This window comes from Cheilinus undulatus, linkage group 4 (genome assembly GCF_018320785.1).
Source record: "Cheilinus undulatus linkage group 4, ASM1832078v1, whole genome shotgun sequence".
In the NCBI taxonomy this organism is placed as follows: Eukaryota; Metazoa; Chordata; class Actinopteri; order Labriformes; family Labridae; genus Cheilinus; species Cheilinus undulatus.
The window spans coordinates 48,767,739-48,839,827 of NC_054868.1; the positions used below are offsets into that span (position 1 = coordinate 48,767,739).

The following is a 72,089-nucleotide window of genomic DNA, read 5'->3' on the forward strand; positions in this document are numbered from 1 at the left end:
CTATTTCATTTTTGTAACTTTTGGAGGTTGGTAGGATCTGAAGTATTATTTATGTTGCATAAATGTGCTACATCTGCAGTATTCCTCCACATAAATATGGACGTATCTAAATAGTATCTTTGATAAAATGCTCAGCTCTCACCCTCCTCCTGGTCTCACAATGGCTTTTAATGGCTTTGTAGTAAATGAGAAGCACAGAGGGATTAAAATGAGAGGGAACATGCTACGCTGACATAAAAATAACTGACTGAGAGACTGTGCTCACAGACACATGTGACATGGAGCTTAATCTCCACACACGGCCGCTCTCCTGTACAAAAGATTAAAGGAAGTCACAGCTCTGGATGGACAGGATATGAAATCAAACTTCACATTGTCTAATGTGCCTGTGTTTGATTTTATCTGCTGGGTCTGACACAGGCCAAGTCACACCTTCAACCTTTACCAATCCCTCCTCCAGTGAGTCCATCAAAAAGCACTTAACTCCTCCCGAGCTCATTCCTCCTCTGTGTTTTGATTTCCCCCGTTCAGCCACGCTGCTGCTACTCTCCTTTGTCTCTAAAAACAGTCAGCGGCGGGCCTTTTTGCTCAGCCAAGCCAAAGACAAAGGTGGAGCTGCAGGAGATGGAGACGACGTGGAGGAGGGGGTTGACTTTGTTGAGTGATTTGGAGTGCTTGACAGCAGGACAGCTTTTTGTTGTGCTTGTGTTGAAGAGGCTTCGGTGTTTAAAGGAGCAGAGCAGGAGGTGTTTTTAGGCGGTGAAGGGTGTTTGAGTGAATATTTGATAGCGATCAGGCAGCTGTTTCCCCTGAGGCTGCGGTGGGACCGAGACCTGCAGCAGCCAGTACCTGCTCAATGCTTCATGTAGGAGCAAACCTGCCAAATCCATTCTGATTTCACTAAAAAGGTTGAAGAAGAGTTCTTACACTGTGGATTTAGACTTAATCTTCAAGTATTAAATGTTCATCGAAGTCTGCATTGACAGCTCTAGGTGAATTAAAATATTTGCATCGTAAACTGCAGAAATTAAAGGGTGAATCCTGAGTGTTGTCAGCCATACTGAAGGTCACTGAGTGCTGCTCCTAAGGCCAATCTGCGGCTGCCACCATATTGAAAATGCCGTCTCAAACTGTCATAATATCATCCAAGTAACAAGACAGAGAAGTGGAGCTGAGGTGGGTCTTACAGCGTGTTCTTACTTCATGCAGTTGTCTGATATTGCATTGATTTGCTCAGTATTGCATCTGCTAAATGTTTAAGTCTTTGCATTGCATCTAGTGTTTCTTTTTCAGATGAGAAGAAAAAAAAGTGTGGCATTTAATATTGACAAGCCTTTGACAGCTAGCTGCATAGTTTTTAGAGTTGACACAAGTCTGAGCATAACGTGTGGATGGATATTATCAATGCACAACTATTCCACTTGGTAAAATGAGCTAACAGGCTCCTTTGAGTGTGGAAAGTGAAAGAAAACTTTCACACTCACACAAGATAATCATGTCAGTTTTTGGCCTGATTCCACTCTTCTGACCAAAGTCAGGAAAGGCCTGATTACCATACAGTACTGATCATCAACTGGCGGCCCGAGGGCCATATCAGGCCCCCCAAAGCTTCCTGTCCAGCCCCCGTAAGATAATAAAATTCAGAAAGGAGGAAGCGCTGCAAAAATGACCAGATAAAGTGGTGAAAAGAGGTTTAAATGTGACAGCAAAATTGGTTAAATAGGGATAAAGGGGCAAAAAGTATTATAAGTTGATTACAAATAACAGAAATCCCCTTTGTGCTACTCTGATCCATTTTTACCACTTTTAACCTCTTTTAATTACATTTTTTTTCAACAATAATTGCAACTTTTAACCAATTTTTGCCTCTTTTCACCCAGTTTTGCCACTGTTTAACATTCTTTTGCAACTTTCCTGCCAATTGTTTCCCTTGTGTTTTATAACAAAGTGGAAGTGATTGGGAACTACCGCAACTCAGCCACCAAGTAGGCCATGTAAAATGACGGAGTGGGGTCAGTGGATGCTGAGGCGCATAGTGCACAGAGGTCGGCAACTTTCTGCAGAGTCAATGGCTACAGGCCTTCAAACTTTATGTAGCCTTCAGATTAGCTCAAGAACAGTGCGTAGAGAGCTTCATGGAATGGGTTTCCATGGCCGAGCAGCTGCATCCAAGCCATACATCACCAAGTGCAATGTAAAGAGTCAGATGCAGTGGTGTAAAGCACGCCGCCACTGGACTCTAGAGCAGTGGAGACGCGTTCTTTGGAGTGACGAATCACGCTTCTCCATCTGGCAATCTGATGGACAAGTCTGGGTTTGGCGGTTGCCAGGAGAACAGTACTTGTCTGACTGCATTGTGCCAAGTGTAAAGTTCGGTGGAGGGGGATTATGGTGTGGGGTTGTTTTTCAGGAGCTGGGCTTGGCCCCTTAGTTCCAGTGAAAGGAACTCTGAATGCTTCAGTATACCAAGAGATTTTGGACAATTCCATGCTCCCAACTTTGTGGGAACAGTTTGGGGATGGCCCCTTCCTGTTAACCTTTGGGATGAATTAGAGCGGAGACTGAGAGCCAGGCCTTCTCATCCAACATCAGTGTGTGACCTCACAAATGTGCTTCTGGAAGAATGGTCAAAAATTCACATAAACACACTCCTAAACCTTGTGAAAAGCCTTCCCAGAAGAGTTGAAGCTGTTATAGCTGCAAAGGGTGGACCGACGTCATATTAAACCCTATGGATTAAGAATGGGATGTCACTAAAGTTCATGTGATGGTCAAGGCAGGTGAGAGAAAACTTTTGGCAATATAGTGTATATGAGGAAGTACAGGTAAAAAGACATCAGCATCCGATAATGGGTTGGGATCATACTTGCAGTGTTGCAAGTCTATCAGTCAAGACAGGACAAGACTTTTGTTGTAAAGTCTGATAGGTTTCCATTGCAAAAGGCAAATAGAATAAAAAAATTCCAACAGTCTGATCTGGTTTAGAATGCAGTGATTGCAGCCCTTGAATTGGGGCACAGCTCATAGCACTTCAGTCCCACCATCAGTTTGCCCACACACTTATTCACAGTCATTCACTGTTACTGGGAAAAAAAATCCAACCCCAACACAGGATCCAGCACCAAAACATCAGCCTGGACCACAGGGCAGTAAATCTTGAACCAGTGAAGCCAAACCTCAGGGCTGTGGGTCCATGCTGCATCCAGTGGTGGGAACAAGCCTCACGCTGGGAGGAGGTCGACTTAGTCTGGTAAAGCAAGTGTTCGAAAAGCAGCTCACGTGCAGAGCAGAACATGGTGTTATGGAAAAAAAACACAAAAAAGACTTTGATAATGTAAAAAACAGAGCTGATGCCAACAAATGATTACATTTAAAGTAGAGCTGAGACAGGGCTATTCTGAGGTTGGATGCTGTCCGTGTTTGTTGTCAGAATCACAGCCTGTGTACGGAAACACTGCTATCACATAATTATTTTAATCATGCGGAGTGAAATTTCATAGACTTGGAGGTAAAACTACATCTGAAAAGAGGTCATTCTGCTGAAACCTGCTCTATTAGGCTAGCAAATTGTCTTTTTCTTAAATTTCTTAAATAAAAAAATCAAATTTCCTAAAAGATGTTTTTGTCACTGATTTATCCTTACTCTCTTAGCTATACTAAAGAGTTTATATGAACAATTGTTTATCAGTCTCTTTAGTACATCTAGTCAAAGACAGAAAAATAATGGGGATGGACAAAAAAGTGGTTTGAAGTGTGACATAATGATAATGGTTCATTTTTGCAACCACTTATTTTCTATAAAAACTGCATATTTGAGAAATGCTGAAAGAAAACATTTAGACAGTTCTTTAAATCTTATGTTTGCAGAAAAAATCATTTAATTTGTCATTATTTTCATGACAAAAGTGATTTTTATTTTATAACAAAGGAAAAAACACTAGAGAGACACCATTGACTTCCACTGTTACTACAGAAGTTTAATTTTCACAGTTGGCCAAATAATCAAAGATCTGAACTGACACAAAGTGAAACCACCTGCTAGAAGTTCATTCAAACCATTTAAGAAAACATTTCCACCACACTTAGGACAGCTTCTTTACTTTTTCCATTAACATCCATACACTATCTGTGCAGACCCTGCTTTTCAGCCGGTGCTGCTGTTAGAGTAATCACAATCATGATGTCAGGCTGTGCAATTACATAATCACATAAAAGGCTGCAATTATATTTTTATTAAGTAGTGCTTAAAAGGTTTACAACAATGCCTGTAAGTTTACAGTAGTGCCACTGCATTTGCACTTTGTAGAAATGAAGAATAGTTCATGCAGGACAGGCCTCGGCCTGATCAGCTGATGGCTGGTCCTAATTGATAAGAGCAGTGCAACGTCACTTCCCGCTTCCCAGTGTGGCTGCACCCCTATCTGCAAGGAAAACAAGCCCTCAGATTGAATGGTGGTAGGTTAGTAAACAGCACTGACAACGCAATTAAAAGCATTTGGTTGTGTTTTGTGCCGTAAACAATCAAAAAGTGATCATTTCAGGCATGTTTCGTTATTCTGAAATGACAAAAAAGTGTCAAAGAAGAGCTCGGAAACTAGAGAGGAGTAAAGCAGGCTGATGTTGGACTGGTGCTGTTCTTCATGAGTGAAAAAGCTGTTAACAGGCAGACTGACTACAGCTCCTGCTGTCACTGAGCAATTGCTAGCTTAAAGTCATTTAAGGAACTTATTGACCACATTCAAGTGATAAGATCCAACACACGAGGTATCTGATGTGTGTTTGTGACATCTCCAGTCACATGATGGGACTGGTTGCCCAGTTTAATGGAGAGTCTGAACAGACACTAATGTACATCTTTAATTTAATTTATTCCATATTGTTACAATGCAAGTATTTTTTTTTATAAATGTTCTATATTATGTTCAGATTTTGTCTCCCAATAACTGCTTAAATGTACGGTTTTCATATTTTAAGCTTTTAAATCTCGAACCAAACCTGCCCATTGACTGCAGTTCATCCTCCATTGTTTGGGCAAAGTTCCCAGATGGGTTGCTCTTTTAAGTTATCACCTCCTAGCTCCCACAGCCAATCACAGCTCTGTCTCTCAACACACAGGTCAATTTAAATATGACGTTCTTCTCACTAGTCCCTGCTTGCATTAATGCTGATGCACCATGCTGCTACTGCTGGCACATCTTCACCTCCTCCACTCCAGCTTCCTCCTTTATAGTATAAAGATTGTTGCGCTCCTCGGAAAGTCAAAGCATGCTGCTTGACTAACCCAGAGAGCATTTTTGGAGCAGGGCCCAATAAAACTGTATATTCATTTAGCAATAAAATGGTTGAATTTATGACGAGTGCGTTCCTGACTGAAGTAACTTTGTTTTCAAAAAGGGAAGAACTTTGATGTTATTTCTGAAGCAGTATTGTAAAAACTTAAGGTTCTTTATTTTTTCTGATGCGTAATATTTACATGTTTTGGGTTGAGAATACCCACTTGAAAACTGTCATTATCTGCATGTTCCTTGACAACAAAGCAAATAGGCTCGTGATAATATTTATGTATGATGTTGTAATGGCAATTGCAATATTGTCCAGGATAATCAGTCTTGTACATTATTACTAAGTTATGCAGCACTAGTTTGGCCATACCTGGTCTAAAGAGGATTAAAAATAATAAAGAAGGCAAAAGAATGTTTTTGAATGGCATATTTGACCTTATAAATACTCTCACCCTCTACATAACTGTGGAAAGAAGGCACTTATGTGGTGCTTGGCATCTGTGCAACTGGTTAAATAAAACATTAAAGAATTTACAACTCAAGAAAGCATAACTATTTAAATACAAATGTGTTACATTACCAAAGATGTCGTCATACATTTTTTTCTAAGAGTAATCTTTCAGTAAAGGCTAGGGAAGTTTTGTGCATAATTATCAACTTAAATGCATAGTAACCTGATATCACTGGTACTTCCACAGTCTGCTGTAGTGAGTGGCATCACGGTAACCATGAGGTCAGTATGCAGCAACCATGAAACCTGGAGGTGTTTATGCAGAAAATCCAGCAGCACCAGCATCAGATAAACTTTGTGTTTCTTAATGTCTGAGTGAAGGAATAAGGAGGTTTGGTAATCTGATCTGAGATCAGAGGAGCTGAACAGAGTCCAACTTCCATCTGCTTATACCAGGTTGTACTTGACCTGCAGAGCGTTCAGCATTTTAGCTAGCATGTTGTTAATCTGCTTAACTGAGCTTTAGAGAGATGGAGTTTCTCTCTCTCTCTGTTTCACACACACAAAACCTCTTTTATCCTTCATCACACACAAAGACACATTTCACTGTCACTGTGTTTAACACGGACACACACGGATACACAATCTCCCCGTGCTCCATCCTGTGTTTTCATTTCCTCCCTCTCACCTTTCAGACCCTGTTACACAGTCTTATCCCCATCTGTCCCTGCTTCTCCTAACACACAACTGATTTTTGCTTTGTGTCCACAGCACTTTATACATAACTTTACATTTAAGATATTAAGTTTTGTTCACTCCAGGTGGTTTAACTTTGGGAACTTGCACCTGGATCCAAATGCAACTGACCCCAAAGTCCAGTTCATTTGATCTGTGTAGACCTACCTGTAATGGACCCTGAGTCTGCATGATGAGGTAGTCTGGAGCACAGTTCAAATGTTCTTGAGCGTGGTCGCAGCCGTGCTTGAGCACAGGGTACCTTTGAGTGAGTAGAGATGTCAAGTTCAAATCCTCCAATCGTCAAATTCCTCATATGCCATCCATGCAGTGAAACCTGATGCAGCAGTTTGCTCTAACTTGCAGCAAACCCAGAGAGGAGAACCCTGAGCAGCTGGAGACAAGAGATAACAACATCATGGGAAAAACTATAAAATCAAGTGGGAATTATATGTAAATGACAGATTACTTTGCCTTTTATAAAGTAGATTTGTATGAGCACTTCCAGGAGTTAGAAGCTTTATTCTTCTAGACTGAATGTGTGGTTTTATATGAATTCTGTGGTTTTCCACCTTAAAAGTGCACTTTCCTTCATCCATGGCACCATCTTGCCTCTGTGACTCCCTGACCGAATGATGACTTTTGGCTTACATCACAGGATCAGCCACCATATCCCTGCAGAAATGAGATAGAGTCCAAAGAATGTGCATTGTATTGTGCTTTTTCTGTTAGGGCCAATGTAGTCTACATGTATTGACAGACCTGGTGCATAGCTTGAGTGGATTGGAGTGCCACTTCTTGGCCAAGACAGATTGAAGGGCGTGCTGTGGAACTGCACAGATTGACTGCAAAAAATGTGATTTACAGCTGATAGCGATGCAGATGGAGGATGTGGAATTTTGGGGTAAACATCTTTCTCTTAGACAGACTCTAAGACCAGCCCAACTTGGCCCATGCCCAGATCTGGGATGAAATATTGTTTAAAATCTCTGTTTTTTCTTTTTATGAGTAGGGAACCAAAAACGGATTCCGATATGCTACTGGTGCCAACACATCCAGTACCTCCCGAACAGAATCATAACTCAGATTTAGGGACTTAAGGTGCTAAACATTAAAGCCATACTGTCTCTGCTTAAAAAAAACTGTCCATTGTTGCCTTTTAGCATTCAGATCTATTCATTTCATCTGTTTCTAATTCAACTCAGTTTACCAGTGAAGTATGTGAACAACACTGCAGACCATAGCTGTGTGTTAACTGACTGATGCTGTCTACAAAGCTCCACATGTTCACTCCACAATAATATTTGCTCCTCTTTCTCACTGCTCTTTCTGTCATAAACAACAAAAAGGCCATGTCTGTAATGGAGGCTTCAGTGTTGCCTTTATGACGATGTGATCTGAGCTGATTTCTGTTCATTTAAACTTTGAACTGTCATTTAAGACTTGAATGTGACAAACAACTTATTTTAAAAAATGCTGGGTTTAACAACATTTGGGGTGACTGTGACTCAGCAGGTAGAGTCGGCCGTGTCATAATCGAAAGGTTACGAGATCGATCCCCAGCTCCTGAAGTCAATTCTCCATAGTGTGTGAATGTGAAGTGGTGTGAATGGGTAGGCATGACCTATGGTGTAAAAACACTTTAAGTTCTCAGATGACTAGTAAAGTGTTAAACAAGCTCATGTCCATTTACCATTTACCAAATGGGGCTCTGACCAGTAAATACAGCTGGACTTTGAGAGAATGTGTACAAGCTCAGGTCGGGTCTGGCTAGAACTTTTAGGCCTGATCTACGTGCTTTCATCCTCTAAGCACTGTTGAAACTTTCACAGGATGGACTCCATTGCCCGCACAGAACATGAACAAATATTGTAATGGTTGCTTCTTCTTTCTTCTTCTTGGCAGATTTGCAATCCCACAACAGGCATCCCACCACCTACTGTACTGAACTGTGTACATATGAAAGCAGACCTGCAGGGGAGAGGAGAGGGAGGAGAAACCATGCAATCATGCCTAATGTGAAAACTGCCTTACGCACTTTCTTCAATGTACAATGTCTTCTCTGTGCAGCTGAAACAAACTCTGAAGATTAATCATAGGCATTTACACTGACATCTCATTTATTAAAGTGTTGGCTAATGTGTGCAGTTTACACCAACTCTCCTGAAAGCAATAAGCCAGCAAAACAAGTTACGCAAAGACTCATGGAGCCTCAGTGAAGTCACCCGACTGTCTGTCTCGACTGCTTTTCAGCACAACCAACAAACATTTGTTTTGTCCTCTGTTTGCCATGAATGCAGTCGACTGTTGAAGTCTGTCTTGGGTTCTGCAACATAAAGAGCTTTTTGAGAGAACTGCAGTGTTATAGTCCAGACAGCAGGATTGTTAGATGCCAGCAGGAGTTTGAGTACGAGTTTTGGCTGTGTGGCTTCAGGTTTGGACCAGAGAAGAAAAAACATTGTATGCTGACCAAAAAGACTAACTCTACAGTCGTCGTCTTTATTTTGCTCTTTAGTGTTGGATGCTGTTCATAAACCAGAGTAGCTGTTGCATAAGAAATATTTTCAGAGTGCAGGCTGAAATGTGTAAACATGCTGCAACTGTTGATGATTTCAGAGCATTTAAGTTGAGCTTGCTGAAGGAGGCTAGGGGAATGCTATATAGTATAGTACAATATTTCATCACATATCTTCAAAGGAGTGATTCTCTAACCCTGAATAAGTTGCATTTTTCAGCATGTATTGTCCTTTCAAGACCCAGTTTTTATCTACTCACACAACCTAACTTTTTGTTATGTATAAACTGTTACACAGAAATTGCCTTTTGGTGCCCAATAATTTAAAGGTCTTAAAGTGGCGGTATTGCAGTTCTTCTATGACTTTGTGCACAGGTGCATTTCAGATCCAGTGAACAGCTGAGTGGGTGGACTGCAACAGCAATAGGTTTAATTTGTGCTGCTCACTCCCAGCCCACATTTTCTTGAAATTAATTCACTGTGTAGTTTAAGGGTTACTTGTCACCACTTCACGTCATCACCTTTACACACAAATGTCCGTGGGTGAGATATTTTTGTACATTTTCACCTCAATGCTCTACTGAAGGGAAAGAATGCACACAGGTGCAAGTTGTTTCTTTACAGAATCAGACTTCCAACTACTGGTCAGGCATGTATACAGCAGGGATTTTAGTCATTCATATACAGCAATAGTCATCGATGCTTCTCAAAAGGGATGGGGGGGTCAACCTCTCCAGACTGTGAAGTTAGGGCCGATACTGATACTAGTGTTTACAAAGCCATATAACCGATGTCGCTGCTGATGCCAATACCTGTGTTATTTTTCTGTTTTTCTTTTGCTGTAAGGCCCACACTATGGCAACCTTTTCTCTCATATTTGACCTTAAAAACAGGTACGAATTTTACTAATCAGTGACATCTACTGCACTGACAAGAAAAAACTCCCTTCAGAAGAGAGAGCTCTTAAAGGTCTTAAATCCCATCCCAAAGACTACCTCTAAACTTATTTTTTTGTCTAGTCTATGAAGCACTCCTTTCTACAGTTTTTGGAGCTGACGCAGCATCACCTATGACCCTGCACCGATCCAGCTTCCTGATGGCCATAGTCCAGGCATGTTCCAAGCTGACTGCATGTATGTGAGAGTCCTCCTGAAGAGAAGTCATATTCCGGGCACTGACTGGTTGAGCCAAAACCTGATTCTCAACAACAACAAAGAGGGCTTTTTTTCTAGTGATCTAATCTGTGAATTTTGGAAGCTTCTAATACTTTGTGTTGTTCTTGCAGTGCCTCCTGAACCCTGCTAGTTCTTCTGCCTTCCACCAGCCGTTCAACTCGCCATCGTTTGCACTATTGTCATCTGTAGATAAACTCCACCTACTACCTAGGCTCATGCTCTGCTTCTGGGTCCTAGTCAGCAAATCATCACAATCATGCCAATAATACTGTGCTTCCCCACAATCAATATTTAGGACAATTTTTTTTAGTCGGAACCAGTCACTGGGTCTCTCAAGGATCATGCCATTTGATTTGGCAGGCCCAGTTGTTATCAAAATGTTGTTGTCTGATCAAGATTTTTTTTGTTTCTTTCAGGGGTTTTCAACCTTTTCAGCCCACGGCCCCCCAAATAAAATGCACAATTAAGAATAAATCCCTTTTGTTAAAAAATAAATAAATACAATTTGTTAAAAATGGCTAAAATGGGTTGATCAAATAGCAAAAACGGACTAGAAATGGCAAATACGGAAATAAACAGAGGTAAAAGGTAGTTAAAAAGTGGCCGAAATGGCTTGAAATGGGCAAAAATGGGTGGAAATTTGATGAAATGGGATGGAAAATTGATGTAAAATGGCATAAACGGTTAACAGAGAAAGAAAAAATAGGCAGATATTGACAAAAATTGATTAAACTACAAAAACTGGGCATATCAAATGGTGAAATGTGGTTAAAATGGGAAAACACTGGGTGTAAAAAGGGTTCAATAGTGGCCGTAATGGGTCAACAGAAGCAACATTGAGCTTAAGGAGCAAGAATTGGTTTAGAAGTAGCAAAAACAGGGGAAAAAAGTGGTGGAATGAGTTTAAAACTAAGGTTTTAAATGTCAAAAATGTGCTAAAATTGGTGGGAAAAAATGATCAAAAGGGCTAAAAAATGTGACAAAATTGGTGTTAAGTGGCAACAGTGTAATTTTAAAAGTTTCTTCGTTTTTTCGGGCATCTGGAGACCCCCTCTCAGTGTCTCGTGACCCCAACAGGGGGCCTGACCCCAAGGTTGAGAACCACTGCTTTAAGGAATTTGTTTTCAGTGGATTTTTCTATGTAAATTTGGTTTGTGTTTCCAAAGGAACATTAGAATTTTTGGATGTCTATTTGGCTAAAACTGCATATGAAAAGGTGCTGATGACCTGGTGATTATGCTCCAAGCTGGTAGATTCAGATAAAATCAATGCTCTGTTCCTACATGTCTCTCAAAGCTCTCTTTTTCAGATTTCCTAGATTATCAGCTTTCCTCTCTAGATAATGATGAAGCCCCAAAATAAATCTTTAAAACCAAACTCAGGGAAAGTGAGATCTGTGTGAACAGCTGACGGATGTGTTGTGTTTCAATATGAGGTCACCTTCTCCTTCTCGTTGTCCAGCGTGTGCGAGTCATGGGATGAAGTCACCTCTGAAAACAGTTGCCTTCCTCTTCACCGGGTTAACTGTCATTTCCTGGGCTTGTGTTTAAACTAAAAACATTTTTCCTGTAACAAAGCACCTGTTAGATGTTCCACAGTTTAACAGCGCACACACTGACAGGGTTTCATGTTTGTGTGTAAATCTCAGTTACAAATTCACAGGGGTTTTAGCTTCAGTATTATGATCCTCCAGATAATCTCTCTCACACACAAGCCTACTGGGTTTCTCTTTCAGGTTCAGATAAATCCTTCAGTCTCTCGAACAACCACACAGTGGAAAACCTCGTCCTCTAAAGGCTGGCCTCTGATCACCACACTCTTATTTTATATAAATAGTTTATTAGTATCAGTAACATGTCAGGAGGATTCTTACCCTCCGTCTTTACGTGGATAACATAGCAGAAGTAGAAACAGACAGTGATAAAAAATGAGAGGTTATAAAAATAAGAGGATATACGTGCATGTGTGAGTGTTTCGCCGAGGAAGAGTAAATCTTGGAGTAAAAAAAATCTAATCCCAGTCACAGTTTCTAGAAAGGATTCCACCCAGTTATTAATCCGAGTCTCTGAGCCGTTTATACAACCACACAAGACGCAGATAAGAAGTCCTTTGATATCCCAGGATGCACCTCACTTCCGCCAGTATCAGCATCTGTGTTTGGGTGGTTTCACTCAGTTTTTTGTAAACTTTTTAAAAGTATAAATGAGGTCCATGAAAGTCAGTCATTGTCCGATAAATCTCCTGAATGTCACGGTCAAAAATAAACTCCCATCAAACCTTTCAGAGTCACTGGACGGGTGGTGTTGTAAAGAAGACGTGAAGAGACTGAGGCTCCATCTTTTTGATCTTGATTCTGGTCATCCTTCTCTTTCTGTTCTTCTGTTCTTCTTCCATCCATTCCTCTTCACCTGATGCCTGTAGGGAGAAGATTCAAGTGAGGATGTGGAAATGTTCACTTAAACGTACAGTTTGACTTTTTTACCTACACTGGCACTCTTGCACTCAGTATGAATATATGATGTTAAAAGAAGTTGCTTTACTCTGCGGTCCAAATAAATCTGGACATTCAAAAACATGTAACATTTCTAAAAACATACTGTGTCAAATTTCTCAGTCAGAGGACAACACTACAAGATAACGTGTTATAATAACGTTTGTCCACTGACGCTTGTGGAAAGAATGGAGGGGTTTACACTTTCAATAAAAAAACACGGAGGAGAAATGGCAAAAATAGATGAAAAAGTTTAAAACACAGGGCAAAAAGATGGAGCTTCCATAAAAGCTGCCACTTATGCGGTGCCAGAGTTTTTTTTTTTTATCAAGACTGAAGATTTCCTTGCCGGATTTTCCTGTGGTGTGAGATGAGTTAGGTTTAGCCTGCCACACACAAGACTGTTTTTAGATCTGAAACAATTTTAAAAAATGCTGAAGACCGCAGACATGAGGACAATTTAAAACTATTTTTCATCATAATCCTCAGAACGCACACACTGGACAACACAGCCAGACTGGAGACCACACACCTGCCGACCTACCCACAACCTCACATGACTTCAGAAAAAAAAAGCAAACAGGGACGTCTATGGATACCCTCTTGCCTTCTTTCAACAACAGGCTGTCCTGGCATGTGTTAAACAAGGAAAAGACTCAGGATGAACTCCTGGCTGGAATGAAGCCCCAGTTGTGTTTATGGTTGTGAGCGGTGAAAGTACGTATGATCCAGCCGGTGACGCTAACCCGTCTGCTCGCTCTTATTGGTTGCTGTGGGTGCTCCGTCAGAGGCACTATGACTACAATCGTAAATATCAAACATGTTTTGATATTTACGATTCAGGATACTGGAGGCTCCGACGCGATATGGAGTGGTAAAAAAATCGTGTTGACACCACACACATGCAGATGGTTGGTTGAGACAAGGCTCCACTCGGGATACGCCCCCACAATCATCGGGGGGGGGGGGGGGGACAATCTTGGCTCAAATTGGGGTTACAATCCTGTAGTGTGTGGACGGCCTTATGAAGCAATATTGGATTTTTGACCAATATCAGAATGCTGATATTTACAAATTCAACTTAGACATAAATAGAGGTCAGACCTAAAACTTCAGTCCTTAAAACACCGTTTAAAGTTCAAGGATGAAGAAAGAAATAAACTTAAGTCCCCAATACAAAGTTTCAAATGTAAGAAATGAGGATGAACATACAGGACAATTTTCCCTGTTGATACTGATTGTAAACACTGGTGTATTATCATGCCGATAATACCGTACATCCCTGTTATTTTACCCTTTCCAGTTTTTGAAGGCAATTGCTCCAATTTGAAATCATCAAATACGTCCAATAATAATGATCAGAAACCCTGTTGTGTGAGGGGAACACAGAGGACAGCCTAGCACTTACTCTGTGGATTATCAAAAGAATGATAACCAAGCTGAATGAAGGAGGAAGCACAACAAACACAGCCAGGGCAATAACGGTAAATATGAAGCATAAAGTTTAGATGAACGTCAAAAATGTAGGACCAACTTGTCAACCTCTCCTGTAAAACAAACCACCATCACAATGGACAGTCGAACCCAAACTGCTACTGCAGTGGGTCTAACAGGTAGCTAACGGGCAGCCACATTCAGCTTGTTTACTCTAAAGTTACGTTTGGCTGCACATTATTTGTTTTTTAGATTTTACACTCGAGTTATTGGTGAATAAATCTGTTAGTGTGTGGTTTGCTGTGGTTAAATGTGTCATTAATTTTCAGCAGGTGTGGAAACCTTTAACATTAAAAATCTTTTCATGTGTGCCAGGCTTAATTCTGGCAACACACCAGTAGATTTAAGGCTTGCTGTCTTTATATTGTGATGTGCAAGACAGACAGCTGAGAGTGATGACTGTTCTCCATATTTTTTTCTTCTGGAGCCTTGTTGATCACATGAGTTTCTTAGAGCTCTTAAGAATGTGAAACCATCATTGTGAAATTGTTACTAAGACCAGCAGGTGTGTGGTCTGATGGTTTGGTCGAATCCTTAAGGGTGTGTGTGTGTCCATATGTTTGTGAAGGTAGGTGTGTAGGGTGTTGATGGTGGTTTCCCCCAGGGAGGACTATTTCCAGAAGAAGGAAATACCTCAGATCTCTTATCAGCCCTGGTAGTGTAAACAGAAACATTCAGACAGGAGATTCACAGGATTAATGAGCAAATCCACGCAGAGCGGTACACTCACCGTTGTCTGTGTTTGAGTTGGGGTTGCTGTGACGTTTGTTGGTGCATACACACTCCAGGTGATCCTCTAACTTCACCTGAACCTCCCTCAGCTTTGGACGCCTTCGTATGTACTCCACCTTCGCCACCTGGAGAGAGATGGAGAAAAGACAAAGTGATAATCACTGAAGAAAAAATGTGCCCTTTTTCTATTTATTGGTTAAAATATGCCACTTTTTTGACATACAGACTTTACCCGGTCAAAGTTAGTTAATATAACCTGCCACATCAGGCTGGAAGAACTTTGGATTTCCTCATATGACTTTAAAGTTTGGGACTTTTTCTAATGAAGAATTTCTAAGAACCAGAAACCAAAAAGCAAACATGTAGCAGCAGATTTAAGAGAGTTTCTACCTGCTTTAACATAAGCTGTATACGTAAGCATGTCTGGGTACTCTATGCTTGCAACCTACAATAATAACACAGAGCAGGGGTGTCACACTCAAGTCCGGGGGCCAAATCTGGCCCGTGGCACAGTTATACCCAGCCCACCAATTCATATCATATTTTTATTATAAATGGCCCACCAGTATGAGGTCTGCAGACTTCCTCCAGTATAAAAATGTAAACTTGACCTTGATGATTAAAAAGATCCTTGTTAAGTCATAAGATTCGAAAGAGTGAAGAGTTAAAATAATTTGATAAAAAGTCAGGAATGTGTTTTCATGTCCTATTTTCTAATTTGCATCTCTTAATTACGACTTAAAGTTATGGTTTTGAATTTTTAGATCACATTTTGACCATTTGGATTCACAATTTAAATTTTAATCCCAAAATATTAACTTTTTCTATTTAAAATCTTACATATTTATCTCATCTTTGGACCTTTTTAAGTCAATATTTTTAATTTTTAATTTTCTCTTATATTTTGACCTTTTAAACTTATGAAATTGAGTTTCATCTCATATTTCACCTTTGAAAATCTTGATTTAGAATTTTTTTCTTACATCTAGACCTTTTCAACTCTTAAATATAACTTTTCTTCCTAACTATTGACCTTTTCGATTAAAAAAATGTAACCTTTTGTTTTGAATTTTATCTCATATTTTGCCTTTAAATCTTATAATTTTCAATCTTATCTCATATTTTGACCTTTTTTACTCATGATTTTGAATTTTATTTAGTACTTTAACTGTTAAAAATCATGAATTTAACTTTTGACTTGTTGTTATCTCAAAATTATTTCTCATAATTGGTTACCAGTGAAGATCAGGTTGACAGTTTATGGGAAATTTTGACCCAATTAGGCCCTCAGGTTAGACCCAAATTCAGAATTTGGCCTCAGCTGTGATTGAGTCTGACAACCCTGACACAGAGGCAACATTTAGTGGGTTTTGATTGAAAAGCATAATAAATAAGACATTATGAGTGATTATCCTGTTTGTAAATATCCTTGAACACGTTGTTTGTGTTACCTGGGACTCAAATGGTTGGTTTTAAGGCTTTAAAATCTAGACAGCAAGTAGCCATCCTTTTCTGTTTTCTTTGGTTGAAATGGTCTACCTGCTTCTTTTAAAATTCAAAGTCTGTCCACATCATAACACAGCGTGAAGAAAGTTTTTTAAAACCTATAAACTGCAAGTTTGAAAGTCAGAACAGACATCTAAACAGGCCTATCCTGACAAAAGAGGGTCAGGCTTGAGTTAACATTTAATTACAGATTTAAACTTTAAGAAACTGTTTTTTGGCATAGAGTAATTCATGAATAAACTCTTGGATTAAAAGAGCATCATTAGTAAAATATCCCAGAAGAAGGGAAATCCCCTTCTAGGGATTTTTACTCATTAATGGCAGCCATAACTCAACCATAGCTGTGTAAACAAACAGGTGAGTCTGCTCTGGTTTGGTTGGAAAAGTAGAGCAGAGACACAGCCAAAAAAATCAATTTCACAGACATTCAGGAAAGCATTATTTGTTTTGTGTAAACACACATTGCATTTACTTGAATGTCTTTATGTGAAGACAGCAACAGGACTGTTTTGCAATGCACATGCAATCCATGCATCAACATATCCAGGTTATTGTAAACAGTGACACACCATCTGCTAATGCTAACATCCCAGAAATGGAGCCAAGTCTGAGAGCTCCAGGTCGGATTGCACAAACTCCTCTGCTTCAAGTCTGAACAGACTCAGAGCAGCTGAGCTCAGACTTCAACAACAGCCGCTCAGGAGGTTCAGCTCAGGTGAGCAGCCAAAGAAACATCAGACCAAAACGGAGCTTTCAGGGTGACAGGATGCCAGAAGAATATGTCTGATATTCTGAAAGGGTGGCTACTGTTAGAGATCTCAGCCTTTATACCTGTAACTCAGCTTCATATGTCTAGATCTGAATGAAACGTGCACTGCATGGATTACAGTCACTGCCAGTATTGGATCAGTCGCTAGAAAGAAAAAGGTTTAGCGTTGCACAAGTCACAGGGAGGAGACGAGATCTGATGGTTTTACTTTGGGGTAGCAGCTTTTATAAGCTCCTCTCACAGACTGTTTTTATAGCTTTTGGTACAATTAGAAAAAGGTACTTTTGGTTAATACCAGAGTCACACCTCTATAATAAAGTTACATACACAGTAAAAATGCCAGTAATTTAAAAAGCCAGTAAACATATTTGTCAGTTGTAAGCTGAAGTATCAGACTGTACTTTGATGAAACTCATCAATACTTGTGTTATTTCTATTTTCACCAAAATGAGAAAAATAAGCTTTTTATAGCTTGAAATGACCTCAAACAGAAATCTGCTTTGTAAAATAATTTCTATAAAGGCGTGGCCAATGGTAGCTTTCTACATCACAAATTATATCTAAAAGATAGGATGTATTTAATGAGTGGTGCATTCCATTTAATCTGAGCTCAGAAATTCCATGTCGACGTCTTTAAAAATGGGCCCCGTACTCGGAATTCTGACTTGGAAAGTGAGAGCAACCCCCGGGTACAAACTCAGAGCAATTGGGATGCATTCAACTTGGGTATGATGGGATTCCCAGCTCCGAAAGCTCCAAATTCTAAGGTAAATGAAATGCAGCATCACTCCAGACTGCCAGCTTTTGGGGCCTTTTTCTCATTCCTGAAGTGTGCAGCGTTATCTCTGAACTTGAAACTCAAATAAAGTTCAACAAAACACTTTGAAAGCGTCTATATTTTCTCACACAACGTATGATTAAACTACACTTCTAAAAGTGTAGACTGACAGAGCTGCAGACATTTTTGAAAATCTGTGACAAGGTGAGGCTCCTCTGACCAGAACAAAGCAGAGTCAACCTCACAGTAAGCTCATGCCAACTGATGAAGAATATTATTATGAAAACCTAAAGTCAAACTGTAACTCAGCGGATAACTTCACTGATGGTGCAAATGTGTCTCACATTAAAAACAACAACCCACCAGAAACATGAGCAAAAGAACACCAGCCGGGATCACTGTCAAACAACTAAACACAAATAAACGCTCTGCCAGAGGGCATGATGGGAAACTGCCCACACATTGAAATGGCAGTGGGCTGAGCTTAGATCAACTGACTCTTTAGAAAGTTGCCCTCAGAATGTGCCTGCTTTAGCAATTTTGTTCTCTATTACTTCCATCTTCAACAAACTTGGCTGATGCAGTTGAAAGAGTGATCATCTGGTCAACACAGATCCTATATCACTGCCAAGGTGTCACCTTTTCACCTGCTGTTCCCCCTCCGACCCTGTTTTTGAACATGACTAAGAGACACTTGAACTCTTACATTTGAGGCTTCAAACCTGAAGGGTTAATCTGTTATCTTCCTCTGGTATAACTACGCCGTCTCTCATCAATCTCTCTCACTCTTGAGGTCACGGTCTGACATGACCACACTGAGGTTAAGATGCTAATGCTAATCTTACCTTTGTATCTCTCTGTCTCACACATGGTCTCACCACTTAAACCTCAGCGCTGCCGTTTCCCCTCCGGCTGTGTGTGAACGCATCTTGCACTCGTGACTGTTTACCCTCTGAACGCTGGATCTGTGCACATGTGAGTGACTTTATTTTTGATTTCCTCTGTGAGCAGACGGCTCCTTTCATCTCAGATTGGGTGTATCAGCAGGCCAAAGCACAGAGAATCAAACTCGACCTCTCGGCTTCTTCTTCAACCTTTTGCCTCTCAACCTCTGGCAACAAGCACAAATACTCTCTCCTAATTTCTCTGCTATTCCTTGATGGTCAAGTTTGAGATTTTGTATTTTTCCAGCTTCATTGGTAACCCTTCAGACTCCTCTTAATTACAATTTAGCAACACAGATCTTTAGTTCATGTGTGAACCTAAAGAGTGTACAAATCTGGAGGATTTCTGTTGATATTTTGAACTCTAACAAACACACCCCTCCTCAGTAATCTTTCAAAAGCTTTGCACCCTTAATTCATGGAGGGGCATTGCAAGGACAGACTTAAAGAACTAACAGCTGTGTATCTGTAGTGTTACCCAAAGGTGGGTCAGCCTCATTAAGAAGCACTATTTTTAAGGCTGTCATGACACCTGACATGGAAGGTATCCAATAGACAAAAGAGCCGATGTGCTTCTTGTTGCTCTTCTTAAACATGACAGGAAGAAGGCCCTGACCCAATATGTCTTGATTTAACAGACACTTTCACTAAATCCTAAGCTCAAAGCAAGGAGCGACAAAAAAAAAAAAAAAAAAAAGATCAACCCAGCAGTTTCCCTCCCTCATCAGCTTCCTTTTGCTGCTAACTTATTGAATTATACTGCATGTGTTATATGCAAGAGCTGCACGGGGTTAGCGCTGTTGCCTCACAGCAATAAAGTCCTTAGTTTGCTTCCTGGTCTGGGCCTTTCTGTGTGGAGTTTGCATGTTCTCCCTGTGCATGCATGGGTTCTCGCCGGGTACTCTGGCTTCCTCCCACCACCAAAAACATGCTCATTAGGTTAATTGGTGACTCTAAACCGGCCGTAGGAGTGAATGTGAGCGTGCCTGGATGTATGTCTCTATATGTCAGCCCTGCGATTGACTGGAAACCAGTCCCCCCGCCTCTCGCCCAATGACAGCTGGGATAGGCTCCAGCCCCCCCCGACTGTACACTGATTGTACACAAAGAAAAGTTAGCAGAGCTAGCTGAAGGTAAGGAGATACTTTAGATGAAAACATGCCCAAATAACTGCAGTAAATATGTACAGTCCAGCATATAAATTAGGCACACATCATGTAAGTTCTGCAGCTAGGGCTCGCCAAGTCAAACCAATATCAAACATTTGTTTTTAGTTTTGATTTAGTGAAGTAATGTGGTCGCATGATAGCGGCCATGCATCCCCTGGATGGAGCGAGAGGAAATATTGAGAAAGAAAGTGAAGGAAGACATGCACCAAACATGCACCAAGACCAGGATTCAAACCAAGATGGCATCCCTGAGCATTTACTTAAAGCCTGCTCAGACCAGCTAGCAGAGGTATTCACAACCATTTTCAACCTCTCCCTACAACAGTCTGTGGTTCCCACCTTGCTCAAATCAGCCACCGTCCTTCTTGCACCCAAGAGGAACACGGTAAATTGCCTGAAAGACTATCAGCCACTTGCTCTCACACCCATCATCATCAAATGCTTCGAGGGGGCCATCCTCCCCCGACATCAAGTCTGCCATCCCTGCTGACCTCGGTCAACACCATACTGGGCAAACAGGTCGAGGGCTGTGTGGAGCCTCATCATGACTGCATCCTCTCTCACCTGCACCAGAGCAACACGCCTGTGCAGATGCTGTTCGTGGATTTCAGCTCTGCATTTAATACAGTCAACACAGTTTAATACAGTGGACTTCGGGAAATCCAGAAAGACTGTTCTCCCTGCCCTCTCCATAAAAGGAGAGGCAGTTGAAAGAGTGGAGAGCTTTAAGTTCCTTGGAGTCCACATTTTGGCCGAACTCACCTGGTTCATCAACATCTCCTGGCAGGTCAGGAAAACCCAGCAGGACCTCTTCTTCCTCAGGAAGCTTAAGCAGGCACATTTACACCGGTCAACTCCAAAAGAAGGCCAGAAACATCAGCACTGATCCCACACACCCTGGACACTTCCTGTTCCACCCTCCCTCCTCTCTGGAAAGAGATACCAGACTCTCTAATCCAGAACCAAAAGACTCATAAACAGCTTCTTTCCCTAGGCTGTCAACACCATTGCCCAATCCCCCTAAGGACCCCCCCCCCCTTAGAAAACTACAGATTCTATGTTTGAGCATTGTTAGAAACATTTAGAACAGTGTTACTCGACCCTGCTCAACCAAAGAGCCAAATTGTTGAAAAATACCTTTGCAAGAGCCACAATCTAAGTGGTGAAAAGTGGTAAAAATGGCATGAAGTAGCAATAACAATAAGTTAAAGGTGGCAGAAATGGGCAAATAGCAACAAAAATGGTTGAAAGGTGGTGAAAATGGGGAGGAAAAGTGGAAAAGAGTTCAGAAAGTAGCAAAAAATGGGTGAGAAGTGACAAAAAATGAGTTCTAGGTGAAATAAAATGGTCCAAATGTGGCAAAAAAATTAGTAAAAAGAGACTAAAATGGGCAAAAAGCAATCAAGAGCGGCAAAACAGGCAAAAAAAGAGGAAAAGATGCAATGTTGTGGCCAAAGGTAGCTGAAATGTTTGAAAAGTGGTGAAAAGGGGCAAAAATGTGATAAAAGTGGCCAAAAGAAGTGGCAAAAACAGGGAAAAAAGAGGAAACAAGTGGTATTTGATGGCAAAAGGTAGCTTAAAATGGCAAAAAATGACAAGAAATGGTGAAAGGGGTAAAAATGGGATAAAGTAGCAAAAAGATGTAGCAAAAACGGGCAAAAAAAGGAGGAAACAAGTGGTATTTATTGGCAAAAGGAAGCTGAAATGGGTGAAAAGTGGCAGAAAAATGGTGAACATGGCAAAAATGTGATAAAGCGGCAAAAAGAAGTTGCAAAAGTTCAAAAAGGAGGCAAAAAGTGGTATTTAATGGCAAAAGGAACTGTTGATGGGTGAAAAGTGGCAAAAAGTGGTGAAAAAAGGGCAAAAAAATCCTTTTTATAAGGTTTTCTGGGGGAATAATATTTAAAATTATGACAAAAAGCCACATGTGGCTCAAGAGCCACAAGTTGAGTATCACTGATTTAGAATGATAGTAGGTAAGAATGCTAACTGAAGCAGTGGACAAAATTTCTGAAAATTACCTGAAAATTTTCAGAAAATTCACTGGGACTAAGTGAGAGGGAGGTGATGTTGTGTATTCCTAAGGTTTAATGGAAAACTGGAAGAGTAACACATTACAGGCTGAGTTAAAAGATCAGAGACCGAAGGAGGAAACACATCTGCACTCTCGTGAGACAGCACATTAGGAGATCTTATGTCTGTGAGAGCTGATGCTGTTTGGCAGATGAGGGTAAACTATGACATAATGAATCTCAAATTAAAAACTATATATTCTATAACTTTATAGTTTAGTCCAAGTACACTGACATTTCCATACAGTGATGTTTTGTAGTATGATTTGAAAGTGTATGTTAGATCTCATTCCTGCATCCAGAATTCCACTCACTCACAGACACATCTTGGGTCAGCTCCCAGCTGGCAGGCTGTGGTTATGAAACAATCGGTTTTATTTCCAGCGCTGGCAGAGATCTAAAGGAAGCTATTATGATCTTTAAGGGACTCACTGCCAGACTTTCAATCACACACATAACTCATACACACACTGGTACACAACAGTCAAACTAGTGAGAGTAATACTCTCTGGCAGGTGTTCAGTGAATACCTCCAGTAAATAGTGGTTGTGTGTTTACATGTTCTCTGCCATCAATACTTTCTTGTGTACATCTGCTCTTGGCGCTAATAAAAGACAATTCACAGAGGCTTTGAGCAAAATGTTTTTAGAGCTATTAGTGGTGTTTACAGAGGATGTGCCTTTACTGTATGCTGGACAAGTGAGGATTAAAGTTTGGAGAGTATTTACAGCCTCAGTTTGTTGCTTCTGTATCACTTCCTTTTAAAGTTTAAATGCTTAAATGTCACATATGTCCTGCTTGTTTTAGTAGAATGTCTGAGTTTGGGTTTATTTTAAAGTTGAACAGGTCTTCTATACCAGGGGTTCTCAGCCTTTTTCAGCCTGCGACCCCCAAAATAAAGGTGTCAGAGACCGGGGGGACCCCCACTGTACCTAAAGGTGGTGAAACACAGTCATGCACATTCAAGAATAGTAATGTGGAAACAAGATCGCCTATTAGGGGAAAAAAGTGCCCAGCTAAACTGGGGGCCAGTAAAATCACGGTCCACTGTAAAGTTAAGCTGTGGTATTTTATAATTAACCTGAATCATAAACACTCTTATCAAAGAAACAAATATCTTTTTAATTCATTTGTGCAGTAAGTAGCTCTCTTGAAAAAGTTAATCCATTTGTTTAAAACAGAAATAAAATAGTTTAAAAATAGCCAAAATGGGTTAATACTGGCAAAAAAAAGCTGGGAAAGGTGGTGAAGTTGGAGTTTAAAAGTAGCAGAATTGGGTTAGAAGTGCCAAAAATGGGATAGAAATGGCTAAAAAATAACCAAAAATGGAAAAATTGGTTAAAGTGGCAAAAATGGGCATATTAAGTGGTAAAAGGGGATTAAAAAATTGTCTGAAATGGCATTAAAGTAACAAAAATGGGTGGAAATTTGGTGAAATGGGATGAAAAACTGATATAAACTGGTAAAAAAAGGGTTGGCCAAGGCAGACATAGGTGGAATTGGCTTAAACTGACAAAAATGGGCATATTAAACTGTGAAATGTGGTGTAAATAGTGGTAAAGAGGGGTTAATAGTAGCAAAAATGGTTCAGCAGAGCAAACAATAGGCAGAGAGTGACAAGACTTGGTTCAGAAGTGGCAAAAACAGGCACAAAAAAGTGGTGGAAAGGGTTTAAAACTGACAAAAATGGGTTTTAAGTGGCAAAAATGAGTTAAAGTTTGCAAAATTGGTGGGAAAATGTGATTAAAACGGGTTGAAATCTGGCAAAATTGGCGTAACGTGGCAATAGTGTAAATTAAAAAATATTCCTAGGTTTTTAAGGCATCTGGAGACCCCCTCACAGTGTCTTGTGACCTCCAATGGCGTCCCGACCCCAATGTTGAGAACCACTGCTCTATCCTCTCAAAATAAAAAGCAACAAAACAAAGTAGAGTAACCTCCAATTTCCACACATAACGGCTGCGCCATCATCTGCCGGCAAATCATACTGCAGAACAAATCGCTCCTGCGCTAGTCAATCGGAGCAGTTCCGCTGCCTGACTCCAGCAGGTTCCTCATCTGCTTCGTTGGAAATACACTGCAGGTCTATTTTGGGACTTGCTGCTGCTAAACAGCATTGATTCACATGAAGCAGATCAATTAAAACAGCCTGCAGTACAGGCAAAAGGTCATCAGGAGGTCAGTGGGTCACAGAGCTACTACAGGGCCATTAAGAGGAAAAGTTAACTTTTGAGGCAAAAAGCCACAGAATTAAACATGAAAACAGATTCCACAGAAACCATCAATTCTTCCCATGGTAGAATTAATAAAATCATGAAATCATAAATGAACAAATCAAACCCAAAAAAGGCAAAATAATCCACTGTTGACATATTTTTGCACGAACTGATGATTTCTGTCAAGCTGATCAGGGCTTCTGGACACTTTTCCGGTTTGTAAGGTTGCTCGCTGTGGTTGGAGCCAAACCTTGGTGCTGCAGAGCACGGTGTAGCCAGTGTATGTGGAAATTATGGGTTATTGCCTTTGTCTGATAATGCCATCTTTTTGCACTGGCAGCATCCAATGCCTTGCTGCACCCACAGCTCTTGGTTGAAAACAGTTTAGCTTTAGAGCATTGCTTTGCACTTTCTGTAGCAGGTGGTAGTGCACATGTTCAGAACTTTGAGTCCGAGATCGATTTTCCCAAGGGGACAATGTAGCATATTATATCCTATTGTGTTGTAATGTGTTTTATTGTATTGTACTGAATTATATTAATAATGTTGTATTGTATTGGGTGTAGCGCATTTCCTATTGTACAGTATTGTATGGTGTTATATCCTATCAAACTACATTGTGTTGAATTGTTTTCTATCAGATTGTTTCATATTATATCATATTACATTGTATCTTGTTGTATCGTGTTGCTTAGTTTCATATTGTTGTTTTATACTGTACTGTATTGTATCATTCTTCTTCATCACTGACAAATAATTCAAAACAGGGCTGGACTTTTGATATCAGCCTTGTCTACAACAATGGCGGTGGAGGTATCAATCTGATTTTCTTTTTGCACAGTTTTCAGGTAAATATCCTTGGAAAATATGTAGAAGCACCACCTGTTCAGCACAGCCTACAGTCTTCACTAAACCACCCCTTACACTTATCCTACCCCTCACATAGTTTGTCCATGTATATGTGTTCCTGTAAAGCGTCCTTGGGTTTCTTGAAAGGCGCTATATAAATTCAAGATATTATTATTATTATTATTATTAGAATCAACCATACAGAGAACTCCAAAACAAATATAAAGTTCACTGCCACAGAGAGAGAAGTGCTGGGAGCAAACTTTGGTAGCCCAGAAGGGAAAGGGCTGGTGAGAAAAGCTCTGAAATCAATGTTATAAACGATGCTAGAGGAAGTAAGCAGAAAAAGAGCTGCCAGTGGACACAGGCCTAAATTGAAATAAAGTAACAAATAAAAAATAAAACATAAGACAAATAAACTCATTTGCTATATTTACTTCTAAATGTTCTTAAGAAAAATTGTAATGCCTAAACTAAATTTTGTTTCCTACCTTGACTGTGCGGTGGTGCTTTCGGGCCGCCTGACATCTCATGTTGCTGGTGTTGCAGCAGCCGGTGCAGCGTTTCACCTCCACGCAGGGCGGCCAGATGATAAAGTTAGCAGAGGTGGGATCCACCTGACTCCTAGGGATCTCATAAATCGCTGTCCGCACCTTACAGGATGCAGGTAAGGCCTCTTCTACTACTGCAGCGGAAAGAAAACATTAGAAGTTACAAAAACTGAGCAGGAAAGAGTACTCGAAACCAAACATAAATGTTCAGGTGTCTAGTTATATATATATATATATATATATATATATATATATATATATATATATATATATATATAATTATACTGCTCATCTGTCACTAGATTAGACTCTAGTCTTTGTGGTCATATTAAAAGTACACGCCTAGTCACAAAAATAATCCCTACACAAGAGATATAAACAAATGTAATCTCTATGTGGTTAACACTTTGATACTTTGAATAATTCAGAACATTTAGCCCGTATTTTCCCTCTTTTAGATCTTGATAGTTTGTATGTTTCTCTCACCGGTGCTCCTCCTGTGTCTGGTGTGAACGTGTTCTCTCTTCAGGTCAGAGAAGCTGTGAGAGAAGTCCTTGTGGTAGCTGTGTTTGGTCTCCTGGATCACCTCGTTCTCTGGATAAAGACAAAATAAAACATGCACACTGAGACGTCACATGCTTTCACTGTTATCCGGACCATTCATAAAAATTCCCAGATTCATGTCAACACAAACTAAGAATCCTCTTTGAAGGTTAAAACACAGGAAGTTTCTCTTGTGAGGTCTTTAATGTTCTCAGTAGAAGTTAAAGGCCTATTTACCCATCATGCTTGAGTGCTATTGTGCATGTGAAGTTAAAATTCCCTCTTCAAACAGGTTGAAGGGTATGAATTCAGCAAAAGTTCCCTTAGAATTTTGTGCAAATCCACTTCTTAATTTCAGAGCGCCCCACCACAGAGTTTAACTGAGGTCAAATGAGGACATACTTGGTTAATCTTGATGACTGACTGGTAGCAGGATGTTTACTGCAGCAGCAAGTTGTTTATTACAGACATTTCTATTATGTCTCTCTTGATCTGAGGGCAAGCCTAACCAGGTTATCTTAACTAAGTTATCATGTTTATATCAGTCAGTGGGTCACTGGGTTCACTTCAAGGAAAGTTAGTGAGAAACCAGACCATGAGTAAGTACATCAGTCACATTTCAAATCTAATTCATAGGGAGTTCACTTTCAGGTCAGTTGTGGGTTTTTTAGAGCTCAGAGAATTGAGAGTAAAGAGTCTTGTTCTCCTTAATGCTGGGACTGGGACAGAGGCTTAGTCTACACAGTGTATTCAGGAAGTATTCAGAACCCCTTCACTTTTTTAGTTTTTTATGTTGCAGTCTGATGCTACAGTTGAAAAAAACATTTCTAATCTCATTAATCTACACTCAGTACCCCATCATGGCAAAGTGAAAACAGAATTTAAGAAATGTCTATTAATTTATTAAAAATCAAAAAAAGGAAATATCGCATTGAGATGTATAATCAGACCCTTTGCAACAACACTTGAAATTTAGCTCAGGTTTCCCCATTTCTCTCAGTCTTCGCTGAGATGTTTCTGCACCTCGAATGGAGTCCACCTGTGGTAAATTAAATTGGTAGAAGGCCTGACAGCTGACAATGCAAATCAGAGCAAACACCAAGCCATGAGGTCAGAGGAACTGCCTGCAGAGCTCAGAGACAGGGTTGTTGACAGGCATAGATCTGTGGAAAGCTACAAAAATAATTATGCTAAACTGAGATCCCAAGAGCACAGTGGCCTCTATAATTCTCAAATGGAAGAAGTCTAGCACAACCAGGTCTCTTCTAAAAGCTGGTCTTTCAAACAAAGCAGTTGGGGGAGAAGGGCCTTAGTAACAGTGTTTAGTTTACAGCTATTTTTAATTTTAGCCTCAGTCTTACGATTCAGTGCCTTTTAGTTTTAGTCACATTTTAGTCGTTTCTACGCTTTATGGTTTTAGTCTAATTTTGGTCACATAAAACTCAAAAACATTTTAGTCTAGTTTTAGTCCATAAATGTCGTCACATTTTGGTCTTTACTGCTTGTCCAAGTATTTATTCTCTTGCCTGAATCTTGTACCAAATCATGGTAGTGTGTCTATGTACTGTGCCAAACCCGGGTCCCTGCTTTCTACAGCTGAGAGGCAGAGTAGCTACATACATTGCGTTTTGACAGATTTACCCACAGTGGAGAAATATCATGGATGTGGAATGTCTGACAAAAACTAAATCACATTTTAGTCTAGTTTTAGTCAAAACTAAACTTACTTCCACTCAGTTTTAGTCATCAAAGATCTGTTTTTGGCTGGTCTTAGTCTAGTCCTTCTCATAGAAAAAGGCTGTCGATGAACATTTCTAGTCATAGTTTAATCGACAAAATTAACACTGCTTAGTTATAGAGGTGACCGAGAACCTGTTGGTCCCTTTGCCTGAGCTCCAGAGATCTTTTGTGGGGATGGGACAAAGTTCAGGAGGGACAAACATCACTGCTGCCCTCCACTGATCTGTGCTTTATGACTAGACAGAAACCTGTCCTCAGTGCAAAACACATGAAGCCCACTTGAAGTTTGTAAAAAACTCAAATTAACCCAAATGGGTCTGAATACTTATGCCAATGTGATATTTCAGCTTTTTATTTTCAGTAAATAAACTTGCAAATAAAATTTAAAATTGTGTTTTCGCTTTGTTATGATGGGGTTTCAAGTGCAGCTTGATTAGAATAAAAATGTTTTTTGTTTAACTGTAGAATCAGTCTGAAACACAGCAAAACTGGAAAAATTGACGGGGTCTGAATACTTTCTAAATGCCCTGTATATCACATAAAATCTTTCAAGAACTCTCCAGGCCAGAGATATCCATGTCTTGTTATGATGACCATCATGACATACACCGCACGGCCGGTCTCTCAGATTTTTTTTTGACTAGCAGAAGCTGAAGAGGAAGAGGAAGAGGAAGAAGACAGGCATGAAAGGTTTAATGCTGCTGTGGAGGTACTGGACATTATGTCAAAGGCTGCTAGATGATGAAGGTTGAACTTCTTCTGAAAGTTGCTGTGTCTCATTCATTAATTTTGAAATTTTGCTGTTTGCTTGCATCGGATCATGATAATTCTCTACCATGGGATGTGCACCCTGCCATGCTTTCATTTGTCTTGACTTGGGGCCAGTCCCATTTCTACCCCTTAGCCCTCAGCCCTACCCCTTGGTTTAGCGTATTAACATCAGGTGAAGGGGTGTCCCAATTCTCTTTTGAATCAAGGGCTAGGGCTGTGGGCTACATAGCCTTTGAAATGAAGATTTTAGAGAACCACGCTTGAAACCAAGGGGTGTGATGAATTTCCCACCATGCACTGTGTTCACTTGCGAAATAGCACAACAGACTACCAAGGAGGCGCATAAATGTTAATATTTCTGGAATTAATAGATGATTATAGAAAATACGACAGCTGTGTTTCCTTATATATTCAATCTTTAGCTACGAGGGATGGGAATTTGTTATTTGTTATTAAGATCAACACAGTCAGTAGAATGAATGAGATGGTCCAAACTTTATTGACCGTAGCACATTTGACGAGGGCATCTAGTCAATGTGAACTCTTGTCACCAGCTATTTATTGGCAATGTGTGATGTAACAGCAATAAAGTGTTTCCTGGGGGAAAGTTTTCACCCTACCCTTAACCATTCTGTTTTGATTGTCAAGGGGAAGGGGTAGAGAAGGGGAAGGAGTAAGGACCGATAACCAATACTTGGAACCAATATGTATTTACAATAAAAATGAGCTGTTAGTAACTTTTAAGTATGAGATGGGATGCAAACCTGTCATTTAAAAATGCATTCATTCATTCATTAAGAAAATAAAAAATAAAAAAACTAGTTCTTTACTACTTATAAAGATTTCTGTTTCTATTAATTGTATGGGGTTTAGCTAATCAGATAGTGTTGTGAGGGAAACATAAGGTGAGGTGTTGGAGAGTGAAAATAGACACTTTTTTATTAGTTAAAGGTGCAGTGTGTAAAACTGAATATCAACATCTAGAAATGGGTTCTAGATTGCATTTCTCTGCTGGAAACTGTGACAACCAGTTGGATTTAATGTGTATCTGTAATGTGAATACAATACAATAACTTTATTTATCCTTTTTTCTTCTATGTTACCATGGAAACATGTAAAAATCCAAGATGGCGGCATCCATGGAGGGGACCCTCCTTATGTATGAATTAAAGGTTTATTCTGATTTTTTTTTTCAAAATAGCTATTTTTGAATTTAGATGACTAAACACTTATTTAGATAGACCGTCTTAGAAATGTTTTGCTTTATTTTACCAAGTTTGTTCAGCTAAATGCTACTAGGCTAAATATTACACACTGCACCTTTAAATTTATCTGCCATTGGTAAAATACAATGGCAAACAGATAATCTGCCAAAAACCAAACATCGACCAGGCAGATCACCAGTTGACCTTCAGTCTTAACGATGGTCCATTTAGAGTTTGTTTTCATCAATCATTGAAGACAGCTGGTAGTCGGTGGATCAGCTGTAAGAGGGGTTGTATCATATCATAACCAAGTGGCTGCCATATTGGCTTTTTTAAACTCTGCTGTGTGTGACATGTTTGTAAGGGTTCTCAGGTTAGTACCATCACCAGTTCACCAATACAGGCCACATTTAAAAAAGTGAACAGCCAAACAAATCTAATCAGATTTCAGAGACTGATGAAGATGATTAAAGGTCTTTGCACACTCAGTCTGTTTTTTACATCCAAATTTTTCCCACGTTAAAAAAGAAAATCGAGCTTATGTTGTTTTAATCAAGGTTGCACACTGACGCCGAAATTTTCACCCGTCTTTTTTTTTTTCGGAACAGGCTCGATTTTATGCCAAATTTTGCATCAGTCCAAGTCTTTTAAATGGGTGCGTGTTGATTCAAAACAGTGCCCGCTGCTTCCTCCTTGCTTGTTTACCCCCACCCGACCCCTCCTCACTCTCTCTCTCTCCCTCTCTCCCGCCCTGAAACCTCACTTTAAACACAGAATTTGCTTATTTTTTATGTGGATATAAACCATGGAAAAATAACAGATAGATGGGTGATTGACACGGGCTCGCAGTACGAAACAAATTGCCACCTTCTATGAATTTTCGCAGTGAAGGCAAATAAAAATGCATTGGGCCCAGTGTGCAATGTCCGAGTGTGTGACGTTTTTTCAGATTACGGATCTGAAAAAAACTCATCAGAAAATAAGGGACCCAGTGTGCAAAGACCTTTAGGCTCGCAGTCTGAAGGTGGTCAAGTATCTGCACTTGTTAAAGAGAATAGAGCGTTTTGTCTGGGAGTTTCCAGACATGCTTCCACCCTGTTTGACATTTCTTGAAGCAAAGAAATAATTGAGAAAGATTTTCAGCTGTTGAATGATGATTTTAAATTTATAAACAGAACAATTACTGCAGCTCCAGGATTTTATACTGGTCTTTTGTGTCTTTGTGTGCAGTTAGAGGCTATAAAAGTCAATCATGTCAGCTCAACATATCAAACATTTCAACACTCAGCACAGCCAAACCACTAAATATCCAGAGACAACCTCATAGCCAATAAACATGCAGCTACACTTGTGTTTTATGTGAACTTCTGTGTGTGTCTGTGTTCAAAAAAAGGAGATTCCCGGAAATCAGCATCAATGATGTCTGGGCAGGACTGTTTTAATTTGATTCTGAATACCAAACCTCTCACATCTTTGTGTGAGAGCAGTCACGCACACACGCCCTGATGCGTACTGCCACTTCTTCTGTTTCTCAAATACAACTGAGCCCACTTTCAACATTTCCCTCTTTCTCTCTTTGGGTCTCTCTCTCGCCCTGACAAGCAGGAATTTGAGCATGAATTATACATAGCAACACAGCAGCCTTCCAGCGGGCCCGGCTCTCAAACCAATAATGGGCGTCATGACAAGAGCATAATGAAGTGAGCCACTTGACCCCCGCCGAGCCGGGGAGCCGTCACACTCGACATTTGCATCTCAATGATGCCAGGATTAATGGTGGCACCGCTCGGAGCGGCGGACATTAAAAAATGAATCAACTATTTTTCACGGGCAACGAGAAGTTCAGAGCGGAGGAAAGTTTGTGTGGCAGGAATTTAGAGTCTGACTGCAGGCGTGGAGGCAATAAAGCCGGTTTTATGCTGCGGTTATTTCCTCCTGTCTCACCTCAATGATTCAGCCGGCTCTGATTTATCACCTGGGTAATGAGAAATGGCATCTACTGTGTTTATCGAAGCTTTATTTTGGTGTTATTAAGAGTTACAGCCAATCTAATTTACTCATGTAACGCTGGCATTTTTGATGTTGGATTAAATTTCAGATGCAGACAGAATAAAGCTGCGGATGCAGCAAAGCAAGATGCAACAAAAACAGAGGCACAGAAGTCACAAATGCAGAGATTTTTTTTAAGCAGGGTAATTTCTTACTGTTGAGAATTAAATTTCCTTTAGTAACGTGTTTGACTGGAGACATAATTAAGTTTAATCTTCAGGGTTCCTATTAAAATGTTTGCTTACCATAAAACATTTTTTGTGGTTGATTGTTTTTTTTTTTTTACTTTTAGGGTGTGAATTTTGGCAGAAGTTGGGTATTAAGATTGAAAATGGGGCTTTGGTAATCTCTGTACAAAGTTATCTACAAATAAAAACAGAACTTTTTAATTACAACACTTTTAAACCAAAAATCTTGTCCCTTCTCATAGATTCTAAGAGTTTGACCCATTATATTCAAGCACGCTTTTTTTGAATGCAAGAAAACAGAACAAGAAGAGGACCACAGCGGCCAAAATGTAGTTGATAACCACATGACTCTCACTGGACAACGGTTTGGATTTTTATTGATCTCTATAAACATAAAGGGAGATTACAATCTGGTAATGGACATCATCTATCAACTTCATTTCCACTCTCACATCTCAAGTTGTGAGTCAAATAATAAACACTAAAGAAGTCTTGGCTCTCTGATTTTCAATATCAGTTACCAAGATCTCCACCTACTACACCTAAAGCCCTGAAAAACTGACCACTGCCCATAGAGGCTCCTTCTTTATGAGACAAAAGTGAAAGGTTAAGAGCTGACTTACAGAGCATTTTTCTGCAGAAAAACAAAAAAAACCCTCTGAAGACATTGCTGAGAGACGCTACGAAGAAAAATGTGAAGCAAAAGTGTGACGTGTTGGTGTTAAAAACCGTTTAAATGTGGTTGAAATGAAGTCTAATAGACTTGAGCTCTTCTAGTCCTCTGAAAACTCAAAAACATTTTTATGCTGCACATCACACTTATTCATCAAATCCATGTTCATACACTGAGATAAAGTGGCTACCATTATTAGCTAATTCAATTCATATGCATGAAACACATTCACGTGTCATTAACACTGCAGTAGGAACGATGTAAGGTTGGGTGTCTTGCCGAAGGACATATCAACATCTGACTAAAAGAGCTAGGGATCAAACCCCTGGCCTTTAATTTTACCTACAGAGCCACAGCAACCCCAGTCTCAGACCATCTAGGACACTCAGCCTTGATCTGAAAGTTGAAATGCTGGCTAGTTCAGGTTATTATTATTTAAATACTGAGAAAGTACAGTCTGGTGATAAAGGAATGATTTATTTCAACAGGTTAAACTTAAATGTAGTGAGCTGACCATAGCATTCCCCACACAATGGCAGTACACTAGGGTGGCAGGGATGACCATCCTGCCCTGCCTCATTTATTATGTTTAACTGTCTGTGTTCCTGCTCTTCTGACAGCGTTCATCAACAGAACGTTGTTTAAAGATGCTTGAAAACACGGCTAGCTTTTTAAGTTGTTTCACTCAATATTCCTTACCAAAGCAGCTGCGTTAGATGCATGAAGGCATCACTGATGAGGTAGCAGATCAAAACAAATAAAAAAGTGGTAGGAGGTTGGAGGTTGCAGGAGCTGCAGAAAAATGTCGAAATTATGACATAATTGTAACTATGAGTGGCTGCACCTGAATAAGTGCATTTATAGGAGGATCAAATACAACTTCAAATGATTAAAGTAATTCATTATAAGAAAAAATGGAAGGCAGATATACTTGGATTACTGTATGTATATCTGTATATCTGGGTAGCCTACCTATGTATAGCCTATGTCAGGGATAACGCCCTTGTTGCAGGGAAACTATAACCTGTTTTGAAAGAACAGCACTACTTAACAAAAGAGCTAAGATTCTTAAGAGCCATTTGATTCAGAAAACAACGACTGAACCACAAAGTTATTGAAAGTGTAGTTAAACTACAACATGCTTTTTGTAGCACTATTACTGCCTAATTCTGAACCTTTGATATTAAGATTGCACTTAAATTCATGATAAAGTCAAGATATCCAGGCTTTCAGGTCTTTATAAGGCAATAAAGCACCAAAAGACTAGTTCTCATAATGCAGCCTCTTCTGATCTATGTTTTATTTTCAGTACCTCCTATGTACCAGAGGTGGAAATATACATGATTATTGTACTCAAGTAAAAGTAAAGTTACTCTGGTTAAAATTTATTAAATAGAAGTACTGGTATATACATTTACTCAAGTAAAAAGTGTTTAATATAAAGTTTACTTTAAGTACTGAGTAGCTACTGAGTACTGTGCTGTAAACTATGATCTTTCCTTACTGGCAAGAACAACAAGAGAACTGTTCAGGTAAGGTCACACCTCTATAATGAAGTTAATACACTGCAAAATTGACCATGTTAAGTAAATTCATACAGTTAATTTAACAGGAAATCTTGAAAATCTTTGGCAAGGTGGGTCTCCTCAGGCAAGACTAAAGCAGAGAGTCAACCTCAGTATTAGGAATGCATACTGATGAAGAGTATTCACTGTGCATCCTTTAGGACCCTCCACGGCACTTTGGCCTCACAGCAAGAAGGTTCTGGGTTTGCTTCCCGGAGTTCTGTGAGGAGTTGCCATGTGCATGTGTGGGTTCATCCTCCCACCACAGAAAACATGCTCACTAGGTTAATTGGTGACTCTAAAATTGTCCCTAGGTGTGAGCATGCCTGGTTGTCTGTCTCTTTATGTCAGCCCTGTGACTGACTGGCCACCAGTCCAGGGTGTACCCCGCTTCTCGCCCAATGACAGCTGGGATAGGCTCCAGCCCCCCGCCCCCATGACCCTGAGAGGGATAAGCGGCATAGAAAATGAATGGATGAATCCTTTAAGATCATCAGGTGGCAACTCTACCTCAGTGGATAACTTCACTCATGGTGCAAATGTATCTCACATGAAAAACTACAACAATTCCAGCAGGGATCACTGTAAAACAGGCAACATTCAAACACAACTAAACACACATAACACATCTAAAACACAAGAGTTAAAATTAATTTGGATATGTTTAACCCTGAGGTATCACACACTCCAGGTTTTGCTGTGTCCAACAGCTGTTTGGGATGTAATGAGGAATCATTCTCCCTCTATGTGCTAGTGTGTAGTCAACAGAGTTGGAAAAACTACAAGACTATTGTACTCAGGTCAAAGTACTCTGGTTAAAACTTACTTCAGTAGAAGGAAATGTACTGATTTCAAAATGTACTAAAATACTCAATTACAAAAATTTGAGTAAATGTATTTAGTTACTTCCCACCTCTGTGGCATCATCAGTTTTCCATGATCCTTAAAGCTTCTCTAGAGCAACAAGAGACCAAACTTTACTGATTTTACTCTGGTGAGTTGTACTTCACATGTAGGCTCAGTGAAAGTTAAACTAAACTGTTAAATTTGTCCTGTAAGCAAGCAAAGTCTCACCTCTTCACTAGTCAGCAGTAGCTTATCAGCCCAAAGTTAAGTCCGTCTCAGGGTTCACGGAGGGTGTGAAGAGCAAGACCGCCTGCTGGTCTCATAGCAACACCCGCTGAGGCATTCCAGTAATGAGACAAGAGGACAGCATCCTCTTACTGTGCACTGAACCAGATGCAACTAATGCTTCATTCAGCCTCTTTTAAAGGCACAGACAGGGAGGAAAGCAGCAGCCCAGACTGGCCCATATAAGCCTCTGCTGGATCTTATTTGTCTGCAGGAACTTTGTGCTCAGTCAGGGAACAATAAGTACTTCTTTTCTCCTTTTTTGTCAAAAAATGCATGCCATATGATGAAAACCGCCTACCCTCATGGGTGTGACATCATGTAAGTGGACAGGGTAAGGATCTAACAGAAGGTTGATTATGGCCCGATCCCAGTCTCTCCCCTTAAACCTATGCACTGAGCCCCTCATGCATGTGTTTCTGTGTCTTTTTTACTGTATTTATACATATTGACCTGTATTTAATCTGTCCCATTGTCTGTAGAGGGTTTTGGTGGAAGGAACACCATAACTCCAGGTGAGTGGGACAGTGCTAAAAAGGCTTTTAAAATAAAAACAATCCTAAGCTTTGCAATAGTAAACCTTTGTGCAGTTAACCTGACATGCAAGAAAGACAGTTTCTTATATCCATGCATAAGATACATTTCACATTAATCTGGGAAACCTCTCATACAAAGTGTTTGAGGAGGGTAGGACTTTCAGAGTTAATGACCTGGTGAATATTTATTACAACTGGCTTGCAACAGACCTAAACCCTGCCTGTAACTCTTGCAAACTCATGCCAATGCAGGTCGGGAGCAGAGCGAAAACATCAATGCCATGAAATGCTTGCAGTGCTTTTGTTTGTTCTTTATTTAATAAAGAAATGTGGGGCAGCTCTGATAAAACTGCTGCTTTACTATAGCTAATCGCTACACAGGCAGCACCCATTACTATCAGCGTCAAGTGCAACAAAGCCCCACCCATAGCGACCACCTCTTTCTACTCAAACGATGCTGATTGGTCCAGTCCATCCTCAGATCGGCACAACTGTTTCAGATTGGAGCTTTGCATGATGGATCTGCCTGACGACAGACATGGAATCTAGCCAATCCATCTGCTTTGAGAGATCATTGAGCAAGCTCTGTACATGGTCTAAATCGGTTGTTCTCAACTGGTTGAGTCACAGGACCCACCATCAACTCCTCAAGGAGAATTGCAACCTGAATTTTAGAGAGATATTTTTGGTCACTCAGATATATTCAACAAAAAATAGTAGAGCTTGGGCCGAAGAAAGTACAAAAGGTGTAACAAAACAATGAAACAGGAAAAAACGCATGTTTTATAGAGTCTCATAGACAATTTGGCGCAACTTTTTACCAGGCACATATCAGCAACCCACTGAAAATGGCTTTGGGACTTTTGGGTCCCAACCCACCAACTAAGAACCACTGGTCTAAATAATACGTTCCCAGCCTCTTCATTTGTGCAAATTTCCTATACATTACAAAAATGTAAAAAAAAAAAAAAAAAAAAAAAAAAAAGGCTAGTGAAATCCCATTGGTCATTTTTGAGCTAACATAGTAACCTGAATAAAATGTGTTCAATTAAATTTTAAATTCAAGCTTCATTTGTCTGCTTCAATGAAAGCAAAATGCCAGTGGAAGAGATGCTCACAGTAGCCTTAATCCTCACACTGTTGGGCCATTTTCCACCGAACTATACAACTCTATTTATTTTGATGGCAAGAGAATTAACAGAAGACAATATTTTTAAAAAGTCCCAATATCCCTGATTCAATCAAATGTATGAGCTGAATTCCTCTCTGAATAACCCCATTTTTACTAATCCCCTCTGTGGGCGTGTGAGAGCAGTATCATAATGAAGCGCTTTACCTACGGAGTCTATCTCTAGCAGCCGCTGGAGGTCGCTGATGCTGCGGATCTCGCTGCGGGAGAGCCGCTCCAGCAGCTCCCGGGGGAGAGAGGACTCCTGTGGGAAGAAAAGTCACTCCGTGAATCGTTTTATAAGACATGGAGGCCTGTTTCAACTATACAACAGTTATATATCAAAGATTCCATGCAACCAACGTGATGCATTTATTCCAAACGATGTGCCAAGAGAGTGACTTTTGTGCGTAATTGCAAATGTAAATTCCTAAAAATGCATGTTTTGTGGGTTCCTGCGTATCATCAATGAGCTGCCATAATAATGTAAAGATATTCGGTGAATGCAGACGTGTCGACCACTGCGAATTTTGGCGCGGCTTACCTCAGCAGCGGTGCGTAACAGGCAGAGACAGCCGGCGAGGAGGTGGTACACCGCAGCTCTCATCTCCTCTCAGATCCGCTGCATGGGCACCAGGACGAGGCGGAGATCCACTGCAGGAGCCGGGCTGTCGCTCCCTGTTCTCGGGAGCCCACAAACATCACTCGGGAGAGCTGTGGTCACCAATAAGACACCGATGAAAGAGCGTGCCGTGCGCGTAAAGATGATCAAACTCCTGAATGAAATGCGGTAGAAGTTTGGAGCTAATCCCTCTCTACTCCTTCTGATAGGTTAAGTCAATAAAGTTAACTTCCAAAATAACCAGAGGTAGGCGTGAAAATGTTACAAGCTCGAGATGCACAAAAAAAGTTCGTCAAATGATCACTGATGACTAGCAGCTCGTTGTGGCATCAGAAGAACAGGTGTCCAGTGGAAGAATAAAACCCTTTCTTCATCATCCACCCTACACCAAATATCCATCATTTTGTCTTCATTATAATCCCTTCAAAGTCAAACGTGTTTCGTCCTGCAGCTGCTGGTTATCTTGGTACTTTTTAGGGAAACTCGGTTGTCTTTACAGTGGTAACTTCCAGAAACAATCCTGTGTCCGAAGATTAAATGGCATCAATGAACGAAAGCAAGAAAAAAAAAACTATCTCCGCCCTGAAGCCCAGAGGAGTTGGATGTCAGTTCCCAGCGGTCCTGTGATCTCCGGGGTGAATGAAGTCGGGATGCTTCCAGTCACAGGATATAGCCGTGCGCGCACCCGTGCCACTAATCATGGAGCGCGCTTGCAGAGCAGACTTTAGTGAATTGTAGGAGGTCTAACCACAGCAAAGGATCTTACACGTCTGAGTATCACTACAAGTCACTTTTATTACAAATTTATTACAACTTCACAGCAGTTTTACTGCAGAGAGAAGCCTCAGATTTACTGGGATAAATTAAGCTGACGTCTGCATATTCTTAATGTTGCTTTAACTGTTCATAGGTGTTTGCATGATCATTTTAACTTCAAATTTTCAACAAACTCAAAAATGTATGTCAAGTATTTTGGACTTTTACATAGTGAAAGGATGATGGAGATAATAAAACCCCTTAAATGACTAAGGACTGAGCCTTGCTGTGATAACCAACTGTCTTTATGGAGGCTAATAAGTAACCAACCAAAAAACCATTAATCCCACTTGACTCTAAAATTAACCTCCTCTTCTTTTCTCTGTGCGTGTCAGCGTGTTTATAAGGGAGCGAGTGGTACAGATCAGTGACTGTATCAGGGTTTCATTGCTGTTTTAAAAAGCTCATTAATGAGTATCCAGACCACAGATGGAAAGGCAACCAGTTCTTTTATGTTTTGTGCTCAAGTGTCTGGTTTTAAACTCATGGTTGTTACGTCTAAGGTCAGCTGAGGTTATGAAGCTGTGCTTGTATTAGTAATGGATTATGGGAAGATGTGTGTCACTCTGTCCTAAGAGTTAAAACAAGTAAAAGATACAGTATTCATCTTGTCTTGTATGAGGAGGTTGGTTTGCCTATCCTTAGAGAGGCTCAACAAGCTTTTTTGTATGTTTTAAGGCTCTCACTTGAAAACTAATAACCTGACACGTCAGATGGACGTGTTTCACACATCCACCTGGGAAAGCTTCAATGGGAAATGTTTGAGAAAAGGCAGAGGCTTTGAAAAATCTGGGTGAACGTTCTGTCACATCTCTACGGGCCAATCAGAGCAACAAAGCACCATAGACTGTAGAAAGAATTGGACAAACCCCGTGTGACGTCAGTCGTCTGCTTACAAAAGGCGGACTCAAACGGCTTTTGAAGCCAATTTGTAGACACTTCCATATTGAAATCGTGGTCTCAACCAAACTTTGGATCAACCTAACGGCCCGCCCACTAAGTGCCACTTCCTGTCAGCCTGCTAGCTAGCATTCCGGTTGACAGAAACGGAGCCTCTGCCTGCCAAGCTATCTGTCAATCAAATGAGACGTGCCAATCAGCTTTCATCCTTAATATAATCCAAAAGATCGTGGTAACCCCCCCCCGTACAAACCCCGCATTGGCTTCATTTTTCAGGACTGGGGGTTGCTGCCTGCAAAGCACGTGACATAGCTGCTAGTAAGCTGTGCGTGCGCAGCTACTGAAGAATAACGCGAAACATGGCGATTATAGACATGTAAATACTCGACTTTTGTTGTTTTTTTTAAAAAAAGAAAACAACTCACTGCTGTTCTTTGTTCTTCTTTTAACAAAGAAATGTCATCAAGTTCTGATAAACGTGGCGCTTCAGCAGCATCCATGCCAAGCTCTTCCGACATAATTGCACCAGCCTCTTGTTGCTGCTTGCTTACGTCACATCTCCACAGCACCTGAAAGTACTGCCCCTTGTCGCTGATTGGTCCTGTCACTTTCTAACCGGGCCCAACCGGTTCAGACGGGAGCTTTGCAGGATGGATTCGCCAGTGAGAAACACGGAAATGGGCATATCCACCTGCTTTGCAAGGTTATCACAATTAGATGTTTTCTCAAAATTGTTCAGGCCTAGTTTTATCTAATATTGTGTTGGTTATAATATAGAATGATTTATTGCTTGTGTTTGTTGGAAAATACATAAGATGAGGAATACTCTGAATGTGTGATATGTTAGTGTTGGTCCTAGATTCATACACAAAAAGAATTATTGCTCTATCCTATTTGGTTGCAATTCTACCTGCAGTTTAAAATAGAAATGCACCTCACCTTGTAGTGAACACCTTTTGACATTTGTAGAGTTTTAGCAGGACTAGTTTCAAACTTTGAAAAATCAAGTAAAAATCAAACAGCATGGGTAACTGTTTCAGTGGCACATCAGCAATACTGTAGGGGATAGCTGAAACTGTATAAACAACCTGAACCAAGCTGGCTGATGGTGCTTCCTACAATTCAGTTTGGTTACACCCAAAGACTATTTTTATATGAAGTAACCCATTTGTTTCTGAAGAGGTATTACAAAGATGATGGCTTCACCATATTGTAATACTATCTCAACCTAAGAGGCAGAGATGAGGCAGGCCTTAAGCCTCCTGGCAAACAGCTACAACAGTCAGCCACACTCTTAATTCTGCAAATGCATGCAGAACTCTTAGTCTAAATTTAATAAAAAAACTCACACCACTAAAGACTTGAGATCTTCAGATGGAGTCTGTTTTATGTACCAGGCTGTATATATGTTTACTTCTTCTGTATAAATGAGTATTTTAATATATTCTCTTAGAGGGGGTTGCTTTGCCTTTAGATACAATCTCTAGTGGACAACTGAGGAACTTCAGCACAGGCTTCATTTCTGACTCTGGAGGCTGCTCCTTGGTTACACCTTGGATCAAGTCTGTCTGGGAGGTTTATCTACATAATGCACACAAATGAATCCAATTAATGGTCAACTGGATGGACAGCCTAGAAAAAACTTCACTCTTTGGAAGGTTTTAGTTGCAACACTGTTAAATAAGTGATTAGTAATGTGGCACACAACTAATATGCATCTAAGTGAAAGTCTGCATTATGAAAAGCAGTTTATATTTCTCCATTTCTTGGTGTTAGAAGGAAATTGTTGAGGGAATGTGAAAGACTTTTCAGAGCTAAAGCTTCACAAAGCAGCGCTGGAATCTGGAAATCCAGCCTCAAGCATTCAAACATGCACGTACACATTTAGTCTCCTTTTGTCTGTCTTAATTTCACCATGTACATATAAACACAAGAGCAGCATTCTAGCCAAGTTCATTCATCCACACACACACAAAGTAATCTGACTTTATCTCTCAGCTTCCTGGGGAGACAGAGACAAAGAGAGGAGAAAAGACATAGAAAGAGAAAGAGGAGGAAGATAAAAAAAAGAAAGAAAATTTCAATGAAAGAATGGCAAAGATAAGATGCTTGTGGGTCCTTAGATGAAACCTGTTTGCATGAAAGAAGACAACAGTGGGGTTACAGTGAGTGTCTGTGCGGAGAAAATCCTGGCTGTATTGGTCCAAACACACCACCAATTAAAGCCCACTTAGCCTGACAGAGGCTAATACCATCACAACAGACATCCACCTCTGTCTCTGTGCTGCAGCTTCCCTGAATGGCTTCACTGCACCCAACATACACAGACACTCATATACACACTATCACAGATACACGCAGAGACAAAGAACCGGAAAGATGGAGAGGAAATGGGTCAGAACCGATTCGGCTCTTGAATGGCGACAAGCTCGTGCCGTGACGCTGTCACTTCCTCCTGGCAGCGGCACTGATGCGTCCCGCTCATCCTGCTCTGTCTTCTTTCTTTCTTCTCTTCTGTGGCTGTTGTCTTTCTCTGGGCCAGTCAAACTCCCCGCTGTCAACATCTCAAGTGTGACTGTCAGGGACAGAGAGGAGGAGAAACTGGCGCTAAATTAAGTAGTTTTACAGGAAATTTGTCTTAAAATGTTAAAAAATGCAAACACAATGCTGCAGGTCAGAACTTCAAACATAACTGTAAGAAACTTTGTTGGCTAGTTACACTGAAATTGAAATCACTCTCGTGAGGCTCAATACCTGCTGTCCAAAGCAGATCATCCATGGCTAAAAATGGATATCTGTGGCTGACACTAAACTCTTTTGGTACTCTTTACCTTGGTAACAACTGGTAACATAAAAACATTACTGTCACGTTACTTTTCAAATGCCTAGATCACAAAATTGTTTGTGACTTTTTTTCAGAGCTGAACCAGACTCAAATTCATAACAGATATATTAAAAAAAAGAAAAACAAGCATCACACTATTTAAATAAAACTATAATTAGATACATGTTTAGTACACAGAGCAGGACCATGTTTATCATCCCCTTTTCTTTTGTCTGTAAATGTCTGGGAAGTGACGAGACCATGTTTTGGAGAGGAATGTTGTCCCAGCATTGTAGCTGCTCTACAGTCCTGGGTCTTCCATGAAGCCTCTGCCCATCTTTACTTCTGAAAGAAACTGCCTATCAAAAATGCTACTTTTATACCTCATGTCACTGACCTGTTGCCAATTAACTTCCAGCTGTTTTTCCTTTATATCACTTACTTTTTCAGCCTTTTGTTGTCCCGTCCCCACTTTTTAGAGATGTGCTGCTGGCGTCAAATTCCAAATGAGTTAATATTTTCCATGAAATGTTAAAATTTCTCACTTTCAACATCTGATATGTTGCTTGATTTCTATTGCGATTAATGAGATTTATGAGATTCTCAAACCATTGTGTTCTGTTTTTATCTAACATTTTACACAGTGTCCCATCTTTTTTGGAATCAGGTTTGCATGTGTCTGCAGATTCCTGTTGAAAAAATGCAAACAGTGGTGACTATATATGACAAAATCCTAGTTTTAAGTTAAATATTTTTGGTCTAGTATGGTTTTTGTTATGCATCTGATGGGTTAGGGAGTGTTTGGACTTAAATTTAGTCTGAGGGATGTGTTCAAACACAGCTAGTACGTGGACTGGTGCGACATGCTTTCTGTATTAACTAGTGATTCAATCTGGAACAATTAAGACACATTCAGTCTACATGTCATTACTCTGTGTGGTTTTGAGGAGTTTGGGCAGAATTCGTTGGGGAAAATGACGTGTCTTGTAATGGCCACATGTCCCATTACAACTATAAAGATGGGGAAATTCTCTGACTTGAAAACTGTTGGAAATAAATGCAGAAATTGGACATTTCAGTTTAAAAAGTTCTATATATTGTTCCTTTACTGGGGGCTTCAGATTCAAACTGTTGCATAATATCGTAGGGTCTTTAAAGCTTTAGACAAACTGGTTGGGATACTTTCAACAGAGATAGCCACTAAAAGCTCAAATTAGCTTTTTCTATCCTCCCCCTTATTTTTACCACATATCTTTGCAAGTGGATTAGAGATTTTGTGGAGAATGTTTATAAAATCCCAGTGAAAAAGCTTTATTTACTTCATATATAACTTTGACTGTTCTTTTATTAGAATTAGACTCATGTTAATATGCACCATAAAAAGGAGCACTTCAAAAATGCTTGGTACCCTTCAAAAAAACCGCTCTTGTCCCCAAACTGCTGTCCCTTCCAAACTGTGGGAAAGAGAAATGGCACCAATGGGATTAACGTACGATGAAAATATGAGTCAGATTTGAGGTGGGTGTTGGAGATATGAGCAGCAGCAAAAAACAGAGAGAGAGAGTTCAAGAAAAAGAAAGCTAATAAAAGTTAATCCAGAAGGGCATAAAAAGTTTTATGAGAAGGGTGGGGGTTAAGGGCTATCCCCATTTATTTTCACAAAACCAGGCACATGGTGGAAAAATCTCTTTTACACTCCCCCTTCCCTCTACAATCCAGCCGACATTAATTATTAAAGCCTTCAAAAAAGTCAGAATGGATTTCACCGTAAAACCCAGAGTAAGTCTACTACTGGGCACCTGCCAAAACCTATTGTGAGACGCATGAATGTTTGGTCATCAGCCAACAGCAGATTTATCCTGGATTACCATCTCAAATATGCCGGCATTTACCTACATGTAATGCTACCCCCCCGCCCCCGCCCGTCTGTTCATCACAGGCCACAAGGCTCTGAGAGAATGCTTTATTTAGGTCTGTTTGGGGAAAGGGAAAACACTGGGCCCTTGTACTGTGTGAACACATACTCATGAAGACAGAGAGCCAGCTTAACTGGAAGGGGCATACAGTAAGTGCTGGACCTCCCACCAATCTGAATCAGATTTACTTGGCATTAAATGCTTGACTGGAAAGCAGCCAGTGAGTGCATACCTCCATAAATGCTGTCTAACTTTGTTATTTAAGTAAGAAATAATTTATGTTTCTGACTGCTTCTCAATCTTGATCTTTTCCTCATAAACAAGCTGTAGCACAGAATCATGGGATAAAACAACGTGGATCTTTCTCACATGTGTCTGAATACTGTAGTTAAAAAGTGATACTGTAAAGTTGACTGCGTGTTTATTGACGGGGACTTCTCTTGGGTAACAACATAGGCCTATCAACTAGGACTGATAAATTAAACAACACTTTGTTATCTTCAATATGATTACTTTGATTTCTCCCACTAGTATTATCTTAATTACTGCTTTTTTTAAAACTATTTTTTCTATTACTTTTGGTTATTTTTGTTTTTTGCTTTGTTTATCATGACAGGCATTATTACTCTATGTATGTGTAAGGCTTTCAAAGCCCATGAGAAGTCTACCTCCCTTTTTTACTCTTGGCAAATACAAAAGCTGTGGAATTCTAACACATTTTGAAAAAAAAACTTATGATATATTTAAACTTAGTTTAATGGATTTATTCATTGAGTGACACTGCTTGATTTAGTCCATTATGTGTTTAGGAACAGACTATATGTTAAACGACTCTCCAGTGTAGGAAGATACTGGACATGATTCATCTTGTTCTGAAAAACGTTAGGACCTTCTTATGGTCTCTAAAATTGTTTTTGGGCCACTAGGTGGAGCTATCTGTATTCAAGACTTACAATTGACGTTAGCATCTAGCTGTGGCTCTCTTCTTGGATTATTTATCTCTTTCATTGTTTTAAATGCTTTAATTGTTATTTCAAATTGCGAATTTTGCATTTTACAAGGATATCTTCAGCTGGAGAGTCGTGCGAGGGTCCTTTTAGTACTTGGAGTAATGTTTGTTGTTCATTGTGTATTTTTGTTGTGATTCACTGCAATTACACATATTTATACTGAAGCTTATATAGGTCATTGTACAGGTATTACTGAGTGGTGGAGCCTCTACCAGGATGCTGTAAAAGTCTTATTTTGAAGGTTGTACCTGTGATGCTTGGGATGATTCCTGTATTTAAGGTGCTCTTCTGCTTAGTGTTCACAACACTGAAGAAGACCACGAGTTGAAACGTGTCCATTATGCCTTGCCTAAATAAAACAACCTAAAAGTAAATTTTTGAATGCTGACGCCTCCTTTGCTAGTAAGTGTTTTTTGTTGTGCAGTTTGAGGAGTTTATTGTTTGGAGGGTGCTCCTTTTCTCGCCGTCTCTGGGTAGAGACCATACCCACTGCTCAGCGTGCCTACCTCCGCAGCTTACTTCTTATTTTGAACTGAGGGTCAGTTCATTGACATTTTAAAATTTAACCGTTATTTAACCAAATATAGACCCATTGAGATCATGATCTCTTTTACAAGGGTGACCTGGCCAAGAGGTCAGCAGCAAATGTCGTAATAAATAATACATTTCAGTGATAGATTACAACAGTAAGTTAAAACGGACAATAATTTGGAAAGTGCATTGGTAAATTGCTGATAAAGTGCTGGAAAAATGACTCATAATAACAAGTTTATAAACACTGGCACTGTTCCATGGTCTCGTGATGTCTGTCATTTAAGACAGAACGAAATGCTCCAACTGAGATGAGTTCAGACAGTTTCAGATCAGTCTGGAGAGTATTCCATGCAGAGGGGGGGCAGCAAAACTGAAATGCACTCCATAAGGTGTATTTACTCATCAATAAACCTACATTTTGGTTTCATTATTAAATTTCTCATTGCGTGTGCGGAGAGCTGTTAAAAGGGATCTTCCAAATTTGTACTGCAAGTGATCCCAGCATGCTTTGCGAGTAGCATTGTGAACCTTAGAGTACTATTCACAGCTTTTCCTCCTTACCATGTGAAATTTATCAATGAAATCAAAATGTCAGTTTACTGTTTAGTAAAAACACCATATAAAGAGTCGTTTATAACTCTGAGACTGACACTGTTGTTGTAAAAGAGACACAGGACATTTAAAGTTAAATAACTTTTCAACCATAAATCGTAGCTACTTACTTTTTTCTCCTCTTGCAGTCTGCCATTGTGACGCTCTAATGACGCTATCCTTGCCTCTGTAGCCCTTAAGGGGGCTTTTCTAATGAGTCTGGAACTTGGGTGACTTCCAGGGTCTTTGATGATTACGTCCACACCAGTTACTTCGATATTGAATGTCTTTTTATCCATTTTTAAATCCATTTGGACCACTTCTGTTGCTAGCTTAGCATGCTAACCCACCGTATTGTTTTCCAAAAATGCATTGTGACAAACAATGGTAAGCTGAGCTGTTCCACCGTTGCATCATAGTTTGCCAAACTGTGAAGGTCTTTTCATTTAGCTCATGCAGGACAAGGCCTTAATAACTCAAAATGAAGAGAAAAGGTGAGAGAGCCTGTGATGTGGCCCTCTGAGTCACTGTCATTTCTAAGCAGCATTTTTGGAGAGTTGCAATACTGGTATTTCTAAAGCTTCTCAATACAGCCAAGACTCTATTCAACAACTAAAAGGCCAAATTAAAACTGGGAAATTCCCGGCCTTGCTGGGTCATTCTTAAATCTTAAATGAAGCTTACCTTGCAAGATTGTACATTCCTACACAGTCTGGAGGACACAGGATCCTATTCTTGAAGACAAAAGACCAGACAAGGACTACTGGACTGAGTCTCTCATTCAGCTGGGAAACTGTAAAAGAGAAGAGGAACTTAGTTACTCTCTGTCCATCAACAACGTCCTCTGGCATGCCCTTCAGAAAGACTCGTGTGTTGCACAGGTCTCAGCTATGAATCAGACTAAAACTGTGAAACGGTCTTGGTGATACTGTTAAAGAATTAAATAAGAGCTAAGCAAAGATACAACATTCAAATACGTTTATTCTGCTTTCTTTTACATTTTCTTAATGCTCAACAAGGAACGGAATACAAAGGAGAATTATATAACATAAAAACAATGCATAACTGCAACATGCCAACTTAACAAAGGGGATGTCTGGAACAGATGGATCTCTTTCTTCTTATCAGAGCCATGAGACAAAACATCAGAGCACTGATCCTGTCTGAGTACTTCCTGTCCTTTTGTTAGCATCTTTCTGTGCTTTCAAATGCCAGATTCACAAGGTTAAGCAGTGAGGTAATGTCACCAAAACATCTAACTTTTGTCATGGACAACACATCATCATTTTCATTAGAAACACTAACAGTCACTGTTTATCTTTGGGTATGGTGACATTTTCCCCCTCAGGATGTTAACACACTAGATAATTTTAACATCTTTATCAGTTTTTAAAGTGTGAAACAGTCAAGACATAATGACAGGTTTAACCATCAACCCAGTGAAAGACAACTTGATCAGACAGCATACCACACACCTGCTGTTCACAATGGTAATGCCGTGGACACAAGGTATCACTAAACTAGAGTGATGAAACTCAGTTAAAATTAAAAAAAAAAAAAAAAAAACGGGGGAAAAATGGAGGATGATTAGCATCATTACAGAGCAGTCCTGGCGTGTGTTTTTATCGGTGGTGAAAAATCAAAACAAGAATAGGAAAAGTTCAGTTAGACTCATAAAAGGTTAAAACATCTGCATGTGATAATCGAAGGCAGTGACACTCAACGTGTGGCTCTGGAGCCACATGTTTTCTTTTGTAATTATTTGTGGCTCTTTTATGTCTTAATTTTAATTATTATTACCCATAAAACCATATAAAAGGGAAACTTTTTTGCCTTTTTCAACATTTTTTGGCACCTTTTGCCATTAGGCCTGAATACCGCTACTTTTTTGTCCATTTTTTGCCATGGTATTTTTTTTTTTTTTTCAATTTTTGCCACTTTTATCACATTTTTGCCCGTTTACACCATTTTTTCCTCCCCATATTCACCAATTTAAGCTACCTTTTGCCATTAAATACCACCATTTTCCTATTTTTCTGCAACTTTTTACCCATTTTTGCCACCTATTTTCTCCAGTTTTTGCCACTTTTATCCCAATTTTTGCTTATTTAAGCTACCTTTTGCCATTAAGTACCACTTTTTTTTCTTACTCTTTTGCCCATTTTATTGTTGCCACTTTTATCCCATTTTGCCCTTTACAATTTTTCTCCCCATTTTCACCCATTTAAGCTACCTTTTGTCATTAAATACAAATTTTTTCCAATTTTTTTTGCGTATTTTAGCCACTTCTTTTTGGCAATTTTGTCCTATATTTGCCCCTTTTCACCACTTTTCACACATTCAAGCTACTTTTTGCCACTAAATACCACTCGTTTCCTTGAATTTTGCCCATTTTTGCCACTCTTGACTGCTTTTAGCCCATTTTAGTCAATTTTCACTGTGTTTTTGCCACTTTTGGAACATTTTTGCCAACCGTAACTTATTTTTTTGTCACTTCTCACCCATTGTTGCTACTTTCTGACCCTTTTTCCTCCCCATTTTCACCTATTTTCACCCATTTTTTTTTTCTTTTTGACCGTTTTTGCCACCTTTAACTTATTGTTATTGCTACTTCAAGCTGTTTTTGCCTCTCTTCACCACTTAGATTGTGGCTCTTGCAAGGGTATTTTTCAACCATTTGGCTCTCTGGTTTAGTGGGGTTGAGTAACACTGATCTAAAGCAATTACTTAAATGGTTTAAATGAGACTCTCCTTAGTGTGGCCCAAGCCCAAATGTCCACTTCCAGCCAGCTGCAGCAGTAAAAGGTCAACACCTCTTCCCTTTTCCTCTTCCTCCAATTCTATCACCTCCTCATACGATGTTTGCTGATAGATTTATGTGATAAGGTGATGATCAACATGACCTGCATGATTGAAAAAAGCTGGGACTGAAAAACAAGTAAGCAAACATCAGTTTCTTTGAGATTGACAGACTTTGCCCAGCTGACAGCTGTTGGGGAACTATGAGTGTGGAGTGTGAAAAACAGGCGCCGCTGAACAGTTTGACCAGTGGAACATTTGATTCGTCCCCAATTGTTCATCGTCTCAGTTGGGAGACTTTAATCTCCTCTGCGGAAATAATTGGGAGGCAGTTAGGGAGTTAATTGTGTTTTCCATTGATGAATCATCAGGAAGGGTTGGTGAACCCCTGTGACCACACACACTCCCACATGCTGTATGTGCACAGGGACATGTACACACTCATTACAAGGTTAAAGCAACAACATGGAGGAATTTGGTTTGGTGTGCTCTGGTGCATTGAGGGTCTTTGAGTGCACATCATATAAAACCTGCATTTCTTTACAAACAGAGGGTTGCAAATCTGGGCAAGACATTGTTAGGAGCCAAGAACCATGCTGACTGATACATTAACATTTATGGATTTTGTACAAATGACTTACATGTGGGGTATGTGGATTAGACTGTTGCCTATAATGGTTCCAGACTTTCGCATCTGATGTCACACAGTCTTTTCCTCCTGGCCCCCACCCCTGCCTGGATGGCAAAATGGGCATGTTACTCACTGGATCCTAGTGTTAAAAATACTCCTATTCCTTACAATAATCTGTGCACAAGTTGTGTACAGAAAGCTAAAAGAACGTCAGGAAATAATTTTACAAAGCATGAAACTTTATTGTGATGTCTTCCTCACTCAAAGGGGTAGTGAGGTGGATGGAAGGATAACCCCCTTATGGAGTCTAGACACTGGGGGTGGTGGCGATGAAGAATGCAGGATCAGATGAGATCACTATGTTCAATTTCCTTTTTTGTATGTTTAAATTTAAATGTTAAGTTTATGATGATAATATTTTAAGGATTAAATATTTAATATTTCAGATTTAATATTTAGAAAAAGAAATTTAGTTTGTATAGGTATGTGTATATAAGCATAAATTCATATAAATATATATTTGATAAAGGAAAAAAAATCTGTGATGAATTTCTAATTTTGATAATAGCAAATTAGTGAATTATGGAGAAGGGATGGGATTAAATAAGTGTGTACGTCCTCCCACTCCTCTTTGGATATGTTAATCAAATTCTTACATGTGATATTTGAATTGCACTGTATTTTCTATTTTTTTATTTTTAAATTTTGTCTAAAAACATTATTTTCTGTCTTTGTATGACCACTTTGCACTCTGTTTTACATATTCAAAATAAATTTCTATTTCTATTTCTTTCTATAGGAGAAGCCTCCTGAGGGGCCGGACCGGAACACTGATGAGATGGCGTGGAGGAGGAGGGAGGGATGTAGGAGGAGATGAGTAGAAGACCTTTGAAGAACTGGACCTAATGTTGATGAGCTGGAATGGAGGTGGCTGGGGTGGAGGAAAGTTGCAGCATTCACACTCAAAGGGCAGGCTGACTGCAGAAGAGAGGAGGACACATTTAAAATACGACAGCTGCATCATGATTGGTCAGGCTGGGCCATGGCTAAATGTCTACATTGGAAATATCATGAAATGCCAGACAAAGGATTCAGATGCACACACAAAACACTGCTGAAAGTTCAAATCCATTTAATAGAGGCAAGGTTTGATACAGAGGAGGTCAGTATCACAGGCAAAAGTACAAAAAAGACAGGCAAACTTGGAAACTAAGGTCAAAAACTGGGTTGAAACACGAGGAATCTATCAGGAAATAAGGCTCGAAAGTACTGCACACTAGGAGTAGAAGAAGATGATCTCACACAGAAGGAAGGGGGTGAGTGGTATAAATACACTAGGAGAGGGAAGACAATCAGATGGGGATCACCAGGTGCAGCCACTCAGACAATCAACACAGGTGAAACACATGAGGTGATTACAGAGGGAGGGGGGGGACAGGTAGGGATGGGCAGGAAGGAGTGATCTGGAAAAGAGACACAAGGTAGGTATACAAAATAAAACAGGACATGACAAAACTGGAAACATCAGGGAAAAAATGAACTTAACTAACTCAATGGATGTGATAGGGGAGGCCATGCATGCCATGCATGCTAGTTGAAATTCTAAGGTTCGAACCTTTTAAAGTTGACCTGAAGATCATTAAGGAAAAAGACACATTTTTGACACAAGATGGATTCACCTATTTATGTATCTACAAAGCAAACCTGAGATACAGCCTAGGCTGGATGAGTTTCTGCACCCTGTAAAGCTGCTAAGCCTGAGACAGAGAAGACACTGGCTGCAGCATAGCCTAATGTTACATCACAGTCTGTTATGAATAACATCTGCAGGGGAATACACTCTGAGATTAGATTGTTGCTTTTTGTCCAGCTACTTGCTAAGCCTCTTTCTCTTTCTCTTCATCTCTCAACGTACTGTCTCTTGCTGCCTCAGCCATCGTATCAAACAGTTCCAAGAGGGACTGACCGGCTTTATTTCAGCCGATGGCTGCGTATTAACTAGTGCTGGAGAGTCGTGTGCAATTCTCATGAGAGAACTGTAACCTTCTGCCAAAGTTAAAAAGTGCTGAAAGCAGACAACTGGGGAGCCACTCTCTTTGTTTAAAATATCTGCACTGATAGGCTGACTCTGAAACTACTATTCTAAGGTGGAGAAGTTTCATATTGTTGCTTTAAAAACAACTCTGTAGGGATTAAACTAACAGACACATGCAAATGCGCTCTGCAAATGCATCCTTTTTTCACTCCTAAAAAGCTCGAGACAGTATCTTTACACACAGAAACAAACCAACTATCACCTTTAATGTGCAGTGAGACACGCATGTAAACACAGATACCCACTGTGAGTAACTTTCCCTCCTCCTATCACTCTCATTTTAATGCTCTCTCACCCTACTCAGATCCTCAATCCTACTGCCGTATCCAAAGATTAAGAGGCCAATTAGTAAAGCTCTCACGGCGGTTATTACCACGCTGGGAAACTGGAGAGAGAAGAAATCCCCCTCTCTCCTCTTCCAAAAGAAGGATTTCTCCTTCATTGTCGTTGGGTTGAGGGAGAAGGATGTGGGGTTTATTTGGAGGGCTGCTGATGTGGTAATTTTGGCTTGGAAACAATGCTGCGCTGTCTAAAGACGGGTAATGGAGGGAAGTAGCCGAGGTCGTGTTTGCCCTGTGTGTGTGTGATACACAAGCTGCGGTAACATAAACAGCGAGGTGACATCATGGCATCACTCTGAAGGCCACGCTGGCCTCCAGAAGAAGGAGGAAGCATCGTATTAACTCCTAATCAGGACGATGACACAGACGCTTTGTGCGACTGTTAATGAGCAGCAGGAAAGACAGAGTGGAACAGAGAGAGAGGCTGTTCCTGTGTCTGTGTTTATGTTTCCATGGAGGTAAAATCCACCCACTGATTTCTATCTGTACACATTCAGTATCCAATATCAAGACAGTACTTTAATAAAACTGACAACAATGCTTTGAAGTACTATAGGCATGTTTAAGTGCATTTATGAAGTGCATTCTTTACTGACAACTTTAGTTATCATGAGGTTTTACTTAGTAATGCAGGTATCACAACGATCAATTTGACTTAAACGCAATGCATGTAAGACAACATAATGAACAGATTTTACTTCCAATTTTCTACTCAGAAACAGACAACACAATCCTGATGTGGCTACCAAGGCTACCAAGACATAATCTAGAGCTCTTCTAACTAAATTAAACGTATACTTCCAAGACACAACCACATAGTATGATGTAAATGGATTTTTTAGACCTTCTGTGCCATTTTGATCTCAATTCAGATCCTGGTCTGGACCGAAACCCCTTATTAAATGGTTCTGGACAAAATAAATTGTGCCAAATTTGTGAGCCACCATGCTTTTGATGTTATGGTGTTAGTGCATGTTTCCATCAAATTTAAACTGACCACTAGTGGTGGGTGGTAAACCAGCACGAATACCCTCACCTGCAAAGTTCCTGCCACGTAATGGATTTTTGCAATACTGTCACCACCAGCTTAAATGCATAATTCTATGTTGAAGTGCACACACGAGGCATAACTGATGCCACGACTGGGGTAACAGAGAGATATGTAAACAACACCTAAGCCCAATCAGCATGATTTGTTCTGTCACTAAAGAGTAACCAGCTATCATCACTCACCCGTGTAATTAGCATGAAGCTGCACAGCAATGAGGTAAAACCGTTCCTCTTCAAGAACGATTTGAATAATAACAGCAACATACACAGGGTGTGGTTGCTTTGCAGAGTGTCTCTGATGGTTTAACACAAGCTGTGAGCTGCAATGGAGCGACTCGGTTTCACTTTAGCCCATCACTGCAGCCATTTGTATAATATTGGCATAAAAAGGGTGTTTCAACTTTAAACTTAAACAGGTTCTTCACAATAAAAATCTGCTGTTATTATTTTGTTTGAGTATTTTTACTGTGAACACCCTCATCATGTGGCATTTACAGAAAGAGGAGAATAGTTAAAAATCATTTTCTGTGTTCTCATGCTCAGACATGAGCTCACGATATCATCATGGGCTTCTTTATGAGGTAGAAGGAGGGCTGTAACACCTGAATATGCATTTAAATGCATCTCTTTGAATTTCGTAATGCCACAATAATACAACTACCTCAAAGGGCATAAAAGATTAACCTTGCAAAGCAGATGGATTCGCCCATTTTTGTGTTTCTCACTGGCAAATCCATCTTGCAAAGCTCCTGTCTGAACCATTTAGGGCCTGGTTAAACCTTTCCTGTCTTCAAGGATAGGATCCCAGTTTTATCAGAACTCGACAACATTTCCTCGTTAAAAGAAGAACAAAGAACAGCAGTGAGTTCTTTTCAAAAATGACAAAAGTCGTGTACTGACATGTCCATAGTCCCCATGGTTCGCGTTATGCAGTTCTCTATGGCGTTTACTCGTCGGTAGTGGTGCACCTTGGTTTGGGGCAACGACGTCTCGTGTTTTGTTGCTCTGATTGGCCTATAAAGATGTGACAGACAGAACATTCATCCAATCACCCCACGAGTTTTTTTTTTTTTTTTTTTTTCCCAAGGCGCTGCCCTTTCCAACGCTGTCAATGGGAGGTTTACCAGATGGATGTGTGAAACACATCCATCTGGCATGTCAGGTTAATAAAAGATACAGTGACAAAAGTTTTAGGTCACATCACACAGCCCTACAAGCTGACTGACTGCATGTGGGGACTAATTACATGACATGCACATGCTAACAAACATTTAAAATCTCTAAATTATGAATTTCTAACTTCTAGAAAAGAGCTTAGAGTGATAAGCTCTGGTACAAACTAAGTGAACATATCTTTAGTTATTTGCTTTGATCGCTGCATTTACCTCAGATGAGCCCCTGCACAATTTGGTAATAACATGCGATTGTGATTTCTCTAGCCATTATTGCAATTTGCAGTTTTAATTATCATTAACAACATGAATGGTATGATGAGTCTACTTGCTTGTTTATCAAGGAAATACATGACAGTTTTAAATGTCAAAATATACAGACTCTATGCTATATAAAAAAATACAAAACCAGAAGATTTTTTTAGTACTGCTTCCAAAATAACTAAATATTTTCCACAAAATAAAAGTTTTTCCATTTTTGAAAATAAAGGTTATTTTATAAAGTGTAATAGTGTCGCTATTGTACACTTAAAGGCCTTTCTGCAGGCATTTTTGTAAAACTTTTGAGTATTACTTAATACAAAATAATTGCAGCATATTATGCGGTCTGCGGTCTGTGATTGTGATTGTGATTGCAAATGTGGTCAGATTAATTGGGCTGTTTTTTAATGTCAGTGTATTAGTCATATCTCATCTGCTGAAGTGTTATTATCTGTAGGTGGTTCATGTTTACTTGGTGATGTTGGAGACCAGTTTGTAGTACATGTCATGATTAAATCACAGCAGTTGTTCATTCATTTGGTGGCAGAAAAACAGATGAAGCAGATGAAGAAAATGGAAAGAAACTGAGAAGCAGGTCATAAATGTTAAGACTAACCCAGGTATTTCAATGCAGACTGGCTGGCTAGGTGGTTTATTAATCCCTGTACACAAAGACCATCGGACAAATCTCAGTATTTAATGTCCTGGACATGATCACCAAAACTAATATGAATTTGACAAGATATTTCTATGCCTGGAGTTCTTCATTGTCGATGCCAGGTTTCTCAGTTGGACTTTACCATTTAGTTGATTGTTGACCCACTGGGCTGTAAGTGAATACAGCTCTGGAATTGCTGGCATTGCTAAGGATTATCTTGTCACTGTGAGACAACTTGTATTCTTCTGCCACACTATTAATATCACTGCAGGAAAGGACCCATTAATTTCTAAAGTGACTTGACTGCGAGTTCCTGCTAACTCTCTGCCACCAGTCAGGCTCTGCCCCCAAAGCACGTCATCCCTGAGTACAAACACATAAACTGTCTGTCTGATGTTGGCTGGGCCCCACAATATTATGTTGTTTTATATCTTAAAAGTGTATTTATATTTTCAAAAGTATATCAAAAATGTTTGACTGTTTATATGATTAAAACCTTAAAGTACCACTTTCTAAACTACCCAAAGCAATGCAGTTGAAGGAGTCTCTAACACTGAGACTTTGTTATTCATTACTCCAGATCCCACGAACAAAGACCAAGTAAAATGCTAAGTATGATGCTGCTTATTACTTATTATGTGTACTATCTTAAGTTTAAATTCTCTTGGTTCAGAGCTTTTACAAGGAGTGTTTTGATGAGGTGTGAAGCTCACAGGTTCTCCAAATGAAAACATAAACTGATGCCCAAGTTGACACTGGAATGCTTTGGCAGTGACAGCTCTATTTTCATGACATTTTTGGCAAAGAGAACAAAACTAGAGCATACCTGAGTGTTTTAATACCTGCTTGCCAACTCGCCAGCAGGTGAATGCAGGGAGACAGGAGACTCTCACTTGTGTTGAGACATGAAGTGACCTTGATCTGTTCTTCTTTGTATCACTCCCATCCTCCATATCTCTGCAGAGAAGTCATTAAACGCTGGAGAAGACAGAGACAGGCGCTCAACAAGCCTGAGCTGGAGGAGCTGAACATGAGTGGGATGAGGGAGAACCGCAGAGGGAAAAGTTATAAAGGCTGATGAGGATTGGCCCTGGTATTAAAGGAACAATTACTGTGTTGTCTTATTAATCTGTCTGGTAGTGTTTGGCACCAAGGGCTGCTTGGAAAAATGCCTCCTCTTGACTGACACTGACACTACAAAAAGCAGTACTGAGTTAAAACAGAACAAATGCACATATAAATGAGCAGAATGACTTTTGAATTATTTTTTTCTTCCCACAGACAAATATTAAAAGCAGGTCTGTCAAAAAGTTTGCAATCTTTACTGCTGGAAAAAAATTCTAATTGAAAAAACCTACAGTGACCCTGTAATTTAAAAAATATTATTTTTCCCATTAGGTCTACGCACAGAGGAAAACGTTGCAGAAACTGATGGTGTGTTCTGACAGTAAATTATCAGTCAACATTACAATATAGTAGCCTCCTTGATGTTTCCATGTTTGTAGTTTACATCCCACACATCAGGCATACAGCCTGAGCTCTCCCCTGCATTCTTTAGTGATGTCTTCCAGTAAGTAATGTTGCATAAAAAGAAGTATATTTAGAACAATGTTCATGATGCATACATGCACACTGGGAAGAACAGCCTAACTCGTGCTTTTTTCCAAAGTAACATAAATAATGTCACTGAAAATTAATTTTCTACACTTATCCTGTTCCCAGCTATCAACTTCATTAACTTCATTATAATTTAATTTTCAGAGAAATGTCACCCACAAAAAATGTGAAAATAAGCTGGTTCGGTTTAGTCTCTCTGCTGCTTCTACCAGAAGTTCCACCCCTTCTAAAATATGATTGGCAGGTGAGGGAAAAGTGACACCGATGAGTGCAGCGCTGCTCCAAAAGAGTGCTTTAAGTATGGCGACAAAAACAGCTGATGCTGAGACTGAGTGTCAGATTGCTGGACTACACTGGTTTTGAATTGAAAATAAGTGCTGCTAGCGCTACAAAGCCGGCTACGGACATGGGCCCTAATGATGCAATGTTGGTTTGCAAAATAAGGCTAACGCTAGCAGTGCTAAGACCGCTGACCTTCCTCCTCCTTGCAGATTAACAACCACAATACTGTGCTGAATTTCGTCAGTGTCAGTATGACATGACAGATTCTGGACAACTTTCTCCCAATTTTCTACAAAAAAACATAGTGCTACACCATGCTGTTCTGATGAGATGTGCCATCGGTGCTTTAAGTTATAGGATGTTTACATCAGAGTAAAGAGCAGCAGTCATTCAGAAAAAAATAGAGTAGTGGCGAGTGACTGTCACTGTTTAGACAGAGCGCCTGTCCAGGATTACGGGCCTGAAATGATAAATAATATTAATGATTAGTTTAACTGACTTGTAGTCCCAGTGATGACTCAAAGAGGTCCAGCTTTAACCATTTAACTGACTAATCTTGTGCACACCTACCACTAACAGTTAATATATGAGTAAAATACAACAAAGTATTGTGATTAGATGATAATTAAAGCCTAAAGCATTAATCGACAGCCCGTGTAAAATAACAAAAGTGGTGAAATTGTCAGCAATATAAGGTAAATTAACTGTAAAGTTCTGTCCCACAGCTCTCTTAGAGGTTGTCAAGCATGCTTAATGGGTTTCACTAGAGCTCAAACACTTGAGTCATGTCAAAACAGTAGCAGGCTTATGAGAATAGCTGCTCGTTTAAGCTTTTTTCTGTTAATCTGCATGAAGGACTGTGATTCATTTTCCTCGTTCTTTCAAGCTTTTTTGAGGTTGTCTACTCAGCGTAGATGTTGAAGTATTAAAAAAAGTGATACCCTAATCAAATTAGGTCATCAATCACAGGGAGGGTTATGTTCTAGTAACAACAAAGTAAATGGAATTCAAAATGCCGTACTTTGAAATGGCTTTTGATTTGTGTTATGTTTCAACAGACTTCCTTCCATGCCTTCACGTGATACAGTACATAAGCCTACCAACTTACCCACATCTTGGTGAATTCTGATGCAGAGATTACATTTCAGTTAGCACTTAAGCCAGTTAGAAACAGTACGTTTTTACCAGTGCCGGTGGAAATGCCTTTCAAGACCCTTCAGTGCAGAGTTTGCATATTCTCCCTGTGCATGCATGGGTTCTCAGACCAGACCAAAAGAAGACCAAAAGCATGCTTGTTAGGTTAACTGATGACTCTAAATTGGCCAGAGTGTGAGTGTGAGTGTGCCTGGTTGTCTCTATATGTCAGTTTGCGATTGACTGATGACCAGTCCAGGTGCTCTCACCCAGTGACAGCTGGGATAATCTCCACCCCCTGTGACCCAGAGGGGTAAGCAGTGTAAATTGGATGGATGGACTAGAGATACACCGATTGTGAGAGGGTCAATACCAATTTTCAAAGTGATAAATTGGCCAATGCTGATAATGATCATTTCAGCTTTTCTTCTGATTGTAAGTTGAGTCTAACAGCGCCAACATTTTCTATGGTGTTTGACCATGAAAACAGATCAGAGCTTGTCCAGCAGGAGACTTCCTCTGCCAAATAAAAGAATTAACAGCCTTCAATCGATCATTGTTTTGGCATACTGAATGTCAGCATTATATGACTAACAACAAATGAACACTGGCTACTGACATCTGTTCACCTCACATCACTGTTGGCTGATGTTTGTCAACAGGATACATGTATGTTAATGCACTGACTGGCATGCAAACAAACACACCCTGACCTTGTCACAAGAGTAGAGGCTTCCTGTGTCGTCACTGCTGTATTATGGCTGGGCATAAGAAAGTTACAAGCAGCTACCAATAGGGTTTGACCAATACTTGTTTTTCATGGCCGATACAATACTAATTATTAGTAGTTCATGAGAAGAATAATCAATGTTTGGAACCGATATGCATTTATTATGACATAATAACATACATACAAATTGTACTTAATGTGGCAAAACTGTAAATGGCGGCCTGGGATACTGCATGCCCTCTCTCTCCCCGGCTCCCTCCTTTCTCTACCTGAGGGCTGCAGCACACCTAAGTGCAATTAGCACTCAGGTTGGAGGAGGGGGAAGTATTTAGAGAGGCAGGGGAGAGGTGCACACAGGCCTGGCACACACTCTTGGACAAAGTAATGTGCTGTTGCGTGTTGGTTAACTTCCTGTACTTTCTAATGTAGTTGACGGATTATTGGTTATTATTTCTAAGCATCTTTTCCCTAAGGTTACCCCCCATGCATGTTTCGATTGCTGGGTTTTGCTGATTTCGTTGGGACTGTAGTCTGCTGGTAGTCCTGTTTTCTCATTGTCCTTTCTATCCTAAATAGTAAGTTTATTTTTGGTTAGGTAGATTTAGCTGGGGTGGTGGCTGGTTCAATGGCCCATTGGGGGTTAACCACGTCCACCACGCTCCTCGTGTTCTTTATCTTTACAGCCCCTTTTGTTTCATCGATTTAATTTTAATTGATTGCTTTTCATAACTGAATATAAATAAAGCTTGGGTTTTCCTTTCAATTGTTAATTTGTTGTTTGTGTCCATTTTTATGTTACTGGTCTCTTTGTGTTCAAGCCATGTGTTGTTTATTAGTTTATTTAAGAGGGCTTAACATAAAACTGCATGATTGGAAAATGAAAGAAAATAAACAATGAAGCCCTGGCCAAGCAAAACAGCAGAAGAAGGAAAACAGGCGGTGATGCCCTATGCTCACTGAGTCAGTGGCGCCCAGACTGAAGTGATAATTGGCTGGCACTCACGGGATCTAGCCAATCAGATTGTGTTGTATGCTGCAGTGTTCATTTCGTCGACTGAAACTATGACTAAAACTGTTCATCGACAACCTTTTTTTCCATGACAAAAACTAGACTAACAAAAATAGATCTGCGATGACTAAAACTGACAAAAACTAAGCTTGGTTTTCGTCAAGATGACTAAAGCTAGACTAAAATATAATGTCGTTTTCGTCTGACATTCAAATCCATGATATTTCTCCACTGTAGGTAAATCTGTCAAAACACAATATAGCTGTAGCTATTCTGCCTCTCAGCTGTACAAAGCAGGGACCCCAGGTTTGGCAGGATGCAGAAAACACACTACCATGACTTGGTACCAGATTTAGACAAGAAAATAAATGCTCGGACTAAAAGTAAAGACTAAAATGTGAAGAATTTTGATGGACTAAAACTAGACTAATGCCTTGAGTTTTCATCAACTAAAACTAGACCTAAACTAAAAAGAACAGAAATTACTAAAAATGTGACTAAAACTAAAATGCATTTCATTTAAAGACTAAAACTAAGACTAAAATTAAAAATAGCTGCCACAATTAACACTGGTATGCAGGGCATTTGGTGAGACTGTGGAGAGTGAAATAAAGCCAGAGGGGAAGACATACCTTGCAGTGGAGCCTCTTTTTGATCAATTTTATCGATTATTGGTAAAATAAAATACTAATACCGATAATCGGCAAAATGCCTAGAATAGGCCTTAATAATAATCAGCCAGGTCGATAATCAGTCATCGCTAAGCTACCATAGTCAGGTGTAAAATGTTAAATAATGTGCAGTATCTCCCACACTTCACATGTTACAGATACTTAAAATTCAAGAACATAACTGAGTGAACTTTTTTTGATGAGGTGAGATCATATGGCAGACACCCTGTCACATTTCACTTAAAGAGCTTTACATGAGCAAACCCATAACTGTTGAATTTAACTGGATACACATGACCCAACATAGGTGATAATAGGTGCTCACTGCCTACTTGTTGCAGCCTGAATTCATCCCTGCCTGCTGTAGTTGTGTGCTGTAATACAGCGCCCTCTAGAGGATAAGAGAGAAGGTTAATGTCATGAACAGTCAGATGGGGGTAACAACACTTAGGTTCAGTTGGAGGTGAAAGGGGGTAAGCACATGTCAGGAAGGAAGTTGTTTTTTTTTTTTTTCCAATTTTGAGGTCTGTCACCACTCAGATGTTAGTCATTTTTTCCTCTTCACACTGTTGAAAGGAAGTTCCATTAGGTTTTGATAAATCATTCCTGATTTATGACTACTTCTTAGAAGAATCAAGCTGATAGGAACATTTGATACTCTAATTCGATCTGAGAGAATACATCAGTCATGATCAGGGCCGAAGTTGGGTGTGTGTTTATGGGACTCATCATGTGCATCTCAGGTATGTTTACGACTGTAAAGTATTGGAGTACATTTGATTACTTTATTTAGAGTGAGAGTGATGTTGTAATGTGAAAAAAATTAATGTTTAAGGTCACCTCTCAAAATCGTCAAACCTATAAAAGACCATATTATCCATAATTATTGAGGTATTTTGCACAGAGGCCCTGATCAAAATGGAATGGACCTCTCAATTTGTTTTCTTCTTTTCAGGGTTCCTGGAACCACCAAACCACCGCATCTGTGCTCTAAAAAGTTCCACAGTGAATCTGCCCTGTATAACCAAAAACAACAAGACAAATATGAGATGGTACACTCTGTTTGCGTATAACAGCCTAAGCCAGAGGGAGGTTAATTATGACACTGATGACATTTTTGAAGACAATCATCAAACTCTAACGATCAAAGATGTGAGAGAAAGTGATGAGGATTATTACTGCTGCGCAGAGAACGCTGAACAACCTGGCATCTGCTGGAACAAACGTATTCAGCTCCGTGTCGCAGGTACGCCACTGTCACTGATGAATTACTGAAAACATCTGATCAGTGTATTCAGTCTCATGTCATTATATCAGACCTGCAGGTAAAGGTGATTCCTGCCACAGAGGGACAGAAGGTAACACTGATGTGTAGCACCAGCTGTCCTCTGACTGAAAGCCCTTCAGCCTACATCTGGTACAAGAACGGAGAGTTCCTCTATGAGGACTGGTCTCCCTGGTACCAAGAGCTGGTCAGCAGTGACAGAGAATCCAGGTACTCCTGTGCTGTCAAAGGCTACGAGGATTTTAGAGCACCTGAAGTCTCAGTGAGTAAGTGAAAACTTTTACTTATTATGCTGGACAATGTCTCAAAGCCATTGGAAGCCTCACTAATTTCTAAATGTATAATAAAGGGTTGATATCTAAAGAACAGAAATCACAGCTTTACAATGTTTTATCCAATTAAAAAAAACTGGATTTCAAAAAATCTGTTGCTAAATTTTGATTAAAACAATTTAATGATTAAATCTCATTTTAAAATTGAATACTTTTACATTTCAAACAACAGTTTATATTAGTTCAAATCTGAAGAAATCCTTTACAGTTCAGGAATCAGATGAAAGAGATGTATTTTAAGGCACTGTCTTTTAGATTTACTTTAAATAATTTCTGCACCCTGACTTAGAGGTAAGAGACAGTTTTAAAGTACTTATTCTGTGAAATACACAGAATAAGGAATATGCAGGAGTGCATGTACAAAATGACTCCTGAGTAATGTGAAATTAAAACAGGAATAATTCAGAGGCAAATTTTAAAACCACTTTCTATGCACATCAGGGGTGACACAATTTTCTGAATAAATTGTGCAAAATAACATTAGTGCTGCAAAAGTCTGCAGTGTGTTTTGTCCTCTGGTAAACTGAAGTACATTACAGCAAAAGATAAAAATTGTATTTCTGCCTCTCTCTGCTTTTCATACTAGAACCTTTAGTATACTCAGAGAACCACGTGTGCTTAGAGGGAACACGCAAACTCTGCACAGAAAGGCCCTGACGGGGCAGCAAACAAAACAATATAAATAATAGGATTCTAAGGGTCCTCTCGAGGTTCACTTTGAGAGGGAATCACGTAAGTGTTACAGTACTACAGGGAGCTGAGACCCGTACACATGAGGTAAGAGGAGACTTTGTTGTTGTGTTTAGTTTTAAGCACACATTTGTCAGGCTGCCTGTCTCCATCTTTTACTTGGCAGCATAATGTCAGATTAAAGTTTAAAACATCTTAGCACTGGCTAGAGAAAAATATTAATATGAAAGGGAGAAAAACAACAAGCAGTTTAATGGAGAGGACACTGCTCCTCTGACAGCCTCTACCACAGGCAGTAACAGGTGTTTTGACTGATGTGTGCTCGCTGGGAGTGAAATTAAAAAAAATAATAAATTCCCCCAAAATACATAATATATAATGATAACAAAAGAAACAATCATTTCATGCAAATTATTTGCACCAAAAGACACATTGAATGCCCCGGTGAATGTTAACAATGAAGTTTAGAGATGTGCTCAAGAATTTTTCTTTACAACAAATTTCTGAATAATTAATCAATCGATTTATTAATGCCTTGTCTTCTTGTCTGGTGATTAACATGACCCATCCAACATAGAATTACTCAGATAAGTTAACTGAAAATGAGTATTTAGGAATCCAGCCAGCATCATGGTATAACAACATCATCAAGTAAATCTGTCTCATACTAAAGGTACACTACTTCCTGTTCAGATGAAAAACCTGCTTTGATTTTGAAATAAATAAACTTCTTTTGTTGATCAAATCTAGCATTACTAGCTTAATAATGGAAAAAAGGAATTTGCCACAGGTAGCTAAGGGTAAGAGTAAAAAGTGAAATGCTTTAAAATTGAATGCGTGAGAACCAGGAGGATGTCAATCAAAGTGAGGGACATGAAAATCAACCTGTATTCTGCAAAAAGACCTGCCAAAAGGGTCATAAGTAGGGGTGCACTGATTGCAGTTTTCTGGCCGATCACCGATCTTTAAAAAGCCTGACCTGCCGATTTTGGCCGATACAGATATTTTTTTGATAACTGACAGCATACACCTTCAATGTTCCAACCTTATTTTATTGAAAAACATTGAACAATACCCGTGAAACAATACAAACTTGTTGTTTTAACTGCACATGAGGTAGTTCTTTCAAATATAAATGAAAAGTTTAGAGCATTGCTGTCCAAACTACTAAATTATATCAGTTCTTTTAGTCTTTCTTTATATGAAACCGATCTTATCCACTGATCTTATCTAAGTATCAGCCGATCACCGATCCCCTAAAATTAAGGAAATCGGCAACGATTCCAATTTTGGCTGATCAATCGGTGCACCCCTGGTCATAAGTTTAAAGTTGTTTTTTTTTTGTGCCTCTGACAGTGCATGCCTGTTTAACAAGACTCTTATCTTTATATAACAAATGCATTTTACTTCTAGTTCCAAGTAACATTAATAATGTTATGGTTTATTTATCATACACCTGATAATCCAATGCAATTTTTGCTCAAATCCAAACTATTGTAACACAACTCTTTAATTTCAGATTTTGTTGACAGAAGATGCTTTGGTGTGACCTACACTGATATTAAATACTGTCCAAGTTGGTGGTCAAATGGAACCTGCTTCATCCTTTATCCCATGAGTAAGTTTGACAAAATCTCAACGAACGCTCACCTCAAATGGCTTAATGGTTTGTTTGTTTTTTATTTATGACAGAGATAAAGGAAGACAGATGATATTTCTGCACATTTAGATAAAGCTTACTTTTACTTTTGTTACTGTACACTATACTCTGGACTCCTAAAAATTGAAATTACTAATAAAGATGTTTTGTCCCCTTACAGAAGTCTGGGTTGTAAGCACTCACAATGGAGACCAACTGACCTGTCACGACAGCTGTATGAATTCAACCATATTTTTTGATTACAGCTCTTACAGCTGGTACAGAGGTGGAGAGTTAAGTCTATTCAGGAAAGAAAAGCATTTTTATCCTGTTAGTAGCTCTAGCAAAGGATACAGCTGTGCCATTAAAGACCATGAGGATTTGATCTCTGCTGAAATCTGTGACTAGAAACTAATCAGAGTTGTTCAGTTACTTAAACTGAAACAATTTTGTGACTAATAAATATTTTGCAAGATGTTTTTAAGCACTGATGGAGGCAAACAGCCAAAATAGATCATTCATGATACTGATAAGTGTCTTTTTGACATGACCCTTATGTAGCACTTTGTTTGGAGTATCACTATTGTATCCATATAAACATAAAGGATCAAACACAGATTTTTATTGGAGTGAAACATCTGTGGGCTGATTATCTTGATTCTAAGCGGCTGCCTACTTTTCTTTGTTCACAGTGTATTCAGTGCATAATATTTAGTATCCTGGGTGACAGCTGCTTTTCTGTGTGCTGGTGATTGTTTTCAAAGTTACTGCTCATTTACACTGTTTTCTACAAAAAGATGTTTTATGTGATTACAAAAGTTAAACCAGTCTACAAAGAGAGTAGATGGTTATTAGGATAGTGGGACTACATCACAGTCATTTCTGTTCTACTGGGGTGTTTACAGTATGGGCTAAAACTGTAACACATTTTTCATTTAATTCCAGGTGTAAATAAAGGAAACTGTTGGAGAGTGAACTATGTCAGCAGGAGAATCTGTGCTCTTGAAGGCTCTTCAGTGAATATTACAAGTGAATATTCACATCCTTCCAATCAGTGGCCCAAGCATAAACACTGGTATAAATTAAAGAATGGTAGAGTGGAGGATGCTGAGATGATGACTGAGGCTGTGGATCGAGTCAGGTTCTATGACAACATGAAGAACCAACACATCCTTAAAATGACGAACCTGAAGAAGAATGACTCAGCAGAATACAGATTCAGACTGCAACAAGATGATAAAGAATGGAGAAAGGCTGACATACCCGGAGTTAAGATCATAGTTACAGGTAACTGAACATATTTTCTTCCTCACAGCTTGAGAACTAAAGACTGAGTGGGTGAATATTTTTCAGTCTAAAGACTGAAGTGATACAATGGATTACAAATCAGACTTTGTCATGAATCACATTGTTTCAGAAACAGAATCAGCTATTGACCAAGTATGCTTACACAAAAAGGAATTTGACTCCGGTTGGCTTTGCTTTCAGCGTACAGGAATTCAACATCAAATACAAAAATTTAAAACTGACAAAAGTATTTAAAAAATGAAGATTTAAGTATGTACAAGCTCTTGTTGGTTTTGATGGTGCTTAACACATCACATACACTCTGCTTATTAAGCGGATGTGTGTGTATGCGTCTGTGCAGCGGTTGCACCTGCAGAGCTTCCTGTGTTATAGCTGCAGGAGCATGCTACATGACCAATGTAACCAACATTAAGCTTTTGACTGATATCATACAAAGCCACCAAGCCACCAGCTGCTAACTGCATCATGATGTCTATCATCGCCTGATATTTGCTTTGTACCTCTGAGAGCAGGGATGTATTTTTCTTTTGAGTGACGGCAGCAGTGAGGTTAGGTTTGCACTCCCACGCCACAAAATTACATTGCACATAGACACCTACAAAGACCTGCATCAGGGGAATACTCCTGATCCTGCAGCTGTTTGAAAAGCAAGTTGGGTTCTGATAAAACTGGTGCTTTAGCAGCATCCATGCTAATGTCTTTCACCATAATGGCACCGGTCTCTTGTTGCTGCTTGCTTACGTCACGACTTCACCGTGCCTGAAAATACTGCCCCTCATCACTGATTGGTCTTGTCACTTTATAACTGGGCCCAAACGGTTCAGATGGGAGCTTTGCAAGATGGATTCGCCAGTGAGTTTGTTGTTGTTGGGTGTCATTTGTTCTCTTGTCTCTGTCTTTTGTTTCATTCTGTTGCTTTGTTTTTCTGTAAATCTTATTTCTAAAAGGGCTTTACAAATTTGTCAACTAAAACTAACCACCAAATAGCCACTAAATAGATTTTTGACAAAAACTCTGACAAAAACTAAGTTTAGTTTTGGTAAAAGAGACTAGAACAAGACTAAACTAACTACCTCATAAATGCTGTCTTTTTCCACTGAAAATCTCTATACAAGGATTTTGTTGCAGTACACTGACCCATAGATGCAACCCAATTTGTTAGGGGTGATCCAAACAGATCACGAATCTGCTGTGATCTAGTTCACCTCTAACAGACAAGCCTTATGATCTAAAACACTTCATACTGACAGTATCCTTCTTTTCAGATCTAAGGGTGACATTCAGTCCATCTGCAGAGGTGACAGAAGGTCAAAGAGTCACGCTAACCTGCAGTACCAGCTGTCCTCTGACTGATGATGCAAACTACATTTGGTACTGGAACACACAACTTTTGACCCCGCCAGAGAACCAAAGCAAACATCTGATTGTAGAAGCAGTCAGCATGCAACATGCAGGAAACTACTCCTGTGCTGTCAACACCCTGAACGACATCAGATCCAACGAGAAAACTCTCACTGTCCACAGGAAAATGGGAACATGGATCCTAGCAGCTGCCACGGCTGCTTTTCTGGTTTTGATGGTCCTCATTGTCATCTTCTGGATAAGGTGAGGAACGCCATCCTCTGTTTCAGAGCCCTGAAATTATCACACACTAACCGAGCATCAAATGTTGATGTTTTTATTATTTCATTTCTCTCTTTAAAAAGGAAGAATTCTCCCACTCAGACTCCTCAGACAGAAACATCATCCAACATGGAACAGGTAACAGCTGGGAATGTGGAACTCTTGCACCACAGACAGATAACACAAAGTGCAGTGTAATTTAAAGTAATGTTGTCTTGTCTCGTCATCAGCAAAACTCTGTTCCACTGTATGAGAACACACCAGCTCCACCAGCAGAGCCGGATGATCCACTCTATAGCAGATCTCTCTTTACAAAGAACCATCAGGGTCCTCTCTACTCCACCATCCAGCCACATCTTCAACAAGAACAGGATGATGAGCGGTATATTGTCGTATTCAGATGAAAACATAGCTCCAGAGAGTGTATAACTGTTGTAATTAGAAACTATTCCAGCATAATGTCTTGCTAATTTTCCACGGCTATAAATAGTCTGTGATGATCATTCATGTGCAGTAGCAGTGCTCTCTGAAGAACACATTCCAATAAGCTAAAGCAGAGAGAGACTCCAGGTACTCTTTACTCAGGTTTTATAAGTGTGATGATTTAATTGAGTGATTTTTTTAAGCTTGCATTCAACAATGCCTTTAATGTGCATCAAAGATAAACTTTTGCACCTCATTTTGCCACTCTGATCTGCAGCATCTTTGTTATTATTTACATTTTAATAAAAGTTATGAAATTTGGCTTTGGATTTTTTTGTACAAGAAATGTTTGAGATAGCATACAGCAAAGTACAAGAAATGCAGTTCATGTTTAAAGAGTAAATAGACAACAGGCTAAAAAGAAGTATTCCACTGCCCTCTCCTTCTGATAGACAGTCTATCTTTTAATATTTATTCTGTCTCACTCCCTACTTTGAATGGAGAATGTATTTGTACAAGCATGTGCTCTTGTTAGACTCAACCTAGTAAACTTCTGCGCTAATTGTAGAGAAAAGCAACTCATTACGTTACTCACCTTAGCACAAAAAGTTGATCATTACTCATTACTTCATTAGCCATTACTGGTAAACATCACGATAGTTTGTGAAATATGATGCACTGCTGTCAAATACACCACCTGGAAAGTGGTGAATATTAGCACAATCTTAAAGATGTAAGACAATAATAGCCTATTTTAAACAGCATTTGCCACATTCGAAAATGCATGCAGCAAAAGGCTTGTTATGCAGGGGATTAACAATACCCTTAAATATTTAAAATAAATAAATAACTAAAGTTCATGTAGGGGTGGGCGATATGGAAAAAAATATCATATCACGATTTTTTTTATGGCCAGATGATGATCTCGATTTTATAACGATTTTTTCCATTTAATTTTCTAAGACAAATTTGCAAGTTAGTGACCAGAAAAAACAACCTTTTCTCTGATTTTTATCTATTTCTTCTGCACCATCCTGTTGGTCAACACATTATATGTATGTGTGTGTGTGTGTGTGTGTGTGTGTGTGTACGATATATATGTATATATGTAATGGTCTTATCCCACAATATATTAAAGTTTCAAACATTTATTTTCCTGCATTCTGATCTATTCTGTCTTCTGGAACCAACTTCTAAATGTTCTGCACCACTTTAGAATTATTATGTGTGTCTACGTCTGTGTTTAAAAATCTACTTTACTGGTTATTAAGCACATTTTGACACATTGATTTGCATTTTAAAGTATATGGTCTTTAAAAAGAATTCCTGCAGCTGAAGCTTTAAACAAGTAGCATGTTCATCCAGTATGCAATTTAACATCATATGTACTTCAGCCTTGTTTACAGACTGCCAAAAAAAAAGAAAATATAAATATGACCCAAATGTGATGAATTTTTGAGACATGTGGTGATGCATGTATGTTGTTTTAACGCAATTTCGATTTTTATTTTAAAAGGCCGTGTATACGTTGATTTACTGCTCTGAATAAGGCTGTGATGAGCTGTGACATAAACGTGTCACACTGGCACCTGCCTGCTGCTTACAATGATGGAGAGAAGAGGAAAGGCAGGATTACGTGCTGCAGCAGTATGAATGTAGGCCAACAAAATGCATTTATATTAATGATTTTACTGTTTAAAACATTTTCTAATAATGATCCATGTCTGGACCTCGCGAACATCAATGCCTCCCTCCGTAAAAAGACGCTGATGTTATAACGTTTCTTTCACCCGTGACTGCGTTATCCTGACGTTTACTTGCCAGGTGGAAAGGCTTGTAAATAACTCAGAAAATGATAATTGAAAGCAAAACAATGTCAGCTGTAACAGTTACATAGGCTACCTGCCTCAGACACACTTTGCTCCGCAGACCATGGTTTGCTTCATCTCTCTCATCTGTTTGAACCTCGGCAGACCGGAGGATGCTGTCTTTAGAGCTCATCAAAAAACATTGATATGCGTTGTTCAGATTGAGGAAATAAATATTTTTTGCACACTAATGGTTCAGAAAACCAAGACGAAGCTTCGCAAAAGCATTAGAAATCTTCATGCGAACTAAATCTTAAGGTTCACTTTCACTTTTAGCGTCAGGCTCGGCTGCATCAGGGAGCGGGGGGGGGGCAAAGAGTGAGAAGTAGTAGAGCCGATCCTACGATAAAACAGATTAAGCAGATCGCCAGTACATTCTATTTCTTCATGATCTGAGACCATCTTATTACGCACCCCTAAGTACGTGTACTATAATTTAAGTTAGGGCTCTGAATAGACTTCTTCTCCACACCTGCATGTGAGGCAAAGACGAAACTGAACGAAGCCTTGCAGGATGGCAAGTTTTGTGGCATCATCACTCCATTTTGCGCACTGAGTACATCACGGGGGTGATCAAATCTCTAGAGAAGAGATTTTCCCTTGAGCACCTGGGCATTATCACAGACATCCACAACGTACTCAATGCCTCTCGCTATCCCGTTGCTGACAGCGTGCTGAAGAGCTATGGACTGGATACGTTGGGGCACATCTGTGACCACTACTGCTCACACGGGACTGAGGCCGCCTCTCTCGTGCATCGGGACCGCATGCTCCGGGACTTCCTCCCGGTGAAGTGAGTCCTGGCAGGATCGGGAAACTCGTCTTTCAAAGACTCATGCCGAATTCTCATTACTTCACTGGGTGAAATGTTTCCAGACTTTAAAACTCTTGCTGAAGTAGCACTGGTTATTCCAGTATCTAGTGTAGCAGCAGGACGGGGCTTCAGCCTCCAGAACAAAATCAAAACAACTGCAAAAAGTCAGCTGTCTGAGTCAAAGAAACAAAACCTGTTGCTAATCTCATCTGCCACACTCTAGATTGATGACCTAGATTACGCCGAAACGAGCACCAACTTTAAGTCCATGCGGCCCAGGAGAAAGGTTTACGCGTAGGCAAACCTGGATACAAAACAAAACTGTTTTAATTTCAATACAGTTCTGCGTTTTTTTTCAATTTAGTTAAAAAAAGCAAGGGCGAAAGAATATTTTATGCTTTACAAAGCTATTGACAGCAGGGTCAGTATTCATTTTTTTTCTCTCTGCCCGTATCAATAAATTAGCAAAAATATGCCCTGCATAATAAATGTTACAAGTTGTAATTGAGTTGCTTTTGTGATGACATAATAAAATAAATAATTAACAATTAATAGGTCTCGTTATAATTTTTTTAATTGACAGATGAAATTTTTACGACGCCGTCCGTCATTTTGACGGACAAGTAGAATGTCTAGCACAACCTTTGTTCCACAGTCAGCTGTCAGTGGTATTATAACAAAGTGGAAGCGATTGGGAATGGCAGCAACTCAGCCACGAAGTGGCAGATCACGTAAAACGACAGAGCGGGGTCAGCGGATGCTGAGGCACATAGTGCACAGAGGTCGCCAACTTTCTGCAGAGTCAATTGCCACAGACCTCCAAACTTCAGATTAGCTCAAGAACAGTGCGTAGAGAGCTTCATGGAATGGATTTCCATGGCCAAGCAACTGCATCCAAGCCATACATCACCAAGTGCAATGCAAAGCGTGGTGTTTTTAGCACGCCACCACTGGACTCTAGCAGTGGAGCAGTGGAGACGTGTTCATTAGAGTGATGAGTCACGCTTCTCCATCTGGCAATCTGATGGATGAGTCTGGGTTTGGCGGTTGCCAGGAGAACAGTACTTGTCTGACTGCATTGTGCCAAGTGTAAAGTTTGGTGGAGGGGGAATTGTAGTGTGGGCTTGTTTTTCAGGAGCTGGGCTT

The 72,089-nt window shown here is 39.7% G+C and overlaps 2 protein-coding genes across 3 annotated transcripts; one reads left to right on the top strand and one right to left on the bottom strand.

Moving 5' to 3' along the window:
* Positions 1-12,063: 12,063 nt before the first annotated feature.
* LOC121508825 (platelet-derived growth factor subunit A-like) lies at positions 12,064-38,543 on the bottom strand. The gene is made up of 6 exons (XM_041785921.1): positions 37,843-38,543; positions 37,467-37,563; positions 26,216-26,323; positions 25,670-25,863; positions 14,874-15,000; positions 12,064-12,573 (listed from the first exon to the last, which is right to left on the bottom strand). The coding sequence occupies exons 1-6, from the start codon at positions 37,903-37,905 to the stop codon at positions 12,563-12,565; spliced, it is 600 nt and encodes a 199-aa protein (XP_041641855.1). The 5' UTR covers positions 37,906-38,543; the 3' UTR covers positions 12,064-12,562.
* Positions 38,544-61,535: 22,992 nt separating this feature from the next.
* On the top strand, positions 61,536-69,220 carry LOC121508752. Of its 2 annotated transcripts, none has more exons than XM_041785819.1 (9): positions 61,536-61,704; positions 61,917-62,207; positions 62,279-62,512; positions 64,788-64,886; positions 65,089-65,142; positions 65,853-66,194; positions 67,481-67,820; positions 67,922-67,976; positions 68,069-69,220. In XM_041785819.1, the coding sequence occupies exons 1-9, from the start codon at positions 61,650-61,652 to the stop codon at positions 68,240-68,242; spliced, it is 1,644 nt and encodes a 547-aa protein (XP_041641753.1). In that variant the 5' UTR covers positions 61,536-61,649; the 3' UTR covers positions 68,243-69,220. The 2 variants fall into 2 exon arrangements, with proteins under 2 accessions (XP_041641753.1, XP_041641752.1); XM_041785818.1 differs by having other exon boundaries at positions 67,926-67,976.
* Positions 69,221-72,089: the final 2,869 nt, after the last annotated feature.

Coding starts and splice junctions, on each gene's coding strand:
- LOC121508752 (XM_041785818.1), top strand. CDS start 61,650: ATGATCAGGGCCGAAGTTGGGTGTGTGTTTATGGGACTCATCATGTGC. Junction 62,513..64,787: donor AGCACCTGAAGTCTCAGTGA/GTAAGTGAAAAC, acceptor CTTTAATTTCAG/ATTTTGTTGACAGAAGATGC. Junction 67,821..67,925: donor ATTGTCATCTTCTGGATAAG/GTGAGGAACGCC, acceptor TTAAAAAGGAAG/AATTCTCCCACTCAGACTCC.
- LOC121508825 (XM_041785921.1), bottom strand. CDS start 37,905: ATGAGAGCTGCGGTGTACCACCTCCTCGCCGGCTGTCTCTGCCTGTTA. Junction 37,564..37,842: donor TGTTACGCACCGCTGCTGAG/GTAAGCCGCGCC, acceptor TTCTTCCCACAG/GAGTCCTCTCTCCCCCGGGA. Junction 25,864..26,215: donor CAGACACAGGAGGAGCACCG/GTGAGAGAAACA, acceptor TTTCCGCTGCAG/TAGTAGAAGAGGCCTTACCT.